Source organism: Rhyacophila brunnea, unplaced genomic scaffold (assembly GCF_057557595.1).
Source record: "Rhyacophila brunnea isolate RB1 unplaced genomic scaffold, BYU_Rbru_1.0 scaffold_56, whole genome shotgun sequence".
NCBI classification, from domain to species: Eukaryota; Metazoa; Arthropoda; class Insecta; order Trichoptera; family Rhyacophilidae; genus Rhyacophila; species Rhyacophila brunnea.
In genome coordinates, this window is record NW_028233235.1 from 1301499 (window position 1) to 1373587 (window position 72089).

Consider the following 72089-nt stretch of genomic DNA (forward strand, 5'->3'; position numbering starts at 1 on the left):
AATGACCTTATAGAATATGATGAAAGCTCAAATATGATGAAGGGGAGATGCAGTGAGCTAGAAAGGGATAAAAGTTATGACAACTTTGATATTGAAATTGAGAAAAAGAAACTTGAAACCCATGATAATATGGTAAAAAATGACAAAATTGAAAATTCAGAATATGGTAAAATGAACTCTAAAAAAACAACATCTGATGGTGATAGCTCTCTTCAAATTTTAAAAAACTTCGGAAATAATTTCGTGTTCTTTTGTTGTTTTTATGTTATTTATATTTATGTCGCTATATTTATTTGGATGGTTTTTGCTGCGATTTTTAAGCATATCTATATCTATATCCCTTTTTTTTTAGAAACACTTTAAGGCTGTTTTCAACTAAGCAATATTCTAATGCATAAATTTTATGGGAAATTGAATCTTTTATCTTATCTTTTTTTGCAACAAACCTTTAAATTTATTATTGCTGTTCAAAAGAACATGTTTTTTTAATATTATCTAATAGGGTATTTTTTGAAATTAATATTATATTTTAGTTTATTCTTTTCTGACTTGAATATATGAACTTTTTAACACCCAAACAAAAAAAATAGATACAAATAAAGTAAAAAGATATTTAAAAAAAAATTGATATACAATATTATTTTAGATATTTATAAATAAAGTGAATTTTTATAATAATAAATGCTAAAAAAATTTATGAAAATATGATAAATTCAGAGAAATCATCGTGTATTATACATGGGTGATAAAATGTTTTATAAATTTGTTCATATATACAACGAATCTCTATGAAATGATTAAACTTATATTAAAATCGTTATTAAAATATATTACTATTTTTAATATATTTTGCATTTACGAACAGATATTTTATTAAATTCACTAATAACTAATTTTGCTTTTGATAGAAATTAATAATCACATTTCTATATTCTGATACACACGCGATTTTTTAAAATTCTACACAATTTTTCTTCTGAATTGAGTTTATTATAAGTAATACGTATTTTGGATATTACCATGGTATATTCTATTGGTTGAACCATTTTGAATAATGGATTATTAGAGATAATTATATGATTTCATTAAAAACCACTTGCTTTGTAGTACAAAATTAAGATTTGACCACATCAAACATTTATGTGAAAATTAAAATTTTTTTTATATGAGTCAATCTCGAATAAATTATGATCTTGAATTTTATAAAACATTTATATGATATATGTGTACTATATAAAAAACAATGTAAATCATCATTGCAAAAACGTAGGTGTTATGCTTTATCTTAAATCAAAAATAGTAACAGCGTATAATAAAAAATAATTTCGCCTTTTTTATATTTAAAAGATTTATTTATAAGGTTATTAAAAATATTTAAATATAAAAGGCACAAATAAAATACATCTAATGCTTGCATCAAATTCAAAGTATATTGGCTTTTTTGCGTGTTTTTCTTATCAACTTCAATAACACCTTATAATATAGATAACTTTATATTTAAAGAATAAATACACTCTTTTTGATTAAAATCATATGCAAATATATTTCAATTATATTTTATGCCATATAAATATTTGTATTTTCCCTTGTTTATGTATATTTTGTTTTTTTATACCGAAAAATATTTATTACATCTTTTGCACTATGAATGAACTATTTTAATAGAAAATCAGTATTGCATATGACATCTAATTGCAAAAGAATACAAAATTTGCGCAAATAATACTTTATAACAAATATATTCAAAAAATATATATTTCAGGGACACTCCATATTCGAAACAATCACTTTCTACCATAAATGGCTTTGATTATGTAAAAACACGTTATTTTATTTTTTTTTATGTTAAGATACTGTCACTGATATATTTTTATAACGTAAGCTTCTTACATTGAGAGATGAAATAGATGTTTTTTTCCGTAAAATTTACGGCTAAAGGAAAAATTTCAGGTTTTAATATATATTACTTAAATAATTTGTGTATATTTCATCACGGACCAACATCTATAATGAAGTATTTTTTGTATTTAACTAATTTTCTTATGTTATATGGTGATAATCGGTAATTTTTCACATTATATATATGAATAAATGAAAAATATTACCAAAAAATGACTATAATATATTAGTAGATTGTGTAAACTATCTAATGAAATTTTTGTATCGTATAGAAACATAAAATTCTATCGCTATATTTTCAACCTCCTTTATAACATCAAAACTGCTAAATCATACATTGAATGCACATGTTTTAAGTCTTTTTCACATCATATATAATAATTAATGATTATCTGTACCATAAAAACACATCTGATCTTGCAATATTTTTTTTAAACATAAAAAATTCTCATTAGTTAAATAGATTTCTTATATTGCATATTTGATCCATATAATTACAACTCTTCTTTTAATTTAGAAACATCCAGCTAAATCTGTTATCAAAATTTATAAGTAACACCATTTGATGGAGGTTTAATGATAAATCTATGGTAGAAATCTGCTTCAAAAATATTTTTTTTACGGTGAAATGTTATTATTTCGTTTTTTATAGCTTTTCAAAAAATTCTAATCGAATTTACTTTATTTATTTATGTTTTACTTCTATTACTTTTTAGGAAGTTCGCTTTATATACATAGGAACTATTGCTTAACTGCTGCATCTCTCTGTGGGACTCCTCCAGCACTTCTTGTCACCCGTAATCACCGTGGATTGGGCCCTTTCTCATAGGCGGCAGTCATTATGTGGAGGGAATGAGATTCTGTCTACTGTTCATCGCTACAAGTTACAAGCTACAACCACACTCTACACTTACCTATATCCTTGCTGAACGGTGTGGGATCTTTTTCAATACTGAAGGCACAGTTCAACGGCTTACACAGCAACCTCCTTTTTGTAATGGCTTGTCAGTGCTTTATGGTTTATCTTTTATGGTCCACTGGCCGCCCCCTTGGGTATTTTTCTTTAGAGTAAATTCGTTTCGGAAATTAGTGGGGTGGGTGGAAATGGAACCCGCGACCCCTGACCTAGGGGTCAGACTTGTAAACCACTCAACCACACCACCCTATAGCTTTTCAAACAAATATTTTATTTTATTTCTGATATCTACATAAGAAGATAATACAACGTATACAAAGTAAAATTATAAAAATCTCTAAACTCGATTACAATTTATGAAGATAAGATATTACATGTCTTGTAAAGGAAGAAATATATCTAGTGGAACTGATATATTTAGATTATATTCTTCTGGATTTTGTTTTTATTTTAGGTGTGGCTATGTCTAGTGATATTTATTACAAAACCAAATTTAAAACAGTTTTATTTGGTTTAAAATAGACTTTTTAGTGGTTATTTTTTTAAATATTATTTTTAAATATAATATGAAACTCGAATTTGAATAAAATAATTGCATTTAACAATAAAATACGAATACAAAAATCTTTAAAATATTTCAATAATATATCAAGAAATTCGCAAGAATAATATTAATGAAATAGGATTTAAATCACAATTTTTAGAAAAATTTCTAAATTTATCAATTATAAAATTATTTGATTTCAATAAGTTACAAAGATGCCCTAGCCAATATTTTTATATATGTTAAAAAAGTCAAAATATTACTATGAAAAGATAATTTATAAAATAGATAACTAGTTTAAATGGTTTTGAAAAATGTTAAGGGAAATAAACTGCAGTAAAATATTCAAAGAATTCACATATTAATTTAATTTCTGAAATTATAAGGATTTCCTTAATTTATTTTTTAGGCTTAGTTTTTAGCAACTTTTCGATGAATCATATAATGTAGATAGCTAAGATATGTCTTCCCTATTTTAGTTAACAAAACTAAGTAATTTTTATGCAATTTTTAGATTTATAAATATTAGAATAAAAAAACAATGATTAGATTTTCTGATGACAATGTTACAGTAAAACTAAAATTTTCTGGTCAAAAAATTTTAATATAATGTCGAAATTATACCCTTATATATAAAATTAGCGAGAATCACCAAAAAAATAGATTATTAATTTATATTTATCATTTAAATTGGAAAAAATATATAAAGTGGGTTTTAAGAGCACATTTTATTATGATGATTTAGACATTAGAGAGGGCATGCATAGGTGCACAAAAGCACACTTACATCTAAAAATAAACCTTTTTTTTGTATTTTTGTAATATGTCACTGATACATAGTATTAGAATTAAAAAAAGCATTATTGATGTAAGAAAACAAACTAGAGAACACGTAGTATAAAAGAAAGCAAATAGATTAGAAAAAAATGTGTTATTAAAAATACATGGGCTTCTTATAATATTTAAGCAGATTAATTATACAACATAATTGAAATTATTATTGTAGTTTAATGTAAACCGAATAATATTTTTAATAAACTAAGTGTTCTAAAAATATTTGAAAGATAAGTAAAGCGGAATATAAATAAAATATGGGATTTAATATATGTGTTAAATTTATCGGAACTTAAAAACAATAAGAAAATAAAATTAAGGGTATTATTTTGAGATGTATGTGTATTTGTGTATATAAAGAACAATAGATGCCAAAAAAATTCAAAACTGATTTAAGTATTATAAAGACAATAGAATTTATAAAATATTATGTATTCATGAAAATTTGGGTATGTTAAGTATACAGAAAGATTGAAAAAGGCTATTATAAATTTACAAAGCGTAAAATTTTGTGCTAAAATTACTAAACTTGGTTTAATTTGTATAACCTAGACATTTATGTTTTTAAAAACACTTTTGAAAGCCAAAAAACGGTAGGACTAAAACATCGCCGCGTAATATTTAATTACGGGAATAAAAGACGTTTTTTATCTAAAAAATGGCCAGAATGGCTATGATTAAGTTTTTTATTTTTCTATTATTATTTTACTAAGTTAAATTTAAAAAAAACTGAATTTTTACCATTACTTATGCTACAAAAAACATAATTTTATTTCGGAAATATATAATATGTTTGATGTTTTAAAATTAACATAAAGAGTTGTATTTTTATGGATTTTTAGCAAAAAAAATCATTATATTTCAATCTATTTTAAAATACCATAAATAGTATATCCTCATTCTATCATATAAACATAAATATTTATCACTTATGATACATTAATATCGTGTGCACTGCAAGACTTATTTCACGCTACAAAAAAAACATGTTTATCCATTTTCCATGTTTTATTTTTTTTTCTTATTCAATTATATTTATAGTATCATCCACTGCAATATAGAGAATAATAAAACTATTAAACTCATGCATAAACCCACCTCATACTAATGCATACTACGCATAAAATATATTTAGTTTCTATTATACTGATTCGATAATAAATTTTTAATGGTTCTTAGCAAGTTTTTGTGCCCTCACGCTTAGTTAGAGAATATTGTAGTTTTTGCACACGAAAAAAAATTTGAATTTTTATTTTTATATGACAGTTCATCTTTAAAATTCTACAAAGCAAATATTCGTGTCAAATAACTATGTTTTTTTCGAAAAAAACATCTGCATGAATACGTATTTACAAGCGAATTTTAAATCTCTATATTTTTTGTGTGTTGATATATTTGAATAAATATTTTTTGTGCAAAAAATCCATAAAAAAAAGATGCTGCCTGTATGCAAAAAAATTTAAGTTTTAGTTCAATAAACTATCCAAAAAAATCATAATTCATACAAATATTAGATTAGACAGCCGTTTCTAATATTTATGTAAAATATTCAAAATTTTTATTTCTGTATATCATATATACTTTTGAATTAATCTAATGACACCAAAAAAATTAATATTAAATGGATTTTTTTTTGTATCGATCGAATATAATACCTCTGAATAGATATACTAATAAATTATGTAGGTTTTAAATTCAAAGTTTAAGATCATCTATTGATACAATACATATCCACTTTTTATAACAACATCGTTTTAGAGAGATTTACTATTCGTGTTACAGTTTTAAAGGTATCAAATTATCTTTTTTACATTTCGAGTTATAATTTTACTTTATTTATATTTATTCTGGCTTTGTCTATGCAGAATCATATTTTATGTATTTTGTATTGTACTTAACATAATTCCTTGATTTTCACAATTTTTTTTATAAATGTTGAAGCATGCCATGAATTTTATATTTTATAAACGTATGTGAGTGTGCAAAAAAAACTCTTATACTCATACATTGAGAAGTTAAGAAGTAATGCAACAGCATAGATATCTTACATAAATTTTCTTATTTAAAAAAAGCGTATTTATTGCGTTTAAAACGAAAGATTCTTTATAATATAAAAACTAATAATTATTAGTTCTTCGCTCTATAGTGAAATCTAAAGTTTTGCTTGATTGATAAGAGCAAAAATAAGATATAAAAAAACCACACTTTTACTGTGTAAAATTTTCTGAAAGTTTTAGCTTTAAATGTATAAAGAATTTGAACTTGATATTTTGAATGAATATAAACGTTGGCTATGTTTTTATATTACAGTGTAAAGATAATGATGATTATAATCTTCTAAAACATTTATTGGTTTATAAATACAAAAAAATGTGTTTGAAACTTCTTTTAATTGATTACAGCCCATAAATGTTTGCTATGCCAATTGTTATTATGAGTAAATTTATCTTTATATATAGCTACACTTTATTGAAATCTAAAAGGCTTAAATCTTCATTAGGTCTTATTTGGCTGATTTACAACTTATAATTATTTAAAATGTCTATTTAGAATTAATGTGATGTTGTGAAATATATTATGCTTATAATAGCTTAAATTTGCAAAAAAAAAATTTACATTTATACTTTGTCTATAATCTTACAAAATGTTGCTTAGGGTATCTTAAACAAAGTTTGTATATGATCAAAACTTAATTTTCAGATTTGTATTGTTAATATTTAATAAACTATATTTAGCTAGGTATAATTCAATCAAACACAAAATTATTAGATAATTTTATAAATACAAAAAAAAATTGTTTTTCCATAAAAATTATAAAGAAAAGACTTAAGAAGACTTTTGAACCATTTACGTAAATCACGTAAATATGGTGTCTGTATATCCATAATTTTTAATTCTACATGAATTTAAAAATCCTAATTGAACGAAAAAAACTAAGTGATTGTTTAAGTGGCGAATTCATTCTAAAGAAATATAATTTAAAACATATATCAGCAAATTTGCATTTTTGTGCAAAAAAAATACAAATAAATTCATAGTCATTTATCATATTAGGTTATAAGAAATGAAGTATAATAATAAAGAGCTATAAAAGCTTTTGAGTATATTTTATTACGTATGTTTATATATTGTGGCTCTATTATATATAAAAAATATTTTTACGAGTACAATAGAAAAACATAGAATTACTCGCACATATTTGATTTTCTACACCTAAAATAATATTTTAATATAACTTTGCTGAAGACTACTTATTTTATCACAAAAAATACTTTCAAAAACCAAAAAAAATTAAATATCAATCTAGTTATTTAATTATTTTTGTTTTTAAACATATTTTTTTAGCAACAATCAATTTATTTTAAACTTACATTATACACTTATGATACCTGTTTTCTATTCAAAAAAATGTTTTTATTCATCGTGTTCGATGTTTTAAGACCTTGTTTTCTAGTTTTTTTAAAAAAAAAACTTACAGCATGACTTTTAAATATTTTATTTTTGTACTTTCATGTGTTTTTTTTTATTTTTTATGTAAAACAAACGCATAATGAATATCTAAAAATTATTAGAACTTTATATTTAATTTTTTTTTAAATCGATACATATTATCTCTAGATGCAATTTAAAAAAGATTTATAAGATATTGTTTAAACATATAATCTTTAAGACCTTAAACACTTTGGCGGTTTTTATAGACCTAAATTCATGATTTTTTTCTACTAAATATTGTTTTAAAATTTTTAATTACGATAATATTGTCCTTTTCAATCATTCATTATGCTTCTTATGAAGTAAAATAGACGATATTGACAAATAAATTTGTTATTTCACGACTCGATGTTTTATTACAAACACATACAGCTAATATGTAAAATTTTATCGTTATTTTAAATTATATTTTTTTCTTTTATCTCTATAGTTTTTATAACCTATTTGTTTAAGAAGTATCACATGTTGATCGTTTTATAAAAAAGTTTAAACTTTGCAGAAATTTTTAGGTACCATTTTTTTATGATTGCTTTAAAAACACTTTACTCATTTTATTTAAAAGAAAAGCTGTATATGGGTTAGATAATATAAACATATGTATAATATGACATCTAATGTTTTGCTAACTCTCAAATGAAAAATAGATTTCTGCATAGCAAATTGAACAAATGGAATTTTTAAATCAAATTTACTATTCGATTGAGTTCGGTCTCGTATGTAAAGAACTTATTGTATTATAATTTTGTTTTTTTATTCTATAACACCGTTTGTGGCCCTGATATAAGATTTATAAAATTATTGAATTATGCCTTTCTAGAAAGTTAATATCAGATCATATATATTAGTGATGGAGATAGCATAGTTTAGAATTAGCCATAGACTTGTAATCACGCAATTTATCTATTTAAGGCCTAATTTTTCCTGTGAAATATGTTTTAGCGCAAAAACTAAACTTTAATAATATTACAGATTATATATTTACTCTTTCAAGCACAAAATCCTGACAGTCTTCCTTAATATATCTTCTACGCCTAAATCAGTCTTATGGTTAATATTATTGTTTTTGCAACTTTTTTTTCTTTCCAGGCATCCAGATCCTAGCTACGACTTGTGGTATTTTTATCAACAAAATTTTCATGTTATAACAGACCCGGTATTTTAAATAATAGGTTTTTCATATTTTACTTGTTTTTATTGTATAAGAAATTGCTGCATATTATTTTGTGGTCTATATTTTATTTAGATACGAGTTTAAAAACTGAAAAATATTAAATTTTCAAAATGTTTACTTTATTGTAGTAAAAATTATTTATAAGAATTTATGTGCGAAAAATGTGGTTTCTTTGCAAAAATATCATATTCGTCTATATTTAATGGATAAATTAAAAAAAATTGAATGGGGCGTTCTATTTTTTATCACTGAATAATCACATCTGATGAACGAAAATTTTTTTTTTATATAGTAATGTGAGTCAACTCTCTCTTTTAAATACAATTTATAATTACCATTATAACTAATTGAAGCTTTCATTTTGAAGATAATAGAACAATATATTTAAATTAATTTGATTTTTTTAACAAATTGCTCACTGTGTTAATATAAGTTTCTAGGAGTTAATTATTATTCTACAAATAAAAAATCCCCCTAGATTTTTTTACATCTTTCAAAACGAATCGGATATAATAAGATAAAAATTTTTTAACATTGCATTAAAAAATTCTCATCTAATTTACTTTATTTATTTATGTTTTACTTCTATTACTTTTAGGAATTTTACTTTATTCTAATAGGAACTATTGCTTAACTGATGCGTCTCTCTGTGGAGCTCCACCAGCACTCATTGTCACCCGTAATCACCGTAAATTGGGCCCTTTCTCATAGGCGGCAGTCATTATGTGAATGAAATGAGATTATGTCTACTGTTCATCGCTAAGAGTTACAAGCTACAACCACACTCTACACTTACCTAATTCCTTGCTGAACGGTGTGGGATCTTTTACATTCTGGAGGCACAGTTCAACGGCTTACACAGCAACCACCTATTTACCATGGCTTGTCAATGTTTTATGGTTTATCTTTTATTGTTCACTGGCCGCCCCCTTGGGTATTTTTATTTAGAGTAAATTCGTTTCGGAAATTAGTGGGGTGGGTGGAAGTGGAACCCTCGCCTCCTTACTCTGGGGTCCGACTTGTAAACCACTCAACCATACCACCTTAACATTACAATATTAATAAATTTTTTAGATGTGCTTGGTATTCAAAACACATTTTACAAGCTAGAAATAAGTTAAAAATTATTTTTTTATTTTTTTATAGAGTAAATCCTACCCTATCACAGAAGTCTATTCCTCCATCGCGATCGCTAGCACGGTATGAGAAGAATTTTGATATTTCTGGCCCGAGAGCTTCATAAAACAATTGTTTGTTCTTGATGAAATGCTTGATAGCAATACGCAGAATCTCTTTTTCCTTATCTTTTGCTTCTGCTGTAACTGTTTCATTAATAAAAGGACACGCTTTTCCTAGCGAGCATAAATTATTTGTAATTTCTTTGTCATAAAATATTTTTAGAGTTCGATCATAAAAAATAGGTTCACGAATAATAATATCATATTTTCCACGAATTGACATGAAAGCAGGCGACGCAATATCGTATATTTTAAGTTCGTGAGTAAAATTTCTGTATCTAGCCAATAAGCTAATCATGTGAAGATCTTTTATGGTTGATCTCATTAATTTAGCACTTTCGAGATCTTCTGGTTTCATTTGTCTAACATAATCATTTAGATCGTCCATTTCAGAATCGATTACGCTATAGTCCACAACAGTGTTTCATAAATCAAATATAACAAAGTCCTCTTTTAGTTCTTCACTTGTATAAAAATCTTTCTTTTCTTTTACTAAATCTTTGAGCTGTGCTTTTTCATCGTCACTGAGCTCTACACAATCATTCAAATTTACTTGTTTTATATTTTTTAACATTTTAAGCGTTGGTAAACATTCGATGATTCTTTTCAACGTATCTGAATTGGCAACCAGGCCATAAATTTTCTTGGGTTCCATGTATAGCTTAGATGCTGCATTTGAAGCTTTCTGAAGGACTTTTTTGTCCTCAATGAGATTATTAATAAGTGTGCTAATTTCAGAAACTCGATCTCGCTCTTCTGGTGTTTTATTAGACTCTTCCGCTTCAATTTTCTCTTTTTTTGTTTTATCATCTTCATTTATTTCCTTTTCAATGTCAGACCATATATTATCGAATTGTATAGCATTCGCAATTTTTTGTGCACCATCAATCTCGGGTTGTTTGAAACTTATTAAATCGATTTTTTCTTGTGTTTTGATAATTTTAGAAAGTAGTAGCTTTAATTTTTGCTCTGAAACATTGTCGTAGCCGTAATTATTTTCCTTTACTTTTACTTTTTTGATTTTAATTTTTATATCCTTTTCTTTTTCTTGCACATCTTTATTTCGCATATTTTTGCATATTTCAATCCCGGCAAAACAAAGTAGTCCTCCTCCTATTAAAATCAAGCCGGTAATAATTAGAATTTTAGTTTTCATTTTAATGGGGTCTCCTCCAATTTTATTTTATAAATATTGATAGGACATTTTAGGAAAAATCTAAATTGAGATATGAAAATGTATAATAATTTATTTCTAGAAGCTCAAATACGTATAATTAAAGACGTAATATAAAAAATATTCTAAAACAGATGCAAGTCGATGTTTTGCAATATTTTATTTGGGTAATTTTGAGATATTGGATTCTAACTGTTCCTACATGGCAAAATTAAAGAACTATTTTGTCCGACGATTGCCAAATTTAAAGTTGAAAAATTAATATACACTATATTTTTTTAATAAGCTTTACTAAGTAAAATAAAATGCATAGGATAGCTTTGACGCTTTCTGTATCTGTATGTATTTTATTTTGATGTTAGATTTTTATCACATTACAAGTGAATTAATACGTTGAACTAATCTGATTTTAATGATATTTTGAATCTATAATTTCATAAATTTTGCTGCTTTATACATCAATTGGTTTTTGTAAATTTTTGGTACTACTAGATTTTGTAAAAAAAAGTAAATACATTTGCTAAGGCATAATAAAATCGATTTTAGGTGTTTTTATAAGAAAAAAACAATGAACCATACAGCTTTTATTTTTTATTAAGTTTTGCTTTGTTTAAAATTAGACAAATTGTACAAAATACATCTTTTATTTATTTTTCAATAACGCGATAACGGTTTATAAAGCATAATAAGATAAAGTTTATTGTATTAATTATGGGTTAAGTTTCTTTTTATCAATTTTATCCATTTAGACGTAGTCAGCTCATTGGGAATATTGCACAATCATGATGCATCTTTTGAGACCTTCTTCTCTCAAATGAGACTAGTTAACTTTTTCACGATAAATTTTATAATTAATGTTTTAAAAAAATGTTTTTCTATTAAATTTGCATATAAATCATAAATAATTGTGTTTTCTAATCTATGGGATTTGTATTGAAAATCATTAACTGATATAAATGATGTCAGTATACGAAAAGAATGGCATAAATTAAGGTTATTGCGTTTCTAATGATCAAAAAAATTCGTTAAATATATTTTTACTGTTTACAGAACTTATCATGATGATACAAAAAAAAGGTATATTTTACAATTATAAAGATAGATCTAGCATATTTAATTCAATTATAAAATATTCTACGGTAAATTTAAAATATTTATAGCCCGATTACACATTTAACCAAATATTTTTATAAATATTTTAGCATGATAAATATAAGATATCCACTGGTAAGCGTTTATTTTGTGAACTTTTATTCATAATAAGATTAAAAAAAACTTATCATTAAGCAATATACCAGATAATATGGAATTTTTATTATTGCCAAATTTTCTCCTTTTTATAAATCCATCCTACTTTGCTGCATTCAGCTTATTGAAAATATCGAAACTCTTTTTTGTATCTTTTAACACCTAACCTTGATCTATCTTCGTAAACTGCTCATCTTCTGACAAATATTTCAATTAAAGTGTCTTGCGAAGTGAGAGGGCTTGCATGGATTGTTCTCCTTCATCTGGAATTTTCAACTCCTTAGTATATTCTTATCAGGATTTTGTAATCACACCATCCCAAGTCATACATTCGTAATATTTTTGTTTTCAATTGATGGATTAAATCAAGTTCATTATTCAAGATGCCATACTTTCTATATTTCTCATTCTCAACAACTATCTGTTTTTCGAGGCTAGTTAGAGCTTTTCAATCAAAGTGATAATAATTTTCTATCGTTTAACAAGATATCTGATCTATTTTGTTTGATAAGCATATCCGTTTAAATTCTGGTATCTACACTTATGTCAATATTTATATGTTCGAAGATCTCTTGTACTGTGTAGTTTCTGATATATTTGATTTTCTTGAAATTGTAAATTCTTGATTGAAGATAATATAGACATCTTGTGATTTCATCGTGCCTTTGCGTATAATAATTCCTTATATTTTCTTAAATCTCTTTTTCAGAAGATATTTTGTTTATAAGGCTTCTTTAGAGGGTGGGCATTTGTCCTCTAACCTAAAGACACATTTTTGTTTTAAATAAAATGGTATTTACCTTCTTCGCTTGGTTTAACTTTTTCGTCTTTTAACTTCCTTGAAAATTTAACGACACGAAATATATCATGACTTTATTATTTTAAAAGGTTTTTGGGGCAACGGTTTTTCCTTTATTTTACAGAATAGACTTTACTGTATCGGATATTCTAATTATTTAAATAAAAATCGGCTGATCGTTTAAAGTTAAAGCACTAAAAATTCAAAAGGTTATTCATTTTATAGATGTTTTGTTGATTATCTAGGCACAAAAAATGCATTTAAATTTTTGGCCCGGGTTTTGATGTATTTAAAAGCAACAAATATCTTGATTAGTTTTTAGTCACTATAATTGAAATTTGAATATATTTTAAAATTCATCCTAGACACATAAAAATGAAATCAAAATTTATCACAATATATTAAAATTCGAAAAATTGCTTATTTTTTATTTATTTATGTGGCTATTTTATCAGAGTATAAACAGAACCTTTGCATGCTTTAAGAATTAAATTATAAAATTTAATGGAATTAACATTAAATGAAGAGTTTTTGCATGTTTATAAAATATTTTTATTACTTACTTGAAAAGATTCTATAAAATATATAGGTAGATCTAAAATAATTTGTGCTAAATACTAGAAATTTCTATAAATTCTACTTTAAAAATTATCAGAAATATCTAAAATTTATTATGATTAACCATAAATATTATACATGCATTTTTATATACTTTGTAGGAGGTCAATATTAGTTGATATAGCTAATCAAGAATATTGCATAATATTCGTTAAAGACCCTCAAGAACACATGTTTGAATTTAAAAAGACACCCTTATTAATTAAAAAAAAATTTGACTTTAGATCTATCTTTTAAAGAATTAATTATTTTTTTGGCTTCTTTAAAGAAGTTTTATTTTTTGAATGTTTATTATTTAATGTTATATTCGTGCTCGAATGGACCAAATATTATGTATGAATTCTAGGATATTATATATATTTTTTATATTTGGCGCTGGCTGTATTATTTATAAATTAACTACCCAAATAATTTTTCGTATTGTTATTAGATCTCATGAAAATTTATTGTGCCAAAAAATACTATTTATTATTTACTTCTATAAAATTAAGTTTAGGAATATAAGATTCTTAACAATTTACGTTATGTGTGGTGAGTGAAGATTTTTTATGATGAAAAATCAATATTTACCCTGTAATATATATGATTTAATATATATCTTGAAATTTATATAGATTTAACTAAATAAAAAATCAAAGGTCAATAAAAAAAATTGTATAACATAGACATGCTTATATAAAAGATTAAAAATCCTTAAACTTGAATTGATGCATTTTAAAGCATATATTGCCATAAAAATAGTATTAAAATAATTATTTATTTAATAAATCTTTTAAAAAGGTTAATTTTAGTAGAAGGTTTGTTACTTCCTTTTTTTGGTAATCTTACACTATCTATTAATAATCCCTATAATTAACTTTGAAACACCTTCTCTCATTTATCGTTCGTGCAATGCATAAAATCTTCTGATTTAAATCAGAAGATGACTTGATGGAATTGCCTTTTATTTTTTTTATAGTAACCATTGCGGTATCGAAATTTCTGAATAAGAAACAGAAGGCTATCCGATTAAAACTCAAATTCTTATGCAACCGAGTATAAAATACAGTATTGCATTTTATTTCTGTGTTTTTAAGTTTTTTAAATGCAAAGCTATTTGGTGAAACTTTTGATTATTGATCGATCATGTTGAAAATGAAACATAAAATAAAAACTATAATTTCTAAACACACACATACTTATTTCTAGCATTTCGTAAAATTATATTGCATTATTTTTGCAAAGACCTCACATTTTTAATTTAAGTGCTACAAATAAGTAAGCTGTCAAAAATTACAACAAATTTACTTTAATAAAAATTTTTTATAACTTGAATAGCTGTCATTTATGTTTCAAAAAATATTTGTTTTTTGAATATATAGAAAGGTTACATCTCATCGTAGCACTGCCGATTAATAACATATATGAATTAATACAATTTTTTATATCATATAGTAATGTATATGAAGAATCTACATATTACTTTTAATCCGTTTTTCTAATTCTCTAAATTTTATATATAAAATGAATTAATGTGGATTTTTGATATATTAAATCTTAATAATCTTGTTAGCAAATAAAATAGAAAATTTTATTATTTCTTGCTGTTATTTATATCGGTTTTACTTTAAGGAAACTGCATCAAATTTATATTAATATATGATAATGCAGTTAAAATATAATAATGATCAACTAATATTGTGAAATAGACCGCAAATTTGCTATCATAATATATTCAGATTTGTATTTTATAGTTTATATTATAAAATAGAATATGTAGAAGAAAAAATGATAACACCAAGTTACTCACAGAAAGAAATATAAATTATCTGCGGTATGTAAACTTAAAAAAATATATAGGATATATCAAAACACCTATGAGAGAAAACCAACTTTTTTAAACATATGAAAGATTTTTAAGTCTATAATATAGATTATTTTAATTTCTATTCGAAGTAAAGTATTCAATTGCCAAAGTTATAGTTTTTTGGAATTTATTCGAAACAAAATTTTTAGATTTTATTATATCTTAGAATTGTATTTCAAATTGATTAAATGTTTTTTCGTAATATTTTTCAGATTTCTTTTATGCACTGTACGTTTAATTGTTGGGCTCGGATATATAAAAAAAATCTTTGTTGGAATTTGCAATTTTTTAAAAAAAACTGTATGTTTTTATCATTAAGAAAATCGTATCTTATATGGCTATGCTGTTTTCATTGGTTGTGCCATTGTACGCATAACTTACTTTTAACCAAGCGCTGCCTGTATTTTATGCAAAATACACCCCAAATTCACATAGGTTGGGATTAAAAAAGCTGTCAAAAGTTAAGTTATATAATTTAACTCGTTAATGAAGGTATTGTGTGATGAAACATAATAAAAATCATAAATATAGTTTTCGTAGCATTGTAAAGCGCATTTAAACTTTACATTATACAAACGGTGTATATATAGAATAATTTGCCTCATTTTGCGTATGTTGGGGTCTATCTACTTTTTTTTCATATGCAACATGGTATATATAACCATATTTTCTATTTTAAAATACGATTTCTAATTTAAAAAAAGCAAAAATGTGCTAATTTTAGCTATTGAGAAAAATTTTGCACAAACTCCGATATAAATTAATAAATGGTAAAAAATTAACCTTTTTAACGTGAATCCATATTCTTGCAAAAGTTTTAAACCATGTTATTTTGTAAGTTCATTAACAATAATTGTGTAAATAGCCACGGCCTTAAAACAATTTCGTTTCAGCACTATTTTTATTTTGATCGGTTTACATAAATTTATTTTCGAAAAAAAAATTTGCTTTTTTGAATTTCTACATCTTTAAAACATTACCATCTAATATAAAACACTGCCTGCATACAAAAACGTGTATTATTCGCCATTGAACATCAAAGCAACAAATTTATATATTTAAATAGCATTTTAAAATATTATATTCGTTCTGATTCTGATTACAGATTATTAAGTCATATAAAATTCTGGTTTTAGTCTAATAAGGCATTTCATTGTATTATTTAGTCATTTCCATTATATCTTTCATCGACTTAGTATTTTTATAACTCGTTGTCTTCATATATCTGAATTATGTTTTTTGATTTCTAACGAATTTATATATAGAAAAATTATTTCAGGGCATTCAAAAAAAACTTTATTTATTTTTGAAATCGTATTTTCATGAAATAGTTTCTGATATAATATATGACTTCCTTTTCTAATTTATATTGATAATTGTCTTCTTATGCGTGTAGCAAAGCTATCTTTCTTCACATGGATATTTTCATCAACCTAAATAATTTCTGATAACATAATTGCATGCGTATTTGATGGATTGATCGAGAGTTTTGTATTTTTAAAAATTGAAATTATCGCACCAATATAAGTTTATATAATATATCATTCCCTCTATTTTGTTTTTTCTTTTTTTATTTTAGAATCCATTCGGAAAATTTTTAGTTTGGAAACTGTCTTTTCTATTTTTTTTAGGCAAGGTCTTATATAAAAAAAAGAAATATGTAATTTATTCTTTATTAAATAGTGAATTTGATATTAGGTTCTTATTATGTGCATATATATAGAGGTTTTTGATGCATGTATTGATATTTTAGCCAAAAAAATCTTTTAAAAATACAAGTCACGAATCTGATAGTAATCTATACGAGAATATATATATTGCATAAACTTTAAAATATATAATTTATTGTAAATTTTCCATGATTTTGTTAACAAATTTAATTTAAAATAATATTCGCTATAAATAAAGGTTTAATTGGTTGGAAAATAAAGGTATTTCGGCTAATGAATGTAATTTGCAATATTTTTTTAATTACTTTGAATACGTACTAGATCTGTTATTACGAATACTATTCCCAAACTAATATTGTTTATCGTATACAATGTTTGTGAGCGTAACACTGTGACGTAATATTATAATATCTAATGCCTCATTTTCTCCACATGTAAACCCTGGAATAAAAATAAAATAACGTATTAGCCAAAGCTAATCAAGTATTTGCATATAACCATTATTAATCTTAAAAAAAAATTTATACTTTTTATTATGTAATTTTATTACGTGAATGCTATCGATCTTTTATGAAAAAAAGGCGTGTTTATAAAGATACATTTTTACTTTTTTATTATAAATAGCACGTTAATCTGCTGTTTCAAATAAAAAAGAGGCACAATTACCAACTTTCAATCTTTACTATATACTTTTTTTCTGTATGTTATTTTTTTGAAATTTCACAATAACATATGAATATAATGATACGGATCTTCAGATTTTTATATTCTGTTACTATGACTTTTTTCTGTAATGAATATCCATAAGTAGTACATTCAATTTTTATATTTCACTGTGTCATACCGTTGTTTTTTCACATGAAACGTGTAGATTTGTTCTTATACTATAAAATATTTAAACTTAATGAAATCTAAAACTTGATTAATATATAAAAGCGAGATGTTTTTGATTTAATTGCGACAAAGAATGTGCTTACGATTTCAATTTCTTTTAAGAGTTTAAAATAATAGAAAAATTTCACATATACCTAAGACATATATAGAATGTGAATTTTTTTTTCATGTTCTTTGTAAGATTTACTTAAGAAAAACATATAAGAAAGAGTCTTTCTTATAAAATATTTTATTTGTAAAAATATTTCAAAACTAAATTATCATAAGTTTTCATTCTGGTGATTTCTTACAAGCCTGAACATTTCAATGCATGTATGTCTCCAAATAAATATATTTTAAGCATAAAAAATACATCCTATGAATTATAAATTTTTAATTTTTACATTGACTTATTAAGATGTTTTGTTTAAGCTCTTACTTTTACCTATGTTTATATTCTGTAATTTATACAAATTTACTCGTTTAAAAAAAAATATTTATCAACAGCTTTTTATTTGCTCCCCTCCAAACTAAAAGATTTTACAAATCATAACTTCAATTGTATTTTTATTTGAATTTTTTATAGTTAACGAATGCCATAAATTATTAGATACTTTGTAAAAAAAAATTATTTTTATTTTATGTAAAGATGGCTTTTTTTTGTCTATTGTGAATAAATATGCTGAATATGTAGAAATAAAAATATTATACGGCTTAATATATACCTAATACAGTTAAACTTAGTTTATTAGATTATGAGTGAATGTATACACATACTGCTTTTTTAGTCACTAAAAATATTGACGACTTTAATAATATAAGAAGAAACTTTTATAGAACCCGTAATTATGACATAAAATTTTTATATAAAAACATCTGAGCACTCTCATTCTTAAATATAGCATATGAAAAAAACACAAAATATAGGTTTTTTATACATAAAATTGTTTCCCTAGAAGTTGTAAAAATCGCCATAAAAGTAATCTAATAAAATATGGTGAAAGGATTTTGATATTTTTATTTATAGAACAAAAACTTAAAATTTTTTTGCAAGATGAAGTATTGTGTAAAAAGGAATTCATCTGTAAAGAAGCTTCATAGTTACCACATTTAAATATAGCAGACGTTATTTACAATTGCAAAACGAAATATTACAAAGTTTGATTCCCTCATAAATTTATCCATTAAATGCAAACATAAATGATATCTTCGCCGCAATCATAATCGCCTAATAACAGAGAATTTTATGGCAATAGAAAAGTATCAGTGAGTTTTTAGAAGATTTTAAAATTATTTGCTGTCTTTTTGAGCTTAATGTTAGTTTGGAATCAGCCAAACTACATTTGATACATTTTCATGGCTTTGTTTTTCTATTGGATATTCTAAAAATATAGTTTTAAATTTATAGAATTTGTTGTCATGGATCTACTCTTTATAGATTATGTAGTCGTTGTTATATTTCTATTGATCTTTATTGTTATTCTAGAAAACATGATAGATAATTTGAATAGCTTTATAGAATTTATATAATACTAACAAATTTTCATATTGTTTTTTCTTGTAAACAAAAAATGTAATTTCAAGTATGTTAATTACCATGAATCAATTTTATTATATCACACACCTTGTATTTTCATTTTTAAATATAGTTTTGATCTTATTTTCATGCTAACCAGAAAAATTGTTTAATATGAAGATTTTTTATGTTTTATGATTCAAATTATAAATGAACATTTTTTTAGGTATTAACAGCTTCATAGTATCATGTGTGATTATATATAATCAAAATGTTCACGAAATAGAAGAAAACTTTCCTCAAAGAAGATATCTTTACATAGGGGCTAAAACAATACACAAAAAATAAAATTGTGAAAACACAATAGTTGTAATGTTTTGAAGTATAATACATAGAAGCATTTTGTGAATAGTTGTAAAAAAATTATTCGTGCTTTATATTGATATTTTCGTTAAATTTTAAACAAATAAAAAGTTAACATTTTACATCATCAAAAAGCTACTTGGTGTTACATCATTCCCTCGTTCTGTTTTTTTAGGCCAACATTATTTACCTCAGCTTTTAAGCTAAAATACGAAATATTGTGAAATAAACACATCTTAAATATATAACTACATATGAATAAAAGGATACGCTAGTCTAGTTTTTTCGCAACTAATATTCTAAGATTAACAATTTAATTATATAGAATAGCTCTAGATACTAAAGTAAACGGTTTCGGTATCTCATTGGATGCCTACTAGTAAAACAATACTTGCATCCAGACTAAATATTAAAGAAAGCGCGAAGCTGACCATTCAAAAACAGATACATCATTATCATTTATTTTAAAATTATTACCTTTTCCCACCTGTACATTGCATCTTATCGTTCGAATTTTAAAAATGAATCCTACCTAGTTTTTAGATAACAGAGGATATTTGTGGAAATTTAAGGTTATAGTATAGAAATGTGTATTTTTTGATAAAGGTAAAGATCAGCAAGGACTGGAATAACAAATTTTTCAATTTTTGAATAGATAAACGCACTATGATAGACTTGTAGGGTGTATTTCAGTGCTTAAAAAGGGTCACACTTAGACTTTATAATATTTGGTTTATTTACATTCCTGCAATTTCAAATATTTAATTCTAATGTACTGTGAATGTGGTCATGCGATGGCGTTTTAAATCATGCAGCGGCGATTTATCATATTTTTGATCTAACAAAGGCGCCTTTACAATGCAATTGTTGGAATTCGAACACTATCCATGGTACTTTTATGGAGAGATGCTCGATGTGGTTTTTGATTGGTTTATTTTTTGGCTTTTAAATGAATAAGTTTAACCATATGCTATTTAATTGGAGTTCGATATAGAAAATCATGTATCACTTTTTAAATATACCCTGCTCTGTATTTATATAATGCCTTAATAAGATATGCAAAGCTTATTTTAAACAATTCGATATAGCAACGATTCCATATTTTTTAATCCTTAAAAAATATGTGTTTAACTAAAAATTTCATTTCAAAGTAAGGTGCATCTACCAGAAGATTAAATCTCCCAATATTTGTATATATATTATCATGAGATGGTAAAAAATCAACCTTGATACTTGTTTTTTTTGTATTTCTAAACTTAAAACAATAATTTATAGCCAAGGTTTATATGATGATGTATAATTCACCCAAATCAATGATAAATACTCTAATATTTAATCGTATATATTTACCATTCTAAAGAAGAGAGTGATATTTCCACAGCTATTATTGAAAAAATTCTAGTATAAACCGAAGGAGCTATTTTATTTCTATAATGGGAATTTAAAATCTTAATACTTAGTATTATATGCAATATATTCATCATAAGAATTGAAGGAGAGGAATGACCATCCTCAAAATTTAAAATTCAAAGAAAATAAAATCCAAGAATATATAGATATGGAAATTGATCCCACGTATGATTAATACTTACGTAATGCAGCATAATTAAAGTTGTATATAAAAATTTATGTAATCACAATTTAAGTATTTATAATAATTATTTGAGATCAATCATATATACACTAAATCAAATTACAATTACTATGTAAATTCGTGAGCTCAGTATGGAAATATGCAACACATAATTACATCAATTATATTTATGGCTTATTCTGGTTTTTAACTGTTTATTGTATTTCGAAGAGAACTTTAGATTGCTCTATAGAACAGATTGGTTTTATTATTCTTTCCACCTCATCATGGTTACAATTTTTTTCAATGCACTTTTTTTTTCGATTGTTGTTTTTGGCGGGCTTCCTCAATCCTATCGTTTGCCCGTAAGTTTCTGCTTGTGTCGTTATTTCTAACTGAGATAAGCAACTAATGGTAAATTATATAATCTTCATCCCATAGTATTACGGAAAAGTTTATTCATTGAATGTAAAATTGCTATCAATCATTTAAAAATAAAATTGGCCGTCATCTTCAAAAACATCCATGGAGGGTATTGAACCCACGACCTTCGCTTTAGGAGAGCAACGCTCTGCCACTGAGCTACATGGATTGCGATCATTGAACAATCTATATTAAAATTACATCTAGATTATACAGAAAGAAGGATAGGCATAAATTAATTAATTCTTATATTTTGAATGCTATGACTTGGGATAGAGTGGTTACAAAATTCCATAAAAAATATGTTAAGTGGTTAAGAATTACAGACGAAGTAGAAGTTCCATGCAAGCTCTCACACTCCGAAATTCACTTGTACTCATCTCATTTGAGAGAAGAAGAGCATTGGATGAAGTTATATCTGGGATGGGTGTCAAAATATGCATCAAGGAGATGTGCAATATTCAAAATATGCTGACCACGTCTAGATAGATAAAATTGATAAAAAAAAATTTACCCATAAATAAATAAAACTTTATCATTCTTATAGATGCATCGAATCGAAATTTTTTCATTTATACATATCTTGTTAACCAATAAGATTTCGACCAATAATATTCAGAGTATATTTACAAAAAAAGAATCCGATATATTTTTGTTATATTTTATTCATAAATAGTTATTTTTTATAGAATAAATCTTGAATCAGCGCGTTAAGAACATGATGAAATTTATATACTTTTAAGGTCAATCAACATAGGTTACATTGTGAATTCGTTTTTTGCACCTAAAAAAGGGTCTATAATCTATTTTTTATTGTTTACTTGTCGATACTTAAATACCTACGATCATTATTTAAAATTAATTTTCATATCTTCGCTTATCAAATCATCTTAAAAATGAAATTATATTTTATATCGTTTCTTAGCAAAAAAACTTATTTATTGTGTTAATCGTCCAATAAAATTAAATAATTAATGATGTTAAAATTTTGTTAAAAGGTAGAATAATAATTACAAAAAGCTTTCTAAATTTATTAAATCATGTAAAACAAAGTATTTTAATGCTATGGCAAATATTAATATCCAAGTAGCAAAAATAAATGTTTAAGAAATGTATATTACATATAAAATGATTAAAAAAAAATGTAAATAATTGCAACGAGATTTTATTATTAACATTATTTTGTTTTTTATAAATAAAATAACTTCTCTTATTTTTATACCTTGAAATAAGATAGGCAAAAAGCATGCTAGATTACTATGTAATCTTAAAATTTACATGTTTTAAAACTATGCATTTCTAACCAATACAACTTTAAAATAAATACTATAATCTTAAAATTTGTTATAATAATAATTTTATTTAAAAATGGTCATATTAGAAATCTTAACAGAGAAATCGGGAATATTTTTACGCGCTGGTGGTAAACAATAATAAAATTTAAATCTTGGCATATGAGAATAGTCCATTGTTTTATAGGGGTTACATTACATTGATTATTTGACATACTCCATTGCTTTTCTATAATATATAATTATGTTCTAATATAAATATATTTATGCTAATAAAAAAAATAAGAAATAACAGCACTCATTTTTTTATTTAATTGTCGAAATTACATTTTATAACTATTTATAGAAATTTCATAGAAAACAAATAATTGCCAAAAAGTATATTTAAATTATAATACAAAATATATCTTTCTTTAATTTTATAGGGTAAAATTTTTTTGTTTTGATGCAATAAAAAAGCATTCTGCATGCCATATAAATTAATGTTTTTCAAACTTGATTTTAGATCGAAAACACAGCCAAAGAAAATATATATTTTTTTACAATTCCGGAAATCATATTTTTTAGTTAACAGTGCTTTTTTACTTCAATCCTGTCTTTCAACGACTTTTTAATTTTTATTTCAAATTTTATAGATTTTTTGTTCAAAATTTTAATATTTCTGTATAAATATATGTAATACATATACATTAGGTGCAACCGAGAAAACACTAACGTTCTGGGTTCATTAAGACTATTTTGATTCATTTTTCAATGTTATACATGACTATTATTTGATTTACCGTGTTGTTTATCCTTCTAAATCATGCATATTCAATATTGGTTATGAAATTATAATATATTGTATATGTTATATTCAATCTGACTGCATTTTAAACAAATATCAAAATTCACTTGTATCCATGCACTATAAAGAATTTGTAGAATTATTTACCTGGGTATTTATATACATAAAGTTGTTGGATTCTTAATGCAGCATAAATGGAATAAAATCTAGACGTTTCTATCTTCTTTCCTCATTAATATGCATCTTTTTTCATTTTTGAATATGTAAATTTTGTAAATATTGCACTAAATTGTGCTTTTTTTATTTATGCGCAAATCATGATCATTTTTATCTATTATTAAACTATAATTTGGTTCTATGAACTGTAGGTTTCTGCTTATAATTATATGTATTATTTTTTAAATATAAATAATCTGAAATTTTTACTTTTTAAAATTCGAATCCAATGTCATTAATCTATAGATTATTAAAAAAATTTCTTATCCAAGACTTTACTTCACATCCAGACTCTATTTTTTTAAGGCAACGATTACATAGAATATTGTGAAATTCTGAAGTTTAATTTGCTTTTTTAATCTAGAAATGAGGGAATAATTTGGATATTTTAAATGATTTTTCTGCTAAAACTTAGAAAAATTTTGATATCGAAAAACCATGAAAAGAAGAATGGAATAATTTTTGTATCTGTTCTATCAAAAAATGCGATAGATCATTGTGGCGTAATCAATAAGCCTATTCTACATATTTTCTGTAATGATTTAATTAAAGACATAATATTTATGTCTGTTGTTTTAGAATACAATCATTGAATGAATTTCATGCAAAATAAACACATGTTGTATAAAATTGACTTGTTTTTCATTAGCTTATTATGCTGTTTTTATCATATTTCTCCAGGTTAATCAACATTCTCTGTTCTTTAATATTTTAACTAAATTTTTTTTAGTTTTTTTCTGTGAAAAGAAAATTTAAAATTTGAGGAATATGTTTCTTTATAAATAAATAAAACTACATCTTCACTTTTATTATTTTGTCTTTTTATAAAATAGCCGTATAGTATTGGGTTTAATCAGATAAATCTTTAAAATTTAATAAATTAATATGTGTGTATGTTACGATGAATTTTTAATTTTTCGACTATCACTAAATGAATACATAAATTATTATAAACGATATTAGATGCTAAATTATTAATTTTTTATATAAACTATTGTGATGCAGTGTATATATGTTCAATAAAAGGCTTTATAATGATTTATAATTAATTGGTTGTTTCCAGCGCCACGTAGTTGTGAGCACCCTAAGGCATATTTATTTTATATCCAAAGAATATTTTTAGTGGATGTGTATAGTTTATGTTTTTTTTGCTACAAATTTATATAATTTTTTTTTACGGGGTTATTTCTGTTTTTTAATTGTAACTTTTCACTTTGGGTATAATGTGATTTATTTACTGTTTGAACATGATATCTATACTTTAGTCTTAACATATACAGTATCTAAACTCTTTTCAAAAGATATTACTCGCGAGATTCCACGTAATTCTATAGTTTGAATATATGCCGATCTAGTTTGTGACCTCGAGTTCTTCCTGATAATTTTTATAGTTTGAAAAATCAATAACAAAATATGAGAAGAAATAAATATGATTATATATTTTTTTCGTTGCTATCTGTTGCGTGCCTAGACTAATATTCTGATTATCATTAAAAGAATATTTATTAATTTAACGATATATTATGATGTCTTCAGAACGATGCATTCTTTAGTGCACGTTTGTTTAAATATCCTCAGATATGAAACTATAAATTTATGGTTTATGGCAGAAAAAAAAGTAAATAATTTTATTTTATAATATTTTAATAGAAAAAGACGCTATATGGGACAAATTAAATTAAAAGCTTTCTAGTCTAATCCATTGGCTGATTTGAAAGGGTATAATTGATGAAATCACAAAACAAAGATCATCAGTGATTCTTTAAAATAAAGATAACGCATATTTACGAAAATAATTATAAAGCTGTTTGTATATATAATGTATATCAATGGACACAATTAATCGAAATTTAATCATGAATGTGCAACCTCTTTATTTAAAAACTTCATATAATTTAACGAATAAAAACGCTAGTATTTAGGCAAATAATTTGAAATCTGAAATGTTATTAAAGAAAAATAAATACATCCGAAATCATTTAAAATTGAATATTATACCCAAGTATATGAACTGGTTCAAAAATTTTATCTATAATGATACATTTAAAGTAAAAAGAAATATTTTTCATTTGCAAAGTAATAAAATTAAGGCGTTAAGCTATTTAAAAAACAAGAATAGAGGTCAAAACGGCCGTCACGTATAAAAATTATATTTATAAAATTTATATTTAAAGAATCGGTATTCTTCACATACAGCAAAATCAAAGTTAAATGTATAAAAAAGAAAAAAATTACAGCTAGAGCGATATACTAACATAGTTGGTTCATCATTGGCTTAAATTATGTAAAAGATGTTAAAAATAGAAGCTACCTTCTGTATTTTATAAAAAGAATGTTGATTTTTAGGTAAACTTAAAATGCTAACGTGTTATGACGCTTTCAAAATGTAGATCTTTTACTCGAAAGATATAATATTAATCTTAAAGTCATAAAAAATACAAAAAAATGAAGTTATCTGTGTATTTAATATATGCCTTCTTGAAAATTAAAATACAAAAATTCTTAAAAATCAGAGAATATAAAGTATAGATATCTTATAAAAGGAATCATATTATGGCAAAAATAGAAATTGAAACATATATCGAAAAATAGCTTGGCAAACAGTTATTAAAATGAATGATGTAATGAAATTGTAATAATTAGCATCTATAACCCGAAAAATAACCTTGTATCGAAAATTTGGATGTATTTATTCTTTATTTGAGATTTATTTGATTTTCTGCCCTTTTAAATTTGCAAAGGTAAGACTTAATATTGCAGCAATAAAAACTGATTTGCTTTTTTTTTCGATCACTTTATTTTTACAGTCTTCTTCAATACATCTTCTTCTCTCAATACTTATTAGTTCAAGTGTGTTCTTCTAACCTATTCTTTGCGAGTATGCTTTTGATTAAGTTGGCGTTCTTAACTCTTAACATACGACTCATGGTATATTTTTATTACATTATTCTATGCTATAATTTGTATCATAGTTTAAATGTAACTGTAAATAGATTATTTATATTAGAGGGTTTTATACTTGCTTTTTTTGTCGAGATAATAATGAAGGGAGCGCATTACCCAAAATTTATTTGATAGAACTTGAAAAAAAAACCAAATCAAGTCAAATATTCAAATTATAGTGCTGAAGACCCCGGTGATAATTGGTCTTTAAAAGAACAGATTTACAGGTGAAGGCGATTTGACAAGGTACGGTATGCTCATGTTAAACTAAAAAACTTGTATATGAAGAGTTATCTAAATTTAAAATACAAAAATTCGCCCATAAATTAAATTAATAAGCAAAAGGGTCTTCGGGAAGCATGGCTATAAATGTAATGGGTAATTTAAAATTTAAAGGTATTTAATTATAGTGTATTTTTATATCCAAAAGTATACTTCATCATTGAACACACTTACTATAAAACATTATATATATCGAATCATATTTCTTCTAAGAGTTCCAAAATTAAAATTTATTGTACAAGTTATTTATTTTTTCTATAATCTATTTAGAAGATACGTCGTATTAATTATAATACAAAAGGATTTCTTGCAAAATCGACTTCTATAATATATTTATTCTAAGATTTTGCTATAGTTTTCTTTAAATTTAATATTATTTAAAAAGAATCTTAAAGAATTTGTTTTCTTGAAAATTGTGTTGAATTTGAAAAGACCTTTTAAATGCTTGATTTTTCGCTTTCAAGTCAATATTAAAGTCTACTATTTCCGTGTTTAAAATGAATGTATTAATGCAAATCAAAATCTTATATTTGTCTTTTTTTATATTCTTTAAAATTTTTGAGAAATCCCATTTCTATTATCCATATTTAGACTCTTTTTTGTATTAAAATATAAATTACACAGAATTTCTTTATTCCACTCATATAACATACTTTTTTACAGGGGTGATGATTCCAAAAAATCATCTTTTTACATAACAATTTTGAATAGAAAAATTGAAGAATAAGATTTAGGTAATCTTTTACCATAATAAATAAAAGCGTTATATATTTTATTTTGAACTTCTATACACAAAAATATTGTGATTATCCAAAATTAACTACTTAAATAAAAAAAATTATTGCTACTAAATAAATTTAATATTTAACTTAAGTTTTTCAGACAACTTATATTTCAAATTTCATTTTATAATTTATTTACCCTTTAAGAAACCGAAGATTTTAAATATACTAAAATAAATAAAAATTCGCACTTAATAGGGTACAGGAAGTCTGAATTGTTTATTTTTATTTTGAAGAATTTAACTACGTTATAATAACTAAATAAAAAAACTTCTAGGTAAAATTTATTGGTTTTTTTATCTTATGTAGATAGAATCGAGCATATACTTCTAAAATGTGATTTACTTATTAGAATAAATAGGATATATAAATAATAAGGCATATAAGAATGCCACTTGATCCATAAAAATTTCCAACATAATAATAATGTGCCATAATAAAACATCTTGCCTAAAATTTATTTGAAAATTATATAAATAGTGATATTATAAAATATTCGAGCCAAATATTATATCATATGCCGTAATATGCAAAGGTGTGGTAACACAATTCCATAAAATGTACCTGAAATATTCGAAGTCACTAACTAAATCTAGACATATATCCAAACTATAGGATTGAGGAAAACCCTTGAACAGATGGATTTTGACAATTAAAGGGGTTTAAATGAAGATGTAAGAGAATGTAATATAGCCAATAGTATGGATTTTTTGTACCTATGGGAAAGGTATCACTTTATGCTTAAAGAAATCGTAAATTAATACACCAAAATAAACTCATAAATAAAAGATACGATAAAGCATTTGTATTTCACGAAGCATTTCATTCTTATATGTATAGATATCGTTCATCTAAAATCTAAATGTTATGCGAGTTAATATCAAGATTTTTTAACAAATTATCTCTATTTTTATTTGATTATTAATAAATCCACACTGTAAAAATATATCTAATTATCATTCCAGACAATAAAATAAAACAAATTTATCGTAAAAGGGAAGAATAGAATCTTAAACAATTTTTAGTATTCATAAAAAATATATTTAAAACAAAATACAATTCGGAATGAAAATTTCAGCTGTTAACAATAGAAATTTATTGGTGTCTGGGCACCCTTGAAATAAGGTTACAATCAAAAATATTTTTTTTGAATGCGCAATCGTAATAATAACAATAAAATGCAGGAATTCTGATAAAATTCAGTTTTAATTTTTAAACATAGAGCACTTTTTATAAAATATTAAATTCTCTAAAGCATAATTTTTATAGTTGCAATTCCATTCTCTCAAATTTCGAATTTTATAATTCTCGTAAAAAAAACACCTCAAATTTTAGAACGAAATTCTTATATTGAGTTTTAAATCAAAAATTTATCTAACTATAATTTCGAGGTTAATAATTAAGCATTATATTGTGATGCGCGTACATATTGGGTCGGTAAATGAACCATTTTCAGATAAAAACATAAAAATGTTGACTTCAAAATAAAATGTGGCCATTATAATTAGCTATAATTTTTTTAATACATGTACCTTTGTCTTCTTTTTCCAGTTTAATCGTTTTTTATAATAGATTTCTCTCTATTTATTGTGAATACACACGATAACGAGTTTATTTTATATTTTGTGCTTTTTTTACAAAAAAAATACATATTTTATACTATTTTTTAGAATACTTAAGAATCTGGCTTGTCGATATTAGATATACTCGCATTCTAATTTACTTTTTTTTTTACTTATCATATTTTCAGGGCGTTTCACCAAATTATTTAAAAAAATATTTTTTGTGTATAATCTTATGCTTCCATTTACATGCCCAGCTACAAAACTTAATAACTAAGTATGGGCATTTTGTAGATTTATAGAGTACTTTGTGAACAAACTTGATCGTTTTTAGCTAAAAGAATCTGTACTTTCCACTATACCATTTTTATTATTATCATTGCCTTCTTATTCGATTTTTATTTAATAAGAATCGACAGAAAATATGCTGTGGTTATATTACGGTTGATGCATATATATCAAAGTCTAAAGCTCTTTTTTACTAAACGCAAATATAATAATTTAATCAAGCCATTTATAATTGGGATTCCAACATGGTTTTTTTATTGTTCTCAGAATATTTTTTTTATACATTGTAAAATGATCTCTTTGGTTAACATTATAAAATTTTCAGGAATCAATTTTATAACCATGGTGATTTAGTCCTTTTATTAATATTAGAAAGAGCTCGGATGCATCATATCATTTTCTTGATAAATTTGTATTGCTCGGTATGTTTTATTAAATTCTTTAGTTTATCTTCAAATAATAAGAAATTATTAAATACTGTATATATATCCTCTATTTTTCTGCTTTTTATTGCGGGTGCGTATTTTTTTGCGTTATATACGTGTATTCTAATTGATATTATGGTAATTTATTCTATTTTTTTGACAAGTTAGATATCATAACAAGTATTACAAACAAAATAAAAGCGATTAATTATAAACAAATAAGTTTTAACGACTACCGATTAAGAATATATGTTTAATCTATATGCTTGATGTTCTATTTTTTCTTTGAATATCGCGGCTTAATATCAAACACTTTTTTTTAAATTCTAAATTTACCATTTTTAAATATCTGATTTGCTATAAACAATATCCCTATTTAAACCTTTTATCGTATATTGTAAATACACATCTAGATAGTGAATAAACATTTGTATTCTATATTATACAGAATCTCTTAAGCCATTGTCTATTGCAAATTTTTAATTTTCATAATCTGGTTTTTTCATTTGAATTTACCTTCTAAATAGAATTTTATGCTTACTTTTTTGCAATAAACGACATAAATACCGAAGACAATTTTATTTTGCATTTAAAGTATTTTGTTAACATATAAATCTATTCTGATGATATTTCTAATTCAAAACGCCATTTAAATTTTAATTTTGTTAGAATCTATATAATTCTATTTTAGAAACATTAGAAATTTATGTTTTTATATGTTCAAACTTATTGATCAAAAAAATACTCGAAATGACCCGACTAGAATACCTAAAGGATTTTAAAAGTTTTGTTAAGTAAATTGCAACATAAAAAATCTATGTGTTCACGAAATAAAATCTAACGCTATAATGTAAAAAAAAACACATTGTTTGTTATATATATTTCTACATTTAAAAACTGTATTCATCTTAATATATAGTTTGTCTTTTTTCTTTATTATCCTATAAAAAGAACATGCTAAAAATATTGAAATTATAGTATGTTTTAAAATAAATTTTAAAGAGACGCCAAAGGTTTATTTGTTTACATTCTTTTATAAATTTGTGTTCATGCAATAATTTTTCTTCTTACAGATGTGGCTATCTGTATAGCGCTTTTTTTCAATAAATTTTTATTTTCAAGCTAAACTTATTTTTTTTGTTGTATTGTCTTAATTTAAACTATTAGATATGCTTTTGATAGAGTATATAAAATATTTTTTCTGTACAATTAATCTAACCCAAATTAAAAAATTTCTGTGTTATTAGTCTATAGCATTTGATTCGCCAATAGTACGAGAAACCTGTGATTAATATCTAACAGATGGAATTGTTTTTAAATTAGAAAGAACTTTTTCTAACTTTAAACCTAATGAGTCATAATGAACCAATACTCAATATTCATGTAGGCATTATTTGTAAAAATTTGATCATCTCGAATGTTTAGCTGCCAATTTATTTCTTTAAATTTGCAATTGTATTGCAGTTTTTGTTGCAAAAGTTATAATATTGCTTTAATTCTTTCATAATATAATATAAAATAAAATTTTCTTTTAATATTTTTCCACGTGTTATAACTTGGGACTGTGTGCTAACACAATATCATAAAAGTTATCTGAAGGAACTCGAAGTAACTAACCAGATTGAGGCATATATAAAAACCTTGAGATTAAAGCAAAACACATATTAATAAGTTTTTAACAGAGATGAGGTAATGAAGAAGACTTTATAGAGGATAAAATAGGCGTAAGTATTTATACGCAGTGCGCAAGAGAGATCAAGCAAGTTTTTCGGCTAAAACTAAAATTATAACATAAATTTAGTCTTAAAAGCGATAAATTTTATTTTTTTATATTTTATTTGTGTGAAATTAGAGATAACCACATCAATTAAAAACAGATGTTTCTTTTGATATAAAAATTTTTATATTTATTTTTTTTTATCTAGGATAAGGTCATCCGATAATCTGTGTAAGATTTCTTAAAATGACAACTCAAAAAAACAAAAAAATCATGAAACCTTTTTTTATTTTAAGACTTTTTATAATATAGAAGGTGGATAATTAAGCCCCCGAATACAAACTGCTCTTCTGTAAAATTTACATATATACATTAAGAAACCACAAAAACAATGAAAGAATTTTTTTAAGCTTGGGTTTATATGTATATATTTAAAAGCATCTTTACAAGTGAGTATAATTATTCCAAGAAATTTTATTTATGCTCAAAATTTTTAACCATGATAATATATAGAACATGTGCTGATTATTATAGAAAAAAATTGGTATTGCGTCAGACAATAGCTTTATTTTGGATATAAAATTTAGAATAAAGGAAAGTTAATTCCGTAAAAGCGGCACAAATACGAAATTTCGGTTCAAGAATGTTTAAAATGCTGTATTTTACACAAGTTGGGGATATTTTTGTATTTCACTGTTCATTTATAAATAATATTCAACATTAAAAATCACATTTCATAGATTTCGAATTATGTGATGTGTTTGAATTATAAGTCACGTTCTTAATGATTTCCTATGAAATTATGAACTTCTCGTATTGTATTCGTTTATCTGTTGATGTGCGCATAAAACTTGATCACAAATTAAACTGATTAGTGATTATATGTATTATGGGTTCAAATATCTTGTTTTTTTTCATTGTGTATTAAATCAAAAACCTAATGGCAGTCATAAAAGTCATCTTTTTACAATATTACGTTATAATTATTGCATGTTTAATATATTTAAATTCTATCTGACGTAATATTTTTATGATATTTGTGTTTAAATATAGTCTTATATAAAATATTAGAAGCAATCTTAACAGAACCAGAAATATATTCAAAAATAATATTTAGAATTAATCAGAAATTTTAAAAAAAAATGCTTAAAATAAAGCTAACTATTGTAAATAATAAGAAAAAGGTGATAAAATGAATTCGACATGGGATTAAGGTTTTTGAAACCATAAAGGATCTCAGATTCCTGTTTTAATAGTCTTTTTTTATCGAAGGTTTCGTGTTTGCGGCTTCGAATACAAGTATTTTTAGAGATATTGATTTATCTATTTCATTATTCTATTACAAAAAAGGTTTATCAAATAAATTATCACGTTAGAGAAAAATTTATAATTAATTTAATAAGTAATCTAATTTCCACAAAATTATTTCGTGCTTTTAATTTAATATCATATAAAATTTAGATGATATTATTTTTGATCCATAAATTCTAATACGAAATTCGCCATAAATTTTTGTATATTTACTTTAGCATAAATTAAAATAAATGTGAAAAAAAATGATACTGATCTTGCAGTACTGAGAACCTATTATTAATATAGATATTTATTTTTTGATAAGAAATAATCATATTTCTTACAATTCTTAGTTGAAAATAATTATTATCTTCCGTTATTTAAAGGCGTTTTCTTAGAGTAGCGTAAATCTTAGTTAATTGTAAATTTAAATTAATAAGAAATTCAAATAGATTAAATATTTGAAGTTCTATCTTAATAACCTGTTGGTTTCGCGTTTTACAGGCTTCAATCTCGAGAAAGTCTTCGCCTTTTTCTCTTATTCTCTCGGAAATCTGTTTTAGGTGTTCAAAGATATTTTTCTTTCTGAGAGAAATTTCGTTTAATACCTGCATAATCAAGCTAAATTTTGTTTCTATTTCGAAAAAATCTGCGTGAGGGGGCTTGTCTATTGAATTTTTACTTTGCGAATTTATGCCAATTCTGTTTATTTGTTTCTCAAGGTAAATCGCTTTTAGCATCATTCTCTCTAATTCCAAATGTATATGCGAAATTTCAAGGATTATTTCAGACAAACAAATTTTTTTTGGAATGAACTCTAAGTACATGCTTGGTAAGTGTCTTGTTCTTTTTACTGGTGCTGTCACGTATCTGACTATATCTTCTTTTAATATATTCATATCTACACCATATTTTATTCTTTGCTGTGATAATGGTTTTTTTGACTCGATAAAACCATTATACGTGCTTTTATCGCCTTGGATTTTGTTTTTATTATCTTGGTATGTTTCTGTTATTATTGACTGTGGTTTTCGCGCATCTTTTTTGGCTATGATCGTATGGATTTCATCAGATTTGCGTATTTTCTGTGACTTATCATCGTATTTAACTGAATTTTCGCTGTTTATAGGAATACTGCGAACCATTGAAACATTAGATGGTTTTTGGTGTTTAATATAATCCAATCGGCTTTTTGATTCACATTTTCTTTTTTAATCTGCAGAGTCTGTTCTTTTTTAGGAACACCGTATAAAGACTCGCGTTTTCTATCCAGAGATTCCATTGTGTATATTTTTATGCAATCCTTTAAGATATTATCTATGAATTTTTTATCTTCACTGGATTCAGAATCAGTATCTTCTATTCTTGAGGTAATGGGAAGGTAAGAGGAATTTTGTCTGTATTTACCAATAAAATTTTCGCCATTTGATGAATGTCTAAGTTCCCTATCTTTTTTTGTTGCTGTGAAAATAAAAAGTGGATGTAAGAAAAACATGTTTAATAATGTACGTTTGAAACACATAATTAAAATTAAGCTTTTCTTTTTATAATTATTCGGTAATATAAAAAATCCATATTTAGAAGGAAACAATTAATATACGAAAATAAGGTAAGTGAAAAGAAAAAAAACGGAATTATATTAATATTCTTTGATGCCTAAAATGTTTTATACTTTAATGAATCTTGTATGTTTTTTGTATATATTTAAGACTGCATCTTCTAAATATACATAAAGGGTTGTTTTTACTTCAATATTCTGCTAAAAAAAGTCCTTGGATTTGCATAATATAATGATTCCCAAAGAATATTTTGCTTAATATGAATTTTTTTAAATGTGTTAAAAAAACGATCGTGAAAAGTATATTTTAATTAAATTATAAATTTTCATAAATATTTAAAATGCAAAAAAAGTGCTAGAATCTAGCATTAGAAAGTTTTGATTTCTGAACTATGCAATAAAAAATGTAATGATTATTTAGCTTTTGAGGAAATTTTATGTTTTTAAGTATCTCTATTGTGGGTAAAATGATGAAAAAATTGTGTGGCAGTTTATAATTAAATTACAGGTATATATACTATAGAAGGATAAAAAAGGAAGCAATGAAAAAAAGGTTACATTATTCGATTTGAATAGAAAATTACTAAATATTCTGCAAAATTTGAGAAAAAAAACCAAATTGAATATTTAATTCATAGAATACTAAAGCTAATATGAAGTAAATTTTATTATTCTATGAATTGAAAGATTAAATTATGATAAAACTTACCTAAATAGTGATTTAGCATTATTTTTATATTTTTTCTATTGATTATTGCGTTTGAAATGTAAAAAATTACAATTTTCAAAAATTTATCATGAAAATTCTAAACACTTTTGCACTATATGGTAATTGTATAAAAAGATGTAATTCTTTGAAAATTAATTTTTTATAACGTAAGAATGATATAATATTTAACACCATTTGCGTGATTGCCTCTAATTATACCGATCCTTCTTTAAGATTAAATAGAGTTTATTCATGTTATTTTTTGTAACTGGCAGCGATTTAAAAAAAAATATGCATTTCATGTGTGATTTTAAGGTTTTTCAGGGCCTAAGTGTGACTATAGCTCAATGAAATTTTATATTTTTTGCAAGTTATTATCTTATGGGGCTTTTAACTGATAGATATATATTTACAATGAGTTTTTAATTGTTTAAAACTGAAGTATTCATCTGTTAGGTTTAAATTTGTGATATATATGTTTTTTTTTCTTTTAGGTAAATTGTTATTTGCTTTAATTTTAAAAGAAACCATTTATTTTATTCACTCGATATGGGAAATTTTACATTAATTACAAATTTTTGTATGCCATGAGGTCTATGTATAAAATATTTCTTTAAGTAATGAATAAAGATTTATCTCCGCTGTAATATACACAAATGAAAAACAAGATCAAGCAAAAAAAATATTGCACATTAAATTCACTTTAAAAGCTTTAGAATATACTCATTTACAATAATTTATTCAATATTATTTTAATTTGAATTTTAACTTCAAGAAAATCATATTTTCTATGTATTTGCTGCATTTTAGATATTTGAAGATTTGCAAGTCGATTACAATAATATCATAATTCAGTTGCATTTTTGTTCTCGTTATACTCTTATTAAAAACTTTTTTATATTTAAACAATTTATTAAAAGATTTTTGAGTCTGGGTTATAATTTTATTTCTGATTATTTCTGAAAAAAAATATAAGCAATTAATATTTTGAAATTAATCAGTTCTACCTTTATTCGGATATTTAACTAATATTAAAAATGCATTTATTAAATCTGGTATTTTTATGAGCACAAATTTAAAAACAGGAAAAAATTTAAAATGTGAAAAATGCATTAAATTAGCAAAATGCAAAACCAATGATTTATTTAACATAAATATCACTTTATTTTTTCTTAAATTATTTAATTTAAAGAATTAACTAAAAAAAATATATTTAAATAAAATTTGTGAAGTTTAAAGATTATCTAAAAAGAAATTCAATATAGATTAATTATTTAAATTCTTTTGATTCTATTAAATATTTACTTTCGGCTGTAATTTGTGAATTCGCATATATTTTTGATGTTTTTTTTATATGTATAAAAAGCTAATATTTAGTTTAATCTCTTTGCATAAACATTTAGCTATTAGAAAAAAATACCTTTTTATTGCAATTTGCCTCTAATAATTTTGCTTACATGTGTATTACGATATATTTTATATTATTTTAATTTTTTTTTTTTAAAATATCTGTAAAATGATGCATTATCAGAAAAAATATTATCGAAAAATCAAAAAAGTTGCTTTTTAATTATTAATATAATAAAAAAACATAGGTTTAATAGAAAAATATAATTTTTTTTATTTAAAGGCTATATTATCATTTATGATTTTCAGATAGTTAAAAAATAATATAAAAATAGCGTAATTTTATTTAACCAAGAAATTAAATGGTCAAAAAAAATAGAAATATAGTATATCAAAATATAATAGCGTTCTTCTAATTTAATATTGAAATATTCTACATTTTAAGTCGTGTTTAATTCAATCAATTTAAGTAACTATATTTTTTTTTAATAAATGGTGTATATCATGATAATGGTTGCAAGGTTTAAAAAAAAGAAAATATAGTTTATATAGATTTATCTTTTTCACAAAATTTTTTCATTAAATTTATCATAAAAAATAATATACAGTGATCTCAGTGTTGCATTATAATCTTCACAAAATAAATAATAAATTAAATCTGTTCGGTATAATCACGCTACTAGTCCAGGATTTATTTTTAGTATTCTTTTTTTTTCTTGTGAAGACCAGGGAATATAAATTACAGCATGTGATAGCCGCCAGGTTTTAAACATCTTTCGTAGAATTTTTTCAGTAATCTTCTATATTCATGTAATTAAATTTCTGTTTTATTATATTCATTGTTGTATTTTTATGGTAAAGTATTTACAACTAAAATAACTGGTGTTTTTAACGCAGTTTAATCTTATTATATTTAAAAAAACATTACTTTTTAGGTAGTGTGTAATAAAATAAACTTTACGCACAAAAACTGTAATTTAAGAACGATAATTCAGAGTTGTACAAAATATTGTCTCGTTTATTTTTTATAAACTAAATTTAGCTTATTATAATTTATTTATTGAATTAACCCTAGCTTGTACTAAGTTCTGTCATTAGAATATATTATCCTGTTATGCATACTCTATATTTGCTAGAAACAACCCAAAAATAATTAGCTATCGTAGAAAAAATTATATTGTTAATTTAATAATATTTACACAAAAAGGCCGAGTTTAATTAAATATTGTGTGTAAAATCATTTCATAAAATCTTTTGTTCAACAACTGTGAAACGGTTTTAGTTTTTGTATACTTTTACGTTTTATTTTATTTTGAATCTATAAATATACGCTCATACAAAAGAAAACTTTGAAATTTATTATTATAATATGTAAAATTGCATGGTTGAATTTAATATAAGGGGTAAAAGATGGATTTCGTCGTCTACATACTTGAAAACTGGATTTTGTTTCCGTAATTAACGCTTAAAGAATTTTTCTAAAAGGATTTATAAATGTTAAGAATTGAATTTATGTTTTAGAAAATAAAAGAACGCTTACTATTTCAGTTTATAATGCTGTTTTTAAACTTGATAAAAATTATTATTTTATTTATGGGAAATTTAAATGATTGTAATTGTGGTTTTTCTTCGGGTTGACTTGATTTATTCCCATTGGCATATTATGTCCTTACTATTGGCTATATTTCTTCGACACCTGTCCTCTTCTCAAGACCTACTAGGTCAAGGGTTTTACACAATCCTATTATAGTTTGAATAAACGCCTCGATTTGGTGTGGCTTTAAGTTCTTATTGATATAATTTTTCTCTAATTATAAATACTAATGCGAAAATTATATGTTTACTTTATTGTCCTATTGTGATTTGGAAAAATAATGAATATATTTCCTATATTGTACTTTGGTGTATTATATCGTTTTTTGTATCTTTGGGCAGTAATATGTATTTCAACCAAATCTACCCAAGTAACTGTTTCGACCGCCCTTTCTTAAATGAAAAAATTCCTGTGGTATCGAGACTTTTAAATATATATTCAAAGGGAAGATAAAGTGTGTTAACTATGCAAATCGAGTCACCTCTACGTAAATATAGCTCCATCATACCAATACTGGCTTTGATTGCTTTCGCTTGCATTAAGGAATCGAGTCAGTTATTTCAGCACCGCAATAAAGTGAATATTTAAAAACGAAAGCGTCCTTAAAATATGATTAACTTGGTATTGTTTACAGTATACTAATGCAAAAAGGTGGAGTTAGTATCTTTCGGTTCTTAATTATGTCTTGCTTGAAGGTACTCAAGCAAGACATAATAAAATTGAATATTATATGTCATATTTCATCATACAAACACTGCTACTCATTAAAGTTGATTTTTTCTATTTAGGCAAAAAAATATATTTATTCTATGGTGACAATGATGTTTTCGATATATACACAAATATGAACTAAGTCTCCGATGTTCATTATTTTTTCTTTAAATATTAAAGAAACATATCGATTATAAATTGCACCTTCTTAAACAAAACTATGGTTTTTTTGATTAATATGTCTGACTGATGTTATTAAAAAAGCTCTTTTATTTTCATCATAAAATAATTGAATCTATTGCCCATAATGTTAACTAAAAATAGTTTTAGATTCATTTTTGCTTGTCTAACTACCATGTATATTCTTGTCTTATACATTCTCATTATAAATCCATTTTTCAGCGACAATAGAACTATCGAAAATATTATCTTGGGGTTTGCTTCTTTTCTCATAATAGCTGTTCTCGTAGTTGCAAATTTATTCTATAATTATCAGAATGGTTTTCATAGGCGAAAAATGTAAAAATGAATTTGTAAATATTTTATGTGCGGATATTGTTTTTATTAAAAAAATAGAATTCTCAATAACTTGTGAATTTGGATCCATTGATCATATTTTTAGATTTCCAATGCTTTTCTTGTTTTAAAATGGCGAAGTTTAATAGATTTATATAAAAAATGAAGTATTTTATTTAATTAAAGCATCTTCTTCATTATAATAACAATAAATATGTTTTAATTTAATTTCATAAAAAAATTAGGTAAAATACGTATGTAAAAAAAGATACTACTGTGTCGTGTATTCGACACAGTAGTATCTTTTTCTGCAATGAATTATTTTTTGATTAAAATTTGTAATGAAATTTATAAAATGTATTAAGAAAAAATGTGGATAAAACTTATATCTAGAGCATAGTGAATATAAATTTTTCGTTGTATAATTTTATATATTTATGCAGAAAATAAATTTGTTTACACGCCTTTTTTCAATTTGTTTTATAGGAATAGACAAAAAACCAGATCATAAAAAAAAAATTATTTATGGGTATTGTGCTAATATTTATATTGAAGCTGGTTTTTTACAAGCAGGTAATTTTATATAAGAGTATTAAATTTTCTTTATGGATCCATCCAATCATTTTACCATTAATGTACTAATTATTCGTTCAAATAATATGTTTTATGAACTTAATTGTTTACGTAAATCTTATATACCCAATAATTTTGCTATAGAACGGAAAATTTTGCTAAGAAACAAAGCCATTTTTTTTGAACTTTTTTTTATACTCTTAATTATGCAGAATAAATTATGTTACATTTGAAGCAAAAGGTTATTTCTGTGGAAAATGATTTTTGGGCAAAAATTTCAATTTCATTTGGTATAAAGCTAATAAATACAATGAGAAGGCTTAATAAATTTTTATCTCTTTCGGTTCATTTCATAAAATCATTTGCTGGCATTTATCTATGTTATTTGCCTCGAGAATTTTAAATATCTCAAAACTTGCTTTATCTGCTACATATGGGTATATATGTAATTTATAATCTGTGCGATTTTTTTTATATAATCTATAATTCATATAATAAAAAAATATTTTTAATGTAAATTTTGTTATATTCTTGTAGACTTTTCACTAGTTTATCCGTAGTATAAAGTATAATTTGTAAATTTATATCTATTTAGGTGGTATAAGATCTTTTATATATGATTGTTATTGCAAAATTAAATCTTAGCTAGGGAAAATATTATTTAGTTTTTTCTTTTTTTAAACTTAAATATCATTTTTGTGTGATTTTCGCTTGGCTAGTTATACACATCTAATTGGTTACATTTAATTTTTAAACCTTAAACGTAAAAAAAATTGCTTTAATGCACAGAAATTTGATGCATTTTTTCTGTGTTGGTATAGAAATATACAGAAACACCAATTATTTGTTCTAAAATATTGCGAAATTGCTTTAATTGACAAAAATTTAATGTATTTTTTCTGTGTTGGTTTAGAAATATAGAGAAACACTAATTATTTGTTCTAAAAATATTGTAAATAATCAAAATTATTTACATTATGGAATTTGTATGGTAATAAGTTTCTATTACATATGTTTAAAGATCTAATTATTGTGGTATATCCAATCTGTCCGATTATACAAAATGCAATTATAAAGAAAATATAAATTTTATTGTGGGATTATATTTCAGGCAGAACAGAACACTTTTATTTAGCTATATTTTTTTGCGCATTTTAAGGCGTTTTAGCAGCATTCTCATGTATCTTTTGTCTATTAACTGAATTATAGTATTGTAAATTATACAAATATTGTGAATACTGATGCGTATATTCATTTTGTATTTAAAAAAAAATTTAATTCAAATAATTATTTAAAAGACTCAATAGTACTTCAAAGAATAAATACAATTTTTTTATAGATTTTAGTCGTTATTATTGTGTATATATGTGATTTGTGTTAATTTTTGAAGATGCACGAATTTTTTCTGGAAAAACAATTTTTTTTTAATAATTAGATAAATTATAATTGAAGGCTAAAGATCGTGTTTTGATATCAGAAAAGAAGTGTAAATTTTATAGGCAAAAAAAAATACAGTGGTAAAATACGAGCAATAAATTAATATCATTATATATTACAGTAAAAATAAATTATAAATATTATTTACTTTATCACAAACATTAATTTGATATTTATATAAAATTATGGTTGGGAAGAATTTTATTTTTTCCTAATATTGTAATATAAGTGTTATTAATCTGGTATAATGTATTAAAGTAGTTTAAAACAATTTTAGTCATTCGATAAATTTATGCTGAGGATATATAATAATTTCTAAATTATATTGGAAACAGAGGAAACCAACAAATAATAAAGTTAAGAAAACATCGATTTAATATGTCTTAAAAGTGAATTTTATGAAAGAAGGCAGTGAAGACGTCCAAATATAAAGAAGACATAGTACTAGTAGCTCTTTAGAACCATATATAATGTTTTTTTATAAGATTTAAAGGTAACAAGACAAAAATTTATTGTTGCATAACTTTAATATAAAAAATATGTAATTTGTATTTTAAGCTTTTTTAATGTTTTATTTAATCTCCAAAGTCAAATTTTGTTGCACAATATCAACAATTATATGATAATTACTGTGTTCGAAGATTTTTCATGACAATATGATGTAAATTTAATTTATAGATGAAATAAAAATATTTGTTCTATTAATATAGATTAAAAGTGACATTTAGGGTAAATAGCCCCGTGGATATAATAAAAATCCATATAACGTAATCCTAAAAGTATGTAAATTTTTTCGAGATGTTGATCCAGACAGATTATATCAATATTTCTAATATTTTTATATTCAAATATAATTTCTAAAAAAATATTCCAGGATCTTTTTCGAGCTAAAATATTTTTCTATCTTTTGTATTTTCTTGGGGGCTAAGACCAATCTTTTTCGCATCATTTAATGATGAAATCTAGCTAGACCATTTTACAATAATTTTTTTTTTATAAAAATATTATACCCCCGCATAAATACTTTATTATTATATGTGGTTTAGATGTATTATCTTCGAATAATCTCGTGTTACATTGCTGCATTATTAAATTTTAACAGGAACCTGAAAGAAAGCGTAAATCTACTAAATCATCAAATAGAACACGAATTACATTAATATTCTATAAATATATGGTATTTAAGTCGACTCACTATGCACAAATACGTAAATATAGATACAACGCTCGGCAAGGATACGACCAAGACGATTGTATTGCTGTGATTTATTCCTGATTGTCTTAGAAAGAAAATATAAAAAAAATTTCGCATTATATTTGTATTCTTTTTGTAAAAAAGCCCAATTTACAGTGAGTACTAACTATAAATGTATTGGACAAGCTTCCAAAAGTATGCTGCAGATTTCCGATACACCATATTAATTTGATATAACTTCTTTAAAATATATAATCATTGGTAAAAGTATAGCTGTCTATGATTTATTTATGTACAAAGTATTTTAGAATTATTGAAAAGCATGATTAATAAAACTTATGTACAATATGTTTGTGCTTTTATTTGCATTTAACATCTATTATAAAAAAAAAGCGGTAAAAACCAACTTAAGAAAAATCATTTGCACAATTAATGGGATTGGTGAGAAATGAATCGAAGGAAAATATGATTTAAGAAGATCATAAATATGATGATATTTCGAGAAGAGATACATGAATCTATTATATGTCTGAACTTATACCTGTTTTAATTTAGAAATTTTCGAAATTTAAATTAACCACAGTATAAATTTATTGATAAATAAGACTATATTAGTATTTTTGTTGACATTGAGCTTTACATCGAATTTTTTAAGTTTTTTCAATAAAAAGATTCAATTTTTTATTATTTATGATTTTCAGGCGATCATTTTTGATTAAAACATGGTGTTCATGTGTGTATTTTTGAACTATACTTTAAATTTTCTTTTTGTAATATTGTTTTAGAAAAAATTATCTTCAAATTTATGGTATTATACATTACTGTTTTTGAATTCCTAAAAATGTAATTGTTTTTTTTCTTCGTTTTAAATTACCTGTTTTCTTTTTGTATTTAGTTTTAAAGGCTTGTATTAAAGTTTTATTTCTTGGCATATATCAGAAATTATTGCATCTAACTAATAAAAAAAACAGATATTTTGGTTTAAAGAATTAAGGATTTTTTTTAGAATAAATGTTTTTTAATGTAAACTAAAATAACTTTAAAGGCTAATAGTTTAGGTATGTATCAAATTTATCTATAAAAATATATAAGCCGAGTAAAAATTTCAAAAGCTGATAGAAACCATGGGAATCAAAAAATAATTTTTTTAATGTTTTTATGACTACTTGAAATATTCGAACAGAATTATTTATTAACTAATTTACAAGCTGTTCCGAGGCAAAATAGATAATATCATAGTGCTGATAAATAAAATTCATTTTTATTCGCCAATAAATTTTTGTGTAGGTATTTTATTGTATTATAGGGTAGATTAATTTACTAGAAATAAAAAAAATTCTTTAGATCAACATTTTATCCCAGATGAATCAACTTCTAATGCAGAAAATTTCAAATAATATAAAATAAAAGATATATTTTTTTTTATCAATACATGCGCCTTTTTTTAAAGTATCATAAAAGAGTTTATTCCTATAGAAATGTTGTGAATTTTTTTATTACAAAGGCACTTTATAAACATTATCATATAAATATTACAGAAATACAGTAAGAAAATTCAATACAAACTGATACCAAATCAAACTTATTTTTTTAAAAATTTTAGAGAAAATATAGTAGCAGTAAATTTCTAAATTGGATATATTATGATAGAAATACAGGAAAATGTTTTTCTTTTAATAAATATCGTGTAAATAGGGTTTAAATCAAAGCCCGTGGAAACCCAAAGAGGGTTATTTTTTTGAATTGAATCAATACCATTTAAATATTGAAAAATCCTAGTATGAGCATTTTTTTGAAAAATAAAAATAAATATAAATATAAATATTAATTAGATTATGATAGAAATACATTAAGTGTATTTTTTTTAAAACCAATATAATTTTAATATAATATGTTATTTAAATCATGTCGGAAATACAGTAAGTGTATTTTTTTATTCAAATCAATATAATTTTAATATTAATATCATGTGAATAGAAAGAAAGTAATATCTTTTTATTTAAATCAATGTAATTTTAATATTTAATATTAATTAGATCATGATGGAAATACAGTAAGTGTATTTTTTATTTAAATATTCAATATTAGGTAAAGCTCGAACAATGATATTAAAACAAACAGTGAATGTATAAGTCTCGAGAATAGAATATGTATTAAGGAAGACTTTAAAGGATGATGTTCTGTAAAAGTGTATGATGAAATTTTGTAATAAAGCAATAAAAATTTACGTAAGCAAGCCTGAAAATTAAAAGAAAAATTAGCTCTGAAATGAACTATAAAAAAAAATAAAGTAGAATCAAATTTATATTTATATTTCGATAAATATAGAATCATTTAGAATATATTTATTTACGATCTTTTTTATCATCATGAACTTTTCTTAAAAACATACTGCGCATTACAGCATTATTATTTCTCAATCTCGGTGTATGCCAAATTCTATTTACAACTGGTCTTAGTCCATTAACGATTTCACGAATCTCATCATCAACATCGACCAATACAATATTATTTGCATTATTTCTACTTTCAAGAGATTCTTGATTTTGCAAGTCGATTTCTCCATTAACTTTCAATTCGTGTCTCCGTCTTTTCTTTTCTTCATTCGCCATTTTTATAAGAATGTCTATGCTGTACAATCTATCTTTAACCTTTCTTTTTTCTTCCAATGTATGTAATTTACATGTAAACCCATTTTTACATAATTTAATGAAATTTGGTGTATTGTTGTTTCCCTCCTTTTCAAATTCATGTCCGGGTGGGAAAATTGGAACTCCGCACTGTCTTTCTAAATCAATATGTTCATCTATTTTTCTTTTTTTATGTTGGGTTGAACTTCCTTTTTCTGTTATCTTGTTGAAACATGGATGATCTTTCATAAACTCGTACATCATTAGTTCTTTACATATTTTACATCTTATTACTTGATGTGTGTTTGCTACTTTTTTGCTAACTATTATGCGGTTTGTGGGCGTGTCTAAGAATGTAGTTTTTCGTGGCATTTCTTCTTTTAAATGGATTGGTCTTGGGCTAGAAATTAATTTATTGCTGGATTATGGTAACTCATTGAATATAAAATTTCATTGTTTGGTTTTGGCCTAGTTTGTGCTTTATGGATAGTAAAATACTCATTGTAATACTCAATATAGCTCGTTATTCATATGAAAGCTTTCAATTCTTCGAATAATATAAGTCAAAGTGAATGATTATTTGGAAATTATTGTTGACTCTTCATAAAAATTTGTTCTTTAACTATGCTTAATTGTGTTTCACATTTTTATTATATTTAATTTAATATAACTATCTTATTGATATATCAATTTTTTTACTATTTCATTTATAAATGGTTCTTTATGTTATTATCTATCAAAACTTATTATTGATATCCTCGAATTTTTTACAATTTTATATAAAAATGGTGCCTTATTTTTTTATTTATCATAACTTATTATTGATATCCTCGAATTTTTTACAATTTTATATAAAAATGGTTCTTTATGTTATTATCTATCAAAACTTATTATTGATATCCTCGAATTTTTTACAATTTTATATAAAAATGGTGCCTTATTTTTTTATTTATCATAACTTTCTTATTAATATATCAATTTTTTTACTATTTCATATAAAAATGGTGCCTTATTTTTTTATTTATCATAACTTTCTTATTAATATCTTCAATCTTTTTACTATTTTATATAAAAATGGTGCCTTATTTTTTTATCTATTAAAAATAAATATTGATTATCTCAATTTTATTATTATTTCACAAGAAATGTTACTTTTTAAATTATTTTTCTTACTTATCTTATTGATATCCTCACTATTTAATTTAAAATGAAATTTGTGATTCACGAAACATAATAAAATAAATCTTTTATTGTGCTAATTAGTTGCAAAGAATTAAAATTATACTGGATTAAATTACTATTTTTATAAAAACATTTTCAGTTGTAACAAACTATACCATGCTTTATCTTTATCTCAGTAGAGAAAATTTTTCCACAAAACTATATGTATATTACGCTCAAGAAGGATATTTTGATCCACTTAAAATTCATACAGAGCACTATATCGATCTGTTTTTATATTTTACTGCTGATGAATAAAATAGTTCGATTTTTTTGTATTGATAAATAAATACGGTGCATTTTTCGCAGTAAAATAATATTTGATTATGATGACGAAATAAAAATATTCGTTTACGCATTAAATAAATGCTACATCGAGGAAATATTATTTTAAACGTAAATAATTCTAATTCAATGCAATATTTAAAGTAGAAGCCACATTTATTTGAAATAATAGAATATTTTGGATGAAACAAGGACAGATAATTATGTGTTATACTACAAAATTACACTAATAAGGGTTTAAAATTGTGATTGAGCGCATTCTTTGCCAGAAAACTACTAAATGGTGGGGTGTGATCTCGTATTTTTACATGAATTATACTTTATTACTTTTGTAATTTACGACTTGTAGTTAAAGATTTTTTTTTATAATTGACTTGATTGTCTTATCGCAAAAATATGTTATCACTATATTCAAAAGTACTCTAATTATTCTATATGTTCTCTTTATCATCTTTGATTTAAAGAAATATTAATAATAGTGTTTTTTGGCTCGATTTATTGCTACTTCAATTTTACAAAGTTCTTTCTTATATATTAGTTGATATTATATCAACTCTTAAAATGTTGCATAATATGGTATTGTCTTTGTTTTTAAACTGCGTATATATGTAAAATATACTACTAAAGAATCTTATTTTATTTATTTGTCGTTTTTTTCTATATTATTTTTGTTTATTTTGAGTATTATTTTCGATAAAGGGCAAACCGGTCATATTTTTTGATTATTATGAATATACCTGCCCTCTAGCTCGATAGCTCGATGTGTTTCTTTATTTTCAGCAGGACTTTGATTTCTATATGCATTATTTAAATTTCTTAGATCTAATTTGGGCAAATTTTTTTATGTAATTTCTTTTTTTTAAGCGTACATTAGAGACTTTTACTGTCTTGTTATGTCTACTATTTATAACTTCGCCTATAAATTTTTATCCAATGCTTAAGTGATAAACTGTTTTATAGTATTCTTTTGCGATTGTGCATTCTAATTTTTTTGATAATTTAATTTGATGTTGAATAAAACGAATTTTATTTCTTCTGCTAATTTATAATTTTTTATGATTTTTTAGTGATTTTTTTTAATAATTTATTTGATAATAAGAAAACGAAGTTTAGTTTCTTCTGTTAATTTATAATATTATATGATTTTTTAGTGATTTTTTTTAATAATTTAATTTGATGTGACGTGGAAGAAAGCGAAGTCCAGTCTCTTCTATCCATCTTATATTTATCTACTTTCACCACTTTAAAGATACAAGATATCGAAAAATTAATTTAGCTGAGCATTAAAGAATTTTAGACGCAGTCAAATTGATTTTATTTTACACAGCAAACTATCTTTTTGTTATTATATTAGTATAAATTATATACATTTTCAATGTTGTATTTAGATTGCAGATATTCATTTACCGGGGATAAATGTGCAAACTTTCTTTTTTCATTTTTAGGATTAGCGATTTTCTTAAGATAATTTCTTTGATAAAAAAATTTTTTTACAGAGCAAGAGAATTATTTCAGATTTCAGCTCAATGTTTTCTTATCTTCAACCAAGGTCTTTTCTTTATTAAATAGTTTTATATGCGTGCTATTTTACTAATATCCTTTATTTCATCACCTGATTATTTTGAATTTATAGGTTCCTTTGCTACATTCGCATACTTTATTATGATAAAGCGAATTTGTTCATCGATTCGATTATATACAGAAGCTCATAATATTTTATTTATTTGTCAGTTTACTTTGATTTTTCTAGTTGTTCAAGCAAAACTTGATAATGGTCTTTAAAACAGATTTGGCTGATACTTCTTTCCACCTCGACATCTTTAAAATATTTATAAATGCACCTTTGAAAAATAAATAAAACCTTTTACTCAATAATGCTGTAAAAACAGATTTTCACTTTATATTATAAAACAATGCTAAAATTCATATTATTCAACAAAACGATTTACAAACATTTAAATAATTATTTTATTTAAACTACCTAAAAATATTTAACCTTATTTTTTTCCCCTGCCATATACATTTTAATATCTTCATCAAGCATTTCTTTAGTAGGAACAAAAGTTTCATTTTTAAACCGCCTCTTTCTAGCAAAGGTTTTTTCTTTAGACAATAATGGTCTATTAATCAATCCCGTTCTCTCATTTCTTCTCTCTTCAAATCTGTTAGAACGTGGTCTCCTTGCCATAAAATCTTTCCTATCATAGAAACGTTCCCCAGAACCATGATTTCTATCATAATAAGGGTCTTGCAGTATATAATTTCTATCATAATAATCATTTGTCTCTCCTCTTCTATCATAAAATCTTCTTGGTCCATGACTTCTTCCTGTATCATAACTTATTCTTGTATTATATTCACCTCTTAAATCATAAACACGAGGATATCGTTCGTGCCTTGGTTCTAAATGTCCTGGATATGCATTTCTTGATGTGTCTCGCATTCCATAATAATATGGTGGTGTTCCTCGGGTATTTGATCTTTGGTTGTAATGATCTTCGTTGTCGAGTTTTCGGTTTGGATTTCGCCGCTGTGGTGTCTCATCGATTTGTTTGTTGTTCGTGTTCGTCATTTTTATAATTTTTTGGGGGCTCTTTTTTATTTTGATCGTTTCATTTTTTTAATTTCGGGGACGAATGAAATTGATCAGAAAATATTATCGTTTTTTGAGGTTTGTACTTTAATATTGTATAATTTACTGTCTGCATCTAGGAATATTGTAAAGATAATGTGGTCGAAAGAAGCACCAGCTGAATCTCTTCTATAGAACAATCTAAAGTTTTGCTTGAAAAACATAAAAATCATATTAACCCATAAATAAAAATCAGTTTAATTTAGTTTATAGTTAAAATTTTTGGATTTTAATATATCTATTAAATATTTGAATGCCCAATAAGATATCAGTTTAATGCAACGAACCTATAAATAATATTTCTACTTATTTGTTTTTTCTTGCACAAATAGATTTTTGTATAATTTATCTTCTAGTTAGTATTTGATATTTTAAAAGGAACTATTAAATAATTGAATGCCGAAACAAGATTTAATGCAACGAAAATATGAATAATACATTTATTTGGTTTGTTTTGCTTTTACACAAATAAATAATTGTATAATTTATCCTCTAGTCGTATTTAATTATTTAAAAGTAACTATTAAATACTTGAATACCGAATAAGATATCAATTAGATGCCACAAATTTATAAATAATATTTCTATTTATTTATTTGGTTTTTTTTTACATAAATAAATAATTGTATAATTTATTCTCTAGTCGCATTTAATTATTTAAAAGTAACTATTAAAAACTTGAATACCGAATAAGATATCATTTTAATGCAACTAACCTATAAATAATCTTTCTACTTATTTGTTTGGTTTTTTTACATAAATCCACCTTTCATTTTTTTGTGTATTAGTAACATTCAACACAAAATTATTCAATATTTTAGTATGGGCTCTTGTGCTAAAAATTTAATAATATATTTATTTAATATAAGGGCAAAGGTGGTTGGTTGTGTGGTTTACAAGTTGGACCCCGGTGAAGGGTCGTGGGTTCCACTTCCACCCACCCCGATAATTTAAAACGAAATTACTTTTAAAAAAAAGACTCAAGGGGGCGGCCAGTAAATAATAAAAGATAAACCATAAAGCATTGGCAAGCCATGAGAAATAGGTGGTTTTTGTGTAAGCCGTTGAACTGTGCCTCCAGAATTAAAAAGATCCCACACCGTTCAGCAAGGATATAGGTAAGTGTAGAGTGTGGTTGTAGCTTGTAGCTTGTAGCGATGAACAGTAGACAGAATCACATTCCCTCTACATAATGACTGCCGCCTATGAGAATGGGCCCAATTCACGGTGATTACGGGCGACAATGAGTACTGGGGGAATTCCACAGAGAGACGCATCAGTTAAGCAATAGTTCCTATTAGTATAAAGCGAACTTCCTAAAAGTAATAGAAGTAAAACATAAATAAATAAAGTAAATTTGATTAGAATTTTATGAGGGCAATAATATTTTAATGTGATCAATATTATACAATTTTTGTGTTTTAAAGACGAATTAATGTAAATTAGGGTCACAAAAAAAAAATTTATTTTTTTGGTATATTCAGTTGCCTTAATATTAAAATTTGGTCATTTAATGCCTCAATTTGGTATATATTCATATTAAATATTTTAAAGCCGAATTTTCATATTATAAATAATAAGATGAATATAATATACCCTCACAAAGTATAATAATTTGTTTGTATTTTGCTTGAATACCGCAATATAATTCGTATTTCGATTGATTTACATGGTTTTATGTTGCTATATAAGCGTTAAAACGGCTTAATACATACAAATATGTATTTTGTTCGCAATATATCAATTTGGCGATCTACTAAGGAAAAAAAAATTTAAGCTATGTGGGCTTGCCTTATCTATATTAAAAAATTGATTGTTTTTTTGTTCTCTATCTAATATTTATGTTCAGTTAAAGGTTCTTTACCATAAACTAACTAAAAACTTTTTTTTTTGGTTTTTTATTGTTCTTTCTACCTTTTCTACGTTGTAAAACCCGTATTAATCTTAGAAAGAATGGCAATCACATATATAATGCATAAAATATTAAGATTTTTTCTTTTTGGCTTGTATTAGTATCTTCTGCCTCTTTTAAATAGGTAAAACTTAAAATGTATTTAAATAAGAAATTGAGTAAAATACATATGTGCATTATATGATTTTTTTTAGTAATTTATTCCTTTTTATAAATTAAGCAATAATTTGGATATTCACAGAAAGAACACTAAACACACATATAATATATAAATGCATAAAATTTTTAGTATTAGGTTGTTTTTTAAAATTAACACTAGTTCACAACCAATCAGCAAGACATTGCAATAAAGAGCATCAATTATAATTTTAGTGCACTAAATTGTTTATTAAGATTTGTTTTTGTTTTAAGTTTTGTCTTATTGCCTTTTTATAACCAGATAAGAGGTGATGTTTTTTTATAGCCTTCTATGTTCTTTTTATTCCTACTCACTTTCCTCATATCTTCACTACATCTTTTTTTTAATATTTACTTTATATTCGTCTTTTTGCGCACAAATCCGCTTCGTGTTGGCGAACCTAAATCTTAATATGTGCCTCATATTTAATATACGCATAATTTTTACTTTTTATCGTGTAAAATTTATATTAAGCCATAAATAAACACAAAAAAAGCATTTTAGAATGATTTAAAGTTGAAATAATATTATAAACTACACAAAAAAAATACATTTACTCAGCAATTTAATACAAACATTATAAATAAAATTATAATAAAAGTAGATTAAATAAAAATTATAATATTTTCAAATATAAAAAAATAATCAAACACATTTCCATATTCGTTTTATATTCAAATTCTATAAGCTATAATTTTTATTTTATAATATATGTAATCATCATTGCTAAAATCGAAATATGCAGACCGAAAATACAAATTCTTGCCATAAAAAATAAATACTTCTTCATCATAGTAGTTTATATGCCTTTTAAATAGTTTATACAATTTTATATTAATTTATTTAAGAACGACATAATGTTTTATTATTCAGGCATAATAATTTATTTTATGAAACTTAAATAATAATAGAAATTAATATGTAATCAAAATAGGCTTTTGTAAAACTAAATAAATGTATATCTTTTTTTCACAGGAGCATGTATTTTGAATATTAAAATCATAATTTATCGATTTTTTTATCTTTAAATAAAAACTAATGCATTTTTTCTTATAAATACTAGCCCCATTTTTTTGTGTATCTGCATACTTTAAAGTATTTTAAGCATAAATATTTGTGTCGGCTTTTTATATTTGAGATTTTGTACATAATGTTCAAAAAAAATTATCATAACTTGTAGCGGCTATCATGCTCGATAAAATAATTTTACTTTAAATATCGAAATCTCCCATATTTATATTGTAAAAACGATTTCATTACTATATAAATATATATTAACGTGTTTTAGAATAATATATGTATTTATTTTACGTTTTTCTAGGAGAAAAAGTCGAATACCAGAAGAAATAACTTTATCCATTCACTATATTACACCAAATTATAATTTACGCGTAAATCATTGTATTATATTGTAAATATTACAAAAATACTATTTAAATATGCTTTCATATTAAATTTATTATTAATACATTCCACATGTGTATATAACTTTATGAATCATGCATAGTGTTTTATAAGAGAATTAGCAAGATATTGCACTAAATTATAGGAAAAGTGGTATTAAAAAAATATAATTCTGCGTATTATACGATAATATTATCACTTATAAAAGCTTTACTGATCATAGTTTTAAGGGTCAAATAATATAAATTTTTATGAAAATTAGTGGTATTGACACTATTATCTAGATTCGAGATTATTTTTTTTGCCAATTTCTGAAGATATAAAGTTATTTTAAAATTACATGGGATTTACTGGTTTAATAAGCTTGTTTAAAAAGAAACACCAGAAATAAAGATATGACTTTTTTGGCTAATATTCTCCTTTTTTCGCATTTAACACCATTTAACACCATTGAATAGTTTATAAACTTAATTTTTTTTATGTATTCATATACTACATAATATAATTTTCTTGTCCCAATTTTCATAAACCAAAATTATTATTATTTATTTCGTGAATTTCAAGGTCATGTAAGATAAGCTTTTTTGCCATGTATATCAATTTAAAAATTACAAACATGGTTTTTAATCTAGAAATCTTTAAAGTAGACGATTAATATGTTTGGTTACAATACTAAATATACTATATGTTAATAATAAAATCCATATAAACTCGAAATACTGGCTATGTTTTTATAGCAGAGCCAAATATTACAAGCATTATTTTCTTTTAAACCGATGTTAACGCAGAAATATGTGCTATATTTATGTGAAAAAAAATCGAAATGCAACATTTTATAATACCACAGAAAAATAGAAACTTCGATATCTTAAAACGTTTGATATTGTATACACATCGTATATAAAATTTTCATCATCTATTGATATATTATTTAGATCTTATAGAAACGAATTTTTCAATAATCACAATAAAACTTTATTATTATTTTTTGAACATGTTTTAGGGCATTTAGTATTTACAAAACGAAATATAGGAATGTAAAATGATTATAAATTGATTTGAAAAGTAAAAATTATATCAACTAATTGTAAAGTTTATAAAATATAGCTAATATGCTCTTAGAAGGTAGTTTAAAATGGTTTTTCAAATTCCATTAAATGGGGTATTGAAATCATACAATACATTTGTTTGAAAATTTTACCTTACTATTTTATTCGTATGAATGCGAAAATAGAAAAAAATATATGATCGACTTAGAAAATTGGCTCATAATATTATTCAAAATCAATAAAAAATATATTTCCATGCGTGAAAATTTCCTACAGAACAATAAAGAATAAAAAAACCAAAGTTTTGAATATCTACATTTTTTATAACATAAATAGCTCAAAAGTATTGATCGTAAAAATATTTCGAATAAAATACTTCCTGTGTCGTTCAATGAAGATATCATATTTATAAAAAAATCACATTCATTGGGGGTTTATACATTGTATTTTTATAAAAATAAATGGATTTAATTTTCTTACGGCAATAAGGTCAACGTTATGGGAAAATCCCATCATGCCAATAATACCCTTTATTACATATAATTGCAACCAGGAATTGTGTCAAGTCATTTTTGAGTCACAAATAAGGGTTTGGTTAAATGAGGGTGATTCTTCAAGTCAAGCGTCGTTCTAACAGTGTTTTGCTGTTATCCTTGCAGCCAAGAGGCTGTAAATATCTCTTTGAAAATCTAATGCCCCTACGTGTTGGGAATTAGAGAGGGTCTATATTATATTGAAGATTCTAGGTTGAATATTGTCACTATACAGACATTCCCTCTATCATTCTTTTTTTCAAAACTGTGATACGCATCAGTATTAAACAAGAAAACAAGACATATATTTCCCACGTAAATCCATTAAACAGACACAATATTTTTTTAGATTTCGCCAATGGTGTATATATCATAAATAAATAAGGCGAAAAAAAATTTACAAAAATTATTGTTCTTTAACTTTCGCATTTGAATGTTTTTTATCTGTCAAATACTAAACATTTGTAAATAATTACTTGGTTAGTTTCACATATTATCGCCGATTCGGATCAAAATTCGGGCCATGATTAATCTAGGATACTTTTTTTTTTTAAAATTCCTTACATAGAGATAACTAAACACTAAAATATGACTTTTAACATATAATATTTATTTCGTGCGGTCATTCTTTATTTATTTTCTGAAAATAATGTATCTTGAAATAAGATAACTTTTTAAATCTGATGCAATCATGCATAAAATCTATGTAATCAAAGTTTTAACAAACTATTATTCAATATTTTATATCTATCTGAAAATTTATTAATTTTATTTTTCAATTTAAGAAACTTTAAACGAAAATATCATTCGAATTTATACAAATTTGTTTGCATATAAATTAAAAATCGTATATACATCTATTAAAATCGATTGACACACAAATGGTTATTTTTTTTTTGATTTTCTGATTATAAAAAGCTTTATGAAAGTTCAATTTATATGTAGCCAAAAAATAATTGCAGATAAATACAAAAGGAACTTTTTATTTTTATTTTCATGATCGTTTTATATCACATCCCTTTTTTATTCTAAAAGAAATCATAAAAATGCATTTGAATTATTTTTCAAACATTAATTTTGAGCTTAAGGTGCAAAAATTATTAATATAAATGAAATATTTAATTTATAAATTCTATTTATGTGCTCAAATTAATAGCACATCCGTCAAATATATTATATTTATAGTAAAAAACCATATTTTACAAACATAAGTACATGCTAAGAGGCATATTGTAAATTTAATTATTCGAGTGGCCTAAAAACATGATATTTTATGCTGGTTGAAAGGTTTCAATAATATTTGCCCTTTTCTTCTATTACAAAAAATAATTATTTTTACAATTTCTTTGGTATTTTTATATTCATAATAAATATAAATGAATTATATGTAAGGTATAGACTATCGCAAAAATTATAAAAAAATATGGAGGTATTAAGGGCAAAAAAAAGTCTAAATATATTTTAAATACATCAAAATAAACCTTATTGATCAGAGAAACTTAAAAATAATATTACTTTTTCAGTAGAATTTATGTTTTATTTTATTATTTTGATTTTTCGTGAATAAAGTAATTTATTTATCTATTTTTGGTATAGTTGATATGATACATACAGAGTTATTATCATCAGAATTCTTTTAAATAGACCAAATTTTTTTCACTTACACCCCTTCAGAACTTCCGTCGTCTTAATTTCTATATCCCCATCTATAAATCTTCTCTTTCGAAGGGAAGTAGAATCGTATCCCACATGCACATTTTGTTGCATTCTTGGGGGTGGGTTTTTACTGCTGCGTATATTAATTATCAAGCTTGCATACGATAAGGTATAAATGGCAAAGTTCAAAAGGAAACTTATTGCCCAAACAATGATGTAGTGAAATCTCAACCGGCTTATATATGATTCTGCGGCGTTTGAGCAGCTACTCTCACCACTGCCTACAAAATTACATTTCCACATTGTTGAGGCCGTAACACGAGCATTAGGATTACTTCCTGTTTCTAAGGTGAATTGATTCAGAAAAATACTTTTATATAGACCCACTAAAAACATCAGAACACCAAAACTAATAGATAAAACCAAAAAGCCCAGAATTAAGTGCAGTTTCATCAAATATTTAACCTTAGAGTTTATCGCACACGATGCAAATAGTGCAAGAAATATATTTGAAACGATTGTATATTTTAAAATCAAATCCATGTCAAAAAACCCCATGTTTAAAGTACACTCTACTCTGAAGAAGTTTAAGTTAAGTAAATAGATGACAATAAGATATAAATTTGTCAAAACCACCACCAGCGAAAATAACTGCCCGAATAATCGAATCGACTTGAATGCGCGTGTTGTCGCCATTTTTTCTTGTCATTATTATTTTCCAATAAAACATATTTATCCCATTAACCAATAATTTTCGATTCTCCTTTTTTTCTTGATTCTCCTTTTGTAAATACATCAAATCATAAACATAATAAAACGACGATCAAATAAGTTGAATCTTCATATTTTTCGTTTTAAGCACGAAAAAACGTAGAAATTTTTTTCTTTTTATATATATACCATTTTTTGATTCATGATAAAAAGTAATCGCTGGTTTTATTTTACATTTTGACAGCAGCGACCAATAGTAGATTATTTTTTTAATTGAATTCACCAGAAATTAATTTCAAGAAACAAACGATAAATATCATTGTAAACGGCATTTCTAAATCATAAAAATAAAAAATATATGGTCTGAGATATACCGCTTGTATTTTTAACATCTTAAAAAAATTTATTTTAAAACTTTTTTTAATGTTGCCATTTTTATTGTTTTAAAATAGTAAATATACACATTTCTGATTACATTACCGTATAATTTCAACAAGGAGCATTGAATAAATTTTTTTAAAACACTATAAATATAATTAAATGTATTTGTCATCAATGAACAAAATTTAGTTCGATTATCGTTCTATAAAATAGATAAAATGCCCTGAAAGAAAAAATATATATAAATTTGTATCTTTCTACATATTTTAACATTCAATAATAAAATTTTTTTTATGAAAGATAGCTTGAATTTTTTGTGAATTTTATATTATTGTTATTTTAATTTTACAAAAAGCATAAATAAAACCTTTGAATGTAACTAGTAAACTTCATAATAAAACTCGTAGAATTTAATTATTCGATCTTTAAAGAAAATTTTTTTTTATTTGTCGATTTTTGATTAATTTTAATTGAGTTCTTGAATCTAATTAGAAAGATATGTTTCATATAAATTATTCAGCCTTTTATTATGTAGAAACAGCATTTTATAAGTCTTAATCATCAAATTCGTTCACTGTAGAGTTTTTTTACGGATTTATAGATTATTTACGTGTAATATGCAAATTATAAAGAACAACTTTTTATTCATTGCCTCGGAAATTTTTTGCTTTTACCAGTTAAGTTTAACTAGGTTAAGATTTTATGATATTTAGTGCCTTAATTTATATTTCGTCAAAATTAAAATAAAAACTCTACATTATATTTAAGAGAAATTATTAGAGTTTTATAAAATAATCAATATACTAAATTATACTTATACATCTCTTAAAAATAATTTTTTAAAAAAAAATTTGAGACGTAATATCAAGTCAAGTCTAAAACTTATTTTTTATAAAATATAGGCACTAGTGACCTCGATATTTTTTAGTAATATTATTTTGTTGCTTTTCAAAAACTTATTGCAATAAAAAAATGTACACTTTTTCTATTTTAAATCTGTTTTTTACACGTTTAAAATGACATAAAGATTTAAAATTAAATTTATTACCATATAATTTTAATAAAATCGTACTGATCAGAAGGATCATGATTAGCTTGTGATAAATTTAGAGCAACAATTAGTCCAAAATCGATCATACAAAAATTAAATTGGTTGTTATTGTATTTTTTACTACGGATATTAGATATCTAAATTTAAATAATATAATTGTCTAAATAACCAACTGCATTACGGATAATTCTTATCCTACAAAATACGCTTGAAAGCCGATAAAAATTAAAAATTGTGGTCATAAAAATTCAACCACATAATCTGGTTAGAACTCTTATTAGAAATACGAACATTTATAATATTTTATCAATTTGTTAATTGTTGTGTTCTATAATTTTTATGAAGATGAATAAAAGGGGGAAAACACTATCTTATAATATACAGATCATCAAAATTGCAAATAAAATTTCATATATGTTTTAAGTGATTACTTGGAATTTAAGGTCAACTTTTAAAAGAATATTATCATTAAGAATGCATATTTACAGCAAAATCAAGCTTTCCGATATTTTTATTTGTTATATGAGCTTAATTATCTTTTTACATCAAAAATTAAAAATAGCACCTAGCTATACATAAACAGAGTAAAACACTTAAAAACATGCAAGCATTCTGAAATTTTGGCTCTTCAAATATTAATCAATTCAACAATACGTTTAGAGAATTTGTAGCGAAAACATATTTCTTTTATGCAAGACGGAACATTTATTGTTACTTCAACAATTAAAAATCCGATCATATCAAAATAAATTTAAATTAAAGACGAAAAAACCATTAGAATGGTTATATTAGCCTTATTAATATATGTGGAAATATAAATTAACTAGACATTTCTAATTTTTCACCAATATGGGCATAATCTATGTGAAAAAATAAATAGATCTTAAATCAATTCCCAATGATCATCCATATAAACAATTTGTTTTTGAAAAAAATAAAACATTTCGAATATTTTCAATGCACGCTTTATGAGTACTATTTTAATGGCAATAAAAATCTTTCTTTTTTCTAATAAAAACAAATGAATCATATTCTGCAAGAATTAAACTTTAGCCAATATGTTAAATTAATATAAAATACAAATGATATTGTATGTCTCAGCAGCCATGGAGAACGCAAAAATAAAATGTTTTGCAATATCAATTAAATATCCTATATGTGCTAGAAATTGTGTTTATAAGAATTTTATACAATGATCTAACTCATAATTGTATTAAATTTACGCTTTTGGGCATAAAGCATCTTCAGATAAAAATGTAAAAAAACCATAGCATATAAAATTATTTGCTATATATAGATTCTAAAATAAAAAAAGGTGCTCGAGTGACTCGAATCGAACTTTGAAAAAAGCTATATAATACCTAAAAAATACGTATTTCTTACATATTAAAGATATTCGATATTTATAAACACATTTTGAGTTAATTTTCCTGAAAGTCATGCGTGTTTGTCATAAGAAGATAAATTTATGTTGTTTTAAACCCATTAGTTACTGAAAACATGCAAATTTATGTTAATTTATAAATTTTCTGCGAATTATTATACTACTTGCTTTATATGAATTTTATTATACAAAATAAATCTTAATCTGAATTTCAGTTTTATTATAAGTTCACAGATGAAAATTTAAATTTATTATTTTTAATATCTTCTGAAGGTCTAATATATTTGAGGCCTCTTTTGGCGTAATAAACCCTACTTCTATGATAAAAATAACTAAAAACCACAAATAAATTATTTCCGTTTGTGTTTTATTTCATGTTTTATATTAACAGTGGCATAAATATTAAAAAATTCAACCATGGCAAATAAATTATGACGTACGTTAATAAATTGAACCATTGTACATATTAAATGAATTTATAAAATGAAGCTTTATCTTACACATTTTTAAGAATATGGCTTATAGTCATGCGTTTTATTGCGCCAATCGGATGGTAGAAACCAGAACATTTTTGCCAAATCATAAGTTTTTTTTTAATGTAGAGTAATTCATTTTGGATCTATTTTTGCACAAAACGCGATAACAATTTAAATTTCCCATTCTATTAAACTGTCAAATAATGAGAGATTCTAATGCCCATTTGTGCAATTTGTAAATGATCAAACAATCAAATTGATGTATAATATACCAAAAAATGGTGAAATATTTTTATTGATAAATATGAAAATATATTCTAACTAGTCCTCTTCAATGTATATTTAATTAAACATTATTTATGAAATAATTAAGACACTTGAACTCATCTCATTTGAAAGAAGAAATGCGTTTGATGAAGATAGATCAGAGGAAGCTGTCAAAAGATGTATCAAGGAGTTGTGCAATATTTCCAACGGACTGACTACGTATCAAGATATGGGAAAGGGATATAAAATTTTAATATTGATAAAAACGAATAATATTGTAAGATAAAATTAATTTTACAATCTATGAATACTTGATTATGGAAAAGAAAAAAATTATTATAAAATAACCTGTTCATAATATTAAAATGTAAATCAAAAAAGATACACAGTAAACCGACAATTTTAAAATAACAATGTAGTATATTGTGATTCAAATAGATATACATATTTTATATATCGTATCGATACCTGGAAACATTTTTTTTTGTTATTTTAGCATTAGAAAATTTATATAATGATCCTGAATTTAAAACACCAAAACAATATTTTATATGCAAGTTTATTCTCTTATGAAGCATATAAAATTAATAAATAACCCTCTGAGTATCCATATGACCTTACAAACATTGATTTAAATGTAGTATGCCACATCTTATATCTTTTTTCTTACGATTATATAAGTCTATGGTTTAAAGCCCGTCTAAAATTAATAATGTTAAATCGTATATCATGAGAATTAATCGCTACGTTCTTAAGCTTAAAAATGTAAAATGGTTGATTTACAGCCCTAAACATATTATTTTTCTTTGTCTAGTACTACTAATTGTGATTGTGTGGGTTTTAGCTATTTTCAATCTTATTTATCTTAATTAAAAAGATATTATTTGTTTTTTTTAGATTTGCTCATATTTTTTACAATAATGTATTTCATTAAAATTATTTTTACTATGTTATCTGGAGATTTATAGTATAGCTCAAAAGTTGATCGGTAAAAATTCAAATCTATTGACTCAAACAAAAGTAAAAATTTCATAAACACATATACTTAAAAATACAATATTTGTGTTTTTTTTATTCATTTATTGCATAAATATATATTATAACCAGATTTTCTAGACATGTATAGTACAGCTCATAAGTTATATCGATAAAAATCCCAGTTTCTCAACCTAAAGAACAAGATAAATTATATCTACAGTTTTAAAATTGACACATATGAGCAGATTTATTATATGTTACTGACTACACGAATATAATTTTAGTGAATATTCCATTATACCAAGACTTGCTCTAAATTATCCTTGATTAGCAAGTGATAAGCAGCGAAATTAAATTATAGAATTGACTAAATTCATACACAACTGATATGTATCGTGAGTTTTTTTTTACAAAATTTCTGCTATTTTATAAATTTTTCATTTAATTTTATTTTTTTTAGCGTGGGGAGATTTTTACGAATCAATAATTTTTTTATTATAAGTAAGTTATCTATTTAATAAATTATATTTTGCATGATATTCGTTTCCGAGCTCAGTTATCTATAGTTTCAACTTCACATCTGCAAATCAACAATTTAAAATGATAATATAAATAGGTTTCACTGCCTTTTTTCAGAAAAATTTTGATTCAAACACAAAATCAACATTATAAAGATTTCTAATTGCTATCCGAACGTCATTAATATAATCGCCTCATAAGTTCTTCATATGAATTTTATCATTTTTATTTTAGCTTTATTTTTAAAATTCAGCAAATACAATTCATGTAATCATAATTTTTCATAGGATAAGATAAATTAATTCCATAAACATAATTTAATTCCAAAGTTTTTAGAACACTTTCTTCATCTAAATAGAAATGTATATAAATAAAAAATGCAAACAAAAATCAATCATGATTTAGAGGTAAATAATATACTCACAGAATTAGAGACACATTTAGGCAAAAGACAAGAGAAATTGGCTGCTATTTTAGAAAGGTTGTTTGTTGAAATGCAGGATGTAACACTACACGCGAATAATTTCATAGTTTCTGAGAATAAGAGTATTATGTATAGAATAGAAAATATAATTGAGAGTATAAATGAGATTAAGTCTAGAAAACACCATATCCGAGAAACATATAATATGATGCTGATTGGTATGGACAAATTCATAAATAAAAAAATGGACCAATGAAAATTTATTTTAATGTGATCATTATCATCTAATTTTATTTTATACAATACGATTTACTTTCTAATAAAATATTTTTTCAAACGTAGCTTAAATTATGAAATAAATAAATAATAAGCAGTAATACGGGGCCAAAAAAATATAATGAATGGGGTTAAATTATTTTTCGATATTTATATATAAAAATTTAGCTTGCCATAGATTTCAACAGAAGTAAATCGATAATTGAATAAAAATCAACAAAATATAATGAAATAAAGAGATCCATAAAAAAAATCACGTTTGCCCATTTTACATAAAACACCAGAAATACATTCTAATAATATTTTTAAAAGAAAGATAAGCAAAAAAAACAGTATATTTTGCCCTTTATAAACATTTAATATAAGTAGACAATATAAAACCGTTTTTATAGAACACTATTAGCCCCATTCGTCAAAAAATAGGATATTATGCTCCCAAATCACCATAAGATTATATTAGGAAGCTACAAATAGTAACTACAGCAGAGCATACCCCCCAAAAATATAATTTAGGATGAAAATTTAATCAATAAGTTTCAATATGAGAAGATTCATGTGAATTTAGTAAAGACGAAGATATTGGAAGAAGCGTAACTAAATTCACATTATAAAGAAAAGTAGAATTGTAAAGAAAGAACTTAAGTCGTTAAAAAAATCAAACAAACCCTGTAAATACAAATAACTAAACAGTAATTAGGAACCGGAATTATTTCTTATTTAATGAATTTGGTAGTACTAAAAAATATAACTAAAAACCTTGTATATTATAAAAATTTGTATAGAAGTGGTGACTATATACAATCACTCACACTTCACAAGACAATCAGCTCGATTATTTATGATAGAATAGTATGATTAAGATGACAGAAGATGTATGAAGATATTTTAAACATTTCTAATTCACTAAATAATTCTTGGCAAAAAGATGTGCTTGTATTGAAGAAACTTAGCCCATATAAAGCAAAATAAATTTTTTCTATATCCCGATAAATTTAATGCTAAAGTTTACATAAAACATAAAAATACTGTGCGTGAATGATAAGAACCTACAATATAACAATCAAAAGCCGAATTATTTAACTCTATTTTTTTAATGTCTAATATATGGGTGATATATTGTATAAATTAACTGCAGATGAAGAATAACATATAGAACAACAAAAAAATATAGGTAAATTATGAAAATGTAATATTATTCAATGTATGATTCTAAGAATATATTTGTTTAATATTTACCGACATGGTTTTCTGTGTATTTTTAGCCCTATCAGATTTAAATAATTGTATATGGTTTGGTATTTTATTATAAAGATTATATAACTACTAAAATCGAATTAAATACATAAAATTTTGGAATCAACGGATATTTAATTTTATTTGCCATTATTTTTTTTTGTGAAATTTTACTGTATTATTTTATTATATATATTTAACTACCAATAAATCAAATTAAATAAAAAAAATAACAATCTGATTTTTAATTTTATTCACTTTATTTGTTGGAATTTTACTGTACTATTTTATTATAAACATTCAATAACCACTAAAATCAAATCTAATAAATAAAAAAAATTGGATATCAAATTTAATTCGTAATTTTTTTGAAGTTTTACTTTACTGTTTTATTATAAACATTCAATAATCACTAAAATTGAAATTAATAAAAAATATATATAATAATTGGATATTAAATTTTATTCGCAGTATAAAATCCCGGACGAAGTAGAAGAATACATGCAAGCTCTCACACTCCGCAAGACACTTGAACTCATCTCATTTGAGAGAAGAAGAGCAGTTGATGAAGATAGATCAGAGGAAGGTGTCAAAAGATGCATCAAGGAGTTGTGCAATATTCCAAACACGCTGAACACGTCTAAATAAATAAAATCGATAAAAAGAAAATTAACCCATAAATAAATAAAATATTAAATTTTATTCGCGATTATCGTTTCTTTAGCGTTTATCATATATAAATATCACACAGAACTGATTTTTTTAAGATATTCACTTAAATGAACCTAATAATCTATATAATGTTTTCTTTTTTATCGTTACTGTTTTATATACTATCTTTTGCGAATGAAATTCTACACTTAAGGGTATTTCTTTTTAAATTAATTATAGTGACAGTATTATTTGATTAATTTTAAAGTTCAAGAATACTAAATTAATGTTAATCCTCAATTCGAATTTCCTATAGATAAAGTTATCTAAGCTTATTTTGTATTCTTTAATTTATATATTGGATTTTTATTTCTCATCAATTCATCTTTATAGATGTTTTGGGATCCAAAAGATATCTTTAAGTAAATTTTTTTAAGTAGTTGTAGAAAACAATTAAATGTAAACGAATGATTATATGACAGTTATTCTTTTTATCTGTTCTATATGTCTTTACATTATTCTTTTAATTACCTTTTAAGAAACCAAATAAATTATAATATAAGCCGTGTATTGTATAATATAAATATAATCTTAGATAATTTCATTTAAGTATTACACAATGTAATTAAGATTTTCAAAAAATTATCATTGAATTACGATTAGAATTAATTGCATTTGATGCTGCTTAAATTAAGTTGCGTACCCTATAAATTAAAATGCTAAGTTTTATAGTATTATTAGAATTTGATGAACTAACAGGCTCAATGATAAAGGAAACGTACATGAACGATTCCGATAGAAAGAAATGTAATGACTTTCTCGATAAAAACAAAAGTTGTATAATAGGGAATAGCTTTCCTGATAATAGTTCGCATACGCTTATGCATGATGAATTTATATTTTTTTTAGAAGAGAATATTTATGGTTATGTAATTTTTCAACAAATAAAAGATGAAAGTAAAAGTCGAAAATATATGCAGAGAAGTATTTGTTTTATTTGTAATAATTTATCGATTACCCTTCTCAAACATTTAAAAATGGCATCTTTAAGTGAAAATAGACTAAAAAATATTTATATGGAATCTAAATTTCATTATCAAAATATTGATAGGCTGTGTACTCAAAAAAAATTTAGACACGATATGGTAATTAATTCATTGAAAGAATTAAACAGTTCCAGGAATGATTTGGGATTTCCAAATACTATTCAAACTTATCTACAAGATAAAAAGGAACGTTCAGCTATGTTTAATTCATATAGTTTGAACATAGATCTTGAAAAATCGATGAAATTTATCAAAAAAAAGCTACATTTTGTTTTAGAATCTCTCATTTTTGGCCATAAAATAAAAATAATGTCAATAATTCCATCCAAGATTATGGCTTGCATAGATTATATGCTACATATTCTCGAACCTTTAGGATATCAATATAAAATATTCCCCTTTTTTTCATTACTTAACCCTCAAAAGACTTATATTGAAAATTCAGAATCTTTTATTTTAGGGGTAACTAACAACATTTTGTTTCGAAATATGAACTTTAAACTAACTATAAATTTAGATTCCTGCGATGTCATATATGATACAGAGAATTTTATATACAGCGAACTTCTAAAAGACTTGGGTGTAAATTCAATAGAAAGTCCAATGTGCTACCTGATAAAATTTATATATACAAATATTTCGAAAGTGGATAAAATTGGACAGAAAAGAGTTAATTTCATAAATTCTTTTATAAGTGTTCAGGCATCTACACAAAATGCTAAAGAAAAAATATTTCAGCTCTGAAATCGTATTTTATCTATTTATAAATCGACAAGACGCCTATTTTTTAATACGTAGATCTTGGAATATATGACTATCTTGGCTTGCTATATATCTGCCCGATTATCGAACATAGAAAAGTAAATATATAATTCACTATATGTATTGCCAGAGAAAACCAACATGTAATTTCTTTTCTATTAAATATTTTCGTTCACAATTAATTTTTATTAATCAAAAAAAAATACTTTGCATATTTTTGTTTGCCTTTTTGTGCTACTATGCTTTCTTCACAAAATTTAAGTTGATATAGCTAACATGTTTATTCCCTAATATTTCTTAAAAGAATAAAATTTCAAAGATTATTTCCAAAAAGGTTTTTTGATGGTGTAAATATAGCCTACTTCATAGCTAAATATCATTTAAACCTTGGCAAAATGACACAAAACGTCTATTAATCATATATAGGCTTATAAGTATAATGTAATATCTATATAAATTTTTTTTAAAAAAATCTGTTATTTTGTATTGAGTTAACACAAACAATATAGAATATTCAGATTAATTCTATTAATAAATGAACAGATAAGCCAATGGAAGTATTCATATTCATAAAAAAATATTTTATGACTTTTAATAGGAAAAAGATAAACTTAAATATATTAATGTTGGCTTATAGATAATTTTAATGCTATACACCACATTATACGTAATGTAAAGGATTTTATTCAAAAATTTTAGGCATAAAAAATACACAAGAGAGATAAAAGACTATAAATTCGTTGTATATATTTATTTTTTTGCACTTCACATAATAAACGGCGGGATTTCATTCTGTATTATATTTAAATAGAAATAAGGGTATAAAATTTCTTAAAATGAATAATTTTTTTAATTGTTTACAAAGTTGTTAATATATCGTTACAAATTCGGTTATTTTTTTTAGAAGTCACGAAATATAATTTTTAATTATTATTATGCAAAATCAGTTTTCTATAGTTTAATATTAAGTGCAAGATATACCATTTTATTTTTTTTGCTTGGAGGGATAAAGAATTTTGACAAAAAAGGCATTGTTTTTCTCTTTTATAAAATACATTCAAAAATTGAAATGTCTAAAACCACAACTATATATAAAAAATATTTTATCGACATTTATTCCTCAAAATTTCAAGAATTTGAGATGAGAGGGTAACTTCTGTCAATTAATTTAGACCGGAATCAGTTGAATGTCTCAAAACAAAAATTAAACAATTAAAAAATACTAATAAATAAACAAATAAACAAATAAAATTTTTGGCTGATTAAAACTTAGAAATTTGAATAATTTTGTTGGTGTTTGAAAAAAAGATATTCATAAAAACATAAAAAACAAAATTTAAGCAACATTAACTAAATATTAAGTGAGCTTACATATGTTCGCATAAATGAAAAATATAAAAATCACACACAGTACAAGAATATTTGAATCTCGGGCAAAAAATATAAGACCGCCGCAATATATTTCTATTAAGGATGAAACAGACGCTTTTGTCTGTCAAGAATATTTTAACTATCTCTAATGTGCAGCAAAAAAATTATTTCTTGTAATCTATAGTTTTTAAGGTAGAACTAAAGCTAAGTATAAGATATGAAGTTTAAATTTTGACACAATTTTTTTCTAACTAAATAAAAATGTTTGAAACTAGAATTTATAGTAAAGTTTTAGTTAGATTACGTGCGTTGAATAATATTAAAAAAATCAAACATATTTTATTAATGATATAGGAAATTGTCTTAAATGAACCACTATCATATTAACTAACAACTACCTGGGTCAGATAATAGATATATGACTAGTCTATTAGGTTTTTTTGCGCACACATCAAACTAGTACATATAATTTCTTTCCTTTTTATTATTTATTATGCATATTGGAATAGTCTGCCATACAGTAATGCCTTTCATGAATACATGCATATTTTTACGGCTTTATGATATTTAATTGATAGATTGTAGAAAATTAGTAAATTTTCATTTATTATTCATACATTTAAATATTAAATCATTCCTATTTCCAGTGCTCTAAATTATTTATTCTAATAGTTTATGTAAAAACACTTCAATGTATAAGTCATGAGCGTAGAAGATGTAGTTAGGAAGAATGTAAGAATGATTTTCTTGAAAAGAGTATTCAGAAAATCTGTAATTTAGAGAAATCTAAAATTTATTTACGAGCAAACATGAAAAGATAAAAGAAAAATTAGCCGTTAACCCTTAAATAAATAGGTAATGGATAAGATGTGGACACAGAAAACAAATATAGTAAAGCTTAAAGATGATAAAAATTCAAATATAATGGTAAAATTGATTTTATATATAACTATAAAAGGTTTAACTAATCGTCATAATTTTATGCCGATATTTTGATTAGATCTATTTATGATTTGACTCTTGAACTCATCTTATTTGAGAGAAGAAGAGCAGTTGATGAAGATAGATCAGGGTAAGGCGTCAAAAAATGTATTAAGGAGTTGTGCAATATTTATAACACGCTGAACACGTCTAAATAGATATATATAATTGATAAAAAGAAAATTAACCCATAAATAAATAAAAATGTAGTTGGGCTAGTTTTTTTATCTTGTTAAACCAAGTAAGTTTTGGGTTATTCTATATCAAGCAAGCCATATTTTTATTTTTTTATCATATCATCCAACAGAGATTTTCTTTTTTATCACAACTCATTTATTCAAGTGTATTCCCAGCTTGAGTGTTTGTGGGTATGTCTTTTCTTCTATTTTGATTCATGGTTCTTTAATGTTATATCATCATTTTTTTATGATGAAACGTCTTAATTACGACTTTTGGTACTATTGTTGTTATCTACTTATAAATTAGTGAGAGTCATCATCAGATATGTTTTCTCTGTTTCAATAAGTTTAACAGAGTTATCTTTTATTCATTCAAATATGTCTATTCTGACATTTAAAAGTTTATTGTCCGTTTTCATTCGTGTACCCACCTTGTCTCTATATTTTCATTCTAAAAAACATACCTATTATTGGGAATTAGATAAAGAATTGTATTTTTGATTTGCATTTTATATATTATCAAACAGAATGTGTGATACATTACTTGGAGCAAACTTCATTAATACCTCTTACCATCCCTTCCTCTGCTACATTCTCATCGATACCCCTTCTTCTCTCAAGACTTACCAGTTCAAGGTTCTTTTTAATTCCATGCTTCAGGAATCGGATTATCGATAATTTAGTATAATATCCATGTAATTTTTCTTATTTAAACCCATATTTATTAGTTATCAATGATCACATTTTAAACAAAAATTTTGGCTATCACACATTGTCTGGCATGATTTTGTGTACCATACCCCTTTTCACTACTTATATGTTTAAATATTTTTCCGAACCCTATAATTTATATATGTCCTATTTCGGTTTATACTTCCGTGACACATTTTGTGATATTAAGTTACTATAGCCTACAATATTGCGACAAAAGAAGAAAAAATTGTTTATGTTGTATATTAATCACATGATGATCTCCTCAAGTATTTTTTTATTAATTTTACGCTCTCTGTTGGACTTATACTATTCGTACTTGCTACACTTATTTCGATTAAGGCTATAGACTTCCTATTTATATTGTATATAATGTGTCGTCAGTCACAAAATACTTATATACCTGTATTTTTTCACATGTCCACCTTTTTTCAGCAATGTATTTGCATGATTTTTTTGGATCGGATGGGCCACGCATAATTTCATATCTATTTTAAAATTTCATTTACCTGCTTGCTAGCATAAAATGAAGACATATTGCAATTTATTTATTTCTTTTTATATGATACAGAATTGCCTATGAACCATTTATTTATCGGGTTTTGGACCTCTTATCTTTTTTTGTGTTAAATTTTAGTTTGTTTTATATGGCAAAAGTTCAGCTAAAATTTTATTTAATCTTTTCATATTAACTCCACTTATTCTTGTTTCCAGAATTATCGATATAAGATTTTCTTCAATTTTATTGTTTGTGTGAACTCTTCTAATTAGTTGACATCCATAACACATCCATGTCAAATAACCGGCTTTGTGAATACACTATGATATCAGCATACAAAAGTATTTAAATTAATGCGAGATAATTTTTTTATTTAATTATGACTTAATTTGATTTTTAGCTATTATATATTGTCAAAGCAAGACTTCTGAATGTTTCTTGAGACATATTGGCGATACTTTTTCACACCTCGTCATCTTTACAATCTTACCCAATAACCATCTTATTTCAGACTCAATAGTTCAAGTGTACTCCCTAATACTATTGTTTGTGTGTATGTTTCTGCTTCAATTGGCATTCCCAACACCTTAATATACGACTTAAGATATGTTGTAAATATCACTGTGCATATTATCTAATTTAATGGGGCATATTTAAAGATATTAATAAGAAGCAAATGCAAAACTTGTACTAAAAGTAAATAAAATTTCATGGGTGATTTGGATACACTTGAGGCTAACTTTAAAACATTGGGTTTTTTTTTAAATAATTTAATGTCGATCTAATAGTTTTTAAGCGGTTCGAATATAATTTATAGACTAAAAATAAAATACATTTTAAAATCAATTAGAATAAGTTTAACGTTTAAAATTTAATGTTAAATTATATAATGATAAATTTTGTTTTTTTCTTTGATCATAGAACCAGCTAATAATAACACATACCCATTAGTAGATAATTAATTAATATTTATATTTACAAGAATATTAAGAACAAGCAATAGCTAATGCTGCAAATACAAATATATTACATTCAGAGTAAATCAATATCGCATATAATCAATGTATATCATAAAAGTAATTTATATTATAAATTTTAACAATATGCGATGTAATTGCAAAAAAAAACATTATAGTATATTTACAACTTTAAATAAGCATACAAATACAAATTATATACTTGAAATTTTTTATAGAGTTGCCTTAAAGATATTTTTATTCCTAAAATTACATTTATTACGAGCAGAAACTATTTCATAGTGTTTT

General features: G+C 24.2%; 1 non-coding gene across 1 annotated transcript; it reads right to left on the reverse strand.

Annotated features, from left to right (window-relative positions):
* Window positions 1–22294: 22294 nt before the first annotated feature.
* TRNAR-CCU (transfer RNA arginine (anticodon CCU)) lies at window positions 22295–22366 on the reverse strand. The gene has a single exon. It is a non-coding gene; the product is annotated as a tRNA-Arg (tRNA).
* Window positions 22367–72089: the final 49723 nt, after the last annotated feature.